Source organism: Podarcis bocagei, assembly GCF_964188305.1.
Source record: "Podarcis bocagei genome assembly, chromosome: 5".
NCBI classification, from domain to species: domain Eukaryota; kingdom Metazoa; phylum Chordata; class Lepidosauria; order Squamata; family Lacertidae; genus Podarcis; species Podarcis bocagei.
The window spans coordinates 46,403,448-46,468,303 of NC_138129.1; the positions used below are offsets into that span (position 1 = coordinate 46,403,448).

At 43.2% G+C, this 64,856-nt stretch overlaps 4 protein-coding genes across 11 annotated transcripts; 2 read left to right on the plus strand and 2 right to left on the minus strand.

Annotated features, from left to right (window-relative positions):
• Nucleotides 1–687: 687 nt before the first annotated feature.
• On the plus strand, nt 688–12,542 carry LOC308587329 (triggering receptor expressed on myeloid cells 2-like). 3 transcript variants are annotated; one of them, XM_081194871.1, is made up of 5 exons: nt 688–841; nt 3,365–3,709; nt 4,975–5,029; nt 11,119–11,285; nt 12,229–12,542. In XM_081194871.1, exons 1-5 carry the CDS (start codon nt 799–801, stop codon nt 12,231–12,233), a joined length of 615 nt encoding a protein of 204 aa, XP_081050997.1. In that variant the 5' UTR covers nt 688–798; the 3' UTR covers nt 12,234–12,542. The 3 variants fall into 3 exon arrangements, with proteins under 3 accessions (XP_081050997.1, XP_081050996.1, XP_081050998.1); XM_081194872.1 differs by having other exon boundaries at nt 694–841; nt 3,368–3,709; XM_081194870.1 differs by lacking the exon at nt 12,229–12,542 and having other exon boundaries at nt 11,119–12,222.
• A 3,194-nt stretch (nt 12,543–15,736) lies between these two features.
• LOC308587910 (uncharacterized protein) lies at nt 15,737–26,080 on the plus strand. Of its 4 annotated transcripts, XM_081195858.1 has the most exons (8): nt 15,737–16,291; nt 18,059–18,454; nt 18,730–19,140; nt 19,955–20,003; nt 20,574–20,677; nt 21,933–21,988; nt 23,032–23,150; nt 25,690–26,080. In XM_081195858.1, the coding sequence occupies exons 1-8, from the start codon at nt 16,234–16,236 to the stop codon at nt 25,706–25,708; spliced, it is 1,212 nt and encodes a 403-aa protein (XP_081051984.1). In that variant the 5' UTR covers nt 15,737–16,233; the 3' UTR covers nt 25,709–26,080. The 4 variants fall into 4 exon arrangements, with proteins under 4 accessions (XP_081051984.1, XP_081051983.1, XP_081051985.1 ...); XM_081195857.1 differs by lacking the exon at nt 25,690–26,080 and having other exon boundaries at nt 15,740–16,291; nt 21,936–21,988; nt 23,032–23,389; XM_081195856.1 differs by lacking the exon at nt 25,690–26,080 and having other exon boundaries at nt 15,741–16,291; nt 23,032–23,389.
• Nucleotides 25,124–39,716, minus strand: FANCE (FA complementation group E). Of its 3 annotated transcripts, none has more exons than XM_081195843.1 (11): nt 39,460–39,716; nt 37,925–38,172; nt 36,035–36,692; nt 35,023–35,067; nt 34,465–34,524; nt 33,215–33,358; nt 28,994–29,117; nt 28,384–28,459; nt 27,127–27,193; nt 26,598–26,723; nt 25,124–25,613 (listed from the first exon to the last, which is right to left on the minus strand). In XM_081195843.1, the coding sequence occupies exons 2-11, from the start codon at nt 38,146–38,148 to the stop codon at nt 25,497–25,499; spliced, it is 1,641 nt and encodes a 546-aa protein (XP_081051969.1). In that variant the 5' UTR covers nt 38,149–38,172; nt 39,460–39,716; the 3' UTR covers nt 25,124–25,496. The 3 variants fall into 3 exon arrangements, with proteins under 3 accessions (XP_081051969.1, XP_081051970.1, XP_081051971.1); XM_081195844.1 differs by having other exon boundaries at nt 39,289–39,716; XM_081195845.1 differs by lacking the exon at nt 34,465–34,524.
• A 3,259-nt stretch (nt 39,717–42,975) lies between these two features.
• LOC308587911 (uncharacterized protein) lies at nt 42,976–57,164 on the minus strand. The gene is made up of 8 exons (XM_081195860.1): nt 57,013–57,164; nt 52,543–52,662; nt 49,946–50,262; nt 47,889–47,992; nt 46,922–47,136; nt 45,677–45,787; nt 45,010–45,154; nt 42,976–43,943 (listed from the first exon to the last, which is right to left on the minus strand). Exons 1-8 carry the CDS (start codon nt 57,111–57,113, stop codon nt 43,791–43,793), a joined length of 1,266 nt encoding a protein of 421 aa, XP_081051986.1. The 5' UTR covers nt 57,114–57,164; the 3' UTR covers nt 42,976–43,790.
• Nucleotides 57,165–64,856: the final 7,692 nt, after the last annotated feature.

Here is a 64,856-nt window from a genome sequence, read left to right on the forward strand (position 1 = left end):
ATAATTCTAGTGAGCAATATATTTATCACAATATCCAAATTAGATTAAGGGATATTGAAAAACAAAACATTGAGTCAGTTGTAGATAAAATCTGCTCCCCCCAAGTTCTATGGTTTAAATACAACTGATAACAGGATCACTTATATCTCAAAGTTAATAATTCCAGCCCATTTCCCCCTCAGATTTTGTTAAGGGCAGATATTTTAACATCCCTAGAAATGATAGACATTGAGGATGTTATTTGAATGTGCCAGACACTGTAGAACATATTCTCTTCTACTGTCCACTGCACAACCAGCTACATAAACACATGTTATCCCCCTTTTTGAGTAGTTAAACATCATGGCACAATGAAAATATCAGATTCTAACTGTCTGATATTAACCTGGAGGTAACTGCAAGGGTGATTGAGTTACTGTCAATAGTATCTCTTAGTAAATGACACAGTTTAGTAGGAAGACACTCCAATAAAAATTTCTGTTACTATATATCTTCTATGGCTGCTTCTTTGTTTAAATTTTTGTATTTGGATGTTTTAAGATGGTCTATATCTGTAATGCCTAATAAAGTTTTGGAGAAAGAAAACTGTCAGGTTCTAGATCCCTCTCCCTGGCATAGCACTGCTGATCCCTACATTTTCAGTACATTTTGCTGGTATATTGCTTAATCCACAACAGAGAGTAACAGATGTTCCTCTTCTGTGTCCTTTGTGTCTAGTAAGGCAAAAAAACTGCCGTTGTGCAAGACGCTGTTTTCATCTTTACTTGCGAATCTTCTCTCTTTATCTGCTGGAGTGAGATGGAGAACTTTGTGCATCTCATCTTCTTGGTCTCCTTGTCAGGTATGAGATTTAGAATCCTATGCTGGTTGGATAAGCGGGTGATAAGCAGGCTATAGGAACAGATTATAGTATGAATGGGTCAGATAAGGACTGTGTTGATATGTATGCATATCAAGGCACAATTGATCCTGCTGAAAACAAGCTATCTGGACTAAGAAACTTTTTACTAAAATGTCATTCTTAATTTGCCAAGCACCAGTGGTACATCTTACTTGCTTCTGCTGTCTCCATGTGGCACGCTTTGCAAATTGCATTGAATGGGATAATGGGCTAGGGATAGTGTGTATGGAAAGTTATGTCCACAGTGCAAGAGACTGAGCTAAAGGAGTCTGTTGGGTCTCCTCTCTGGCTGTATAGACCTAACATTCTATCATTCTGTACAGCAGATACAAGATTACGAAAACCTCAAACTGTGATCAGCCAAAGGGCAAAGCAGAAGCAGTCTGTGCTAGATTAGAACATAAGGAAACCTCTGGCTATATCAAGCCAGAGGCCAACTAGTCCAGCATCTTGTTCTCACAATGGCAAACCAGATGCCTATGCTAACACAACAACAGTGGAAGCTGAAGAAAGCCATCATGGCTATTAGCCACTGATAGCCTTATCCTCCATGATATTTATGCTTACTTTTATTTATACATCCATTTGCTCTGCTTGCTTGCATGCTTGTTTCACATCCCACTATATTCGGTGGGTGCAGAGCAGTTTACAGCAGCTTATCTAAATGTTTGCACCCTCCTCTTTGCCACAGGGGAGGGCTGAAAATGGGCAAGGAATGGAGTAGCGATGAGATAAGAAATACTTGAATCATGATTGGATGTCTTTAGCAAAAATATTTGTGTGGATCAGAAGCAGTAGTTAAAAACAGTCATTGGAGGCTGTGAGTTTAAGGGATGGTGATGTGGAGGGGATGCTAAACCCTTTATCATCCAGCCATTTCTCTTCTTCTCAATCCTCCCCTCCACCATTTTTCACCTCTAAGGAGAACATAACACAGACACTATTAAAGGTTACCAATGTGCAAAATATACATCATTCTGCAAGGGAATGAAAAGGACCAACACATGTACAGAATATTATTGATTGCAAGGGAGTTGCACTGGTGTGAACACAACCATTCAAAGCTGCAACAAAAGGCATTCTGGATCATGGAGCAACATTAAACTGTTTCTTCAGGCAGCAGATTCCATTTTTCCCTGTCCCAGATCAGAAAAGGGGTTGAAAGCGATTCTGACTTCAAGGGCAAAAATCTCTAAGTAATTCCCTTATGCGATGGAATCACCCATATAAAGAAAAGATGCACTAGAAAGAGCTCCTCTGTCTATATCGATAGATTTCCTTCTCTCAAAATTGGTCGCTAAATCATAGAATCCTAGAACTGTGGAGCTGGAAGGGACCCCGAGGGTTGGATAATCCAACCCCATGCAATGCAGGCAGAGAGCTCTTCCAAAAGACCTGTTTGTTGAGCATTCATCCCAATTTCTTGCACAAATTTGCACAGAAGTTGTACGAGGTTATATTGAGCATGCATCCTGATTTGTTTGCGTGGAGGTTATATGACATCACCATTATCCCACACTTTGCATCACATTTCCCCATTATTTTTCTAACTCCCCCAAATCTGCGGGTTTCGGGGAGAGGGTTTGTTCTGCCAGACTTTGATTGTTCAACCTAACTTTCCCACCGTATGACTGAATCATACCCACAAAATAGTGACAGTCTGAAAGCAGCCCCAGGCTGCTCTTCCGCAATCCCCATATTGCACCACTCTGGAGCAGGACTTAAGGCAGAGGCAGCATGCGTGAGTCACATCTGACCAAATCATACTTTACATTACTCATTCTTTTTTTAAATGTGCTTAAGCTAGCCATTTTTATTTTGAACAAGAAGCAGATTTGTGGGCTTCTGATCCTGAATTTATTCCTGGTCCAAATTGACAGCCTGCTGCATATTGCCCCCACCAGCTCCTTTGTGCCACCGTAAGTAAAGTTAACAGCACTTGGGGGGGGGGGGATAAACAGCCACAGGAGAAGGAAATCAGCATGGGGCCTGACCTAGATCAGGAACATGTTCTGGATTAAGGCCCCACACAGCTGCTGCTCCTTCAAACAAAAATGCCCAGCTTAAGCAAGATTTTTTTTAATGTAAAAAAGCATTAATATAACAATGTTTTTAATAGGTCTTAGACCTGGCTCCAAGGTCTCGCATCTATTAAAACAGCCCAGTAATCTTCCCACCAGTGATGCAGAGACTTCAGAGACTTCAAGGTTTGGTACAAACTGAATTTTGAAGAGTGGTTGACTAGAGCAATTTGCAAGCAAATCAGCTGGGGTGTGGGTGGGCGGATTTGCCTTCTTACATTGAGGGCTCTCCTCCCCCTTTATGCAGGTCATGTATATTGTAAGCTACATATACCTGAGCAATGTGGGTGGGGCTCTGGATGATGTGGCCCCAGTGCTGTAATATGGTCACCTCCCATTACAAAAATGGAAGTATGGAATACAACCCTTCTCTCCTTCCTAGAAGCATACGCGACTGAGGATGTTCCAACGGTGTATGGTGTCGAAGGAGAGCCCATCACCATCAATTGCACTTACAACCCCCAGGAGAACCAGTGGAGAGAGAAGAGTTGGTGCAAGCTCATCAGTGAGATGTCATGTCAGCATGTTGTCAGTGCCCGGCGTTTTTGGATGCCGTTCCTCAAAAGAAAGAATGGCACCACCGCCATTGCGGACAATATCCAGAAGGGGATTCTCACAGTGACCATTGACCCATTCCAGAAAGAGGATGCTGGTTTGTATCAGTGCAAGACGGAATTCTTGGGGATTACGAATATCCTGCAGAAAGTGAAGGTGGAAGTTCTGACAGGTAAGTCCCACCAGGGTCTTTAATCAGCTGTAAGCCTTGCCTTCTAAATAGTCATGTCTATGATACAAAATTATGACCCCAAATAAGATAGTAGACCCACTGTACAAAGACATGATGAAAAGAGGGTACAAGCGTAGACTTCTTGCTCAGCACAAAGGAGAGCGAGGAAGAGCTTTTTTCTCGCTCTTCTTGTATAGCCTTCCCCAGTGCTTTTTTTCTGGGGGGACGCAGCGGTATGCATACCCCCTAAACATTTTGTGAATCTAAGTTTGGTCTCATTGAGGGGCAGTATTTCAATATGAGTAGGAAAATGAGAGTACCCCTGAACATTTTTTAAAGAAAAAAAGCACTTCTCTATTTCAACAAAGATGGAAGACTTAAGCTACAGAGCAATGTCCTTAAGGCTGCAGTCCACACACTTACCTGGGAGTAAGTTCCACTGAGAACAATGAGGCTTACTTCCAAGCAGAGATGTATAGGGTTCCACTCCTAGTCCAAAACCTACAAGTGGTCTTTGGGCTCATCTATACTGTTGCTTAATAGGGATAGTTAGCTTCCTGTGCTTCCATTGATTCTGTGTTGCCTGAATGACAATTCTTCTCCAAATTACTGCCTTCTCATCTTTCTCTCTTCCTCAATCTGGATTTTCTAATACCTTCTCCTTTTTGGAGTATCCCTGGCATGCAAAAATCCAGACTGAGAGAGAGAAGCAGTGGTTTGGAGAACATCCTATGCCCAACAGTGAATTGATGGAGGTACAAGGAAACTTGCTATCCACAATGAGCAACAGTATGGATGAGCCGGTCATGTTTATTCCTGGTTGTGACAGAGGCCTGCTCTTAATCATTGCCTTGGGTAAAGGAGCGGAAGGAAAATAGGGGTTTACTCTGATCAATCTCTGACTGATTTGCAGTTGATAGACAATTGGAGTCAGAAATCCTTGCTCAACAGCAGCAGCAGCAACAACAACAACAACTAGAAAAAGCTTTCCTCCTCTGTACAAAGTTGCTGGGAAAACAAGTCTTGGGAGAAAACCAAGAGTGTATTTATTGTGTGAAAGGACTAAAAAAAAAAAAAAGGAATTTAGCACCAATCCCAAATCCCTGGGCAGAGCTTATGCTCAGATGTACCTTGCTCCTTAATTCTTAACATATGTCCACTTGCCTGGGCCACTATTCTGCACCAGCTGAGATTGGTGGACCTCAAGATTCTGGTAAAAAAATCTGCCCACCCCTGCCTTAAGATGTTCGTGTTTCTGCCACCAGGTCTATGGGAGACTGAGGCACCTGAGGAGCCCAGAGCAGTGCACAGCATCTCCAGGTAAATCTGTACATTCGTTTTATTGGTAAGCCTCAGGCATATTGTCATATATGCAAATAAATATATGCATATACAGTGGTGCCTCGCAAGACGAAATTAATTCGTTCCGCAAGTTTTTTCTTCTTGCGAGTTTTTCGTCTTGCGATGCACGGTTTCCCATAGGAATGCATTGAAAATCAATTAATGCGTTCCTATGGAAACCGCCTTCAGACCAGGTCCGGGGACAGTCTGTCCCCCGACCTCTTCTGAAGGCTGGGGGGGGCAAGGGCTTTTCTCCCCACCCCCAGCATTTTAAAAAACCCCGGGACAGCGGAGGACTTCTCCGCTGTCCGGGGCGATGTAAAAGCCCCTGGGAAGGCAGGCAGGGGGAACAAAGACTTTTGCCCCCCGCCCGCCTTCAGAAGAGGTCCTGGACCTCTTCTGAAGGCGGGCGAGGGGCGAAAGTCTTTGCTCCCCACCGCCTGCCTTCCAAAGGCGTCCGGGACAGCGGAGAAACGTGCTGCTTTCTCTGCTCTCCCGGGAAGGCAGGCAGGGGGGAGCAAAGACTTTCGCCCCCCGCCCGCCTTCAGAAGAGGTCCAGGACCTCTTCTGAAGGCGGGTGGGGGGCGAAAGTCTTTGCTCCCCCCCCGCCTGCCTTCAAAAGCCGTCCGCGATAGCGGGAAGCGCTTCCCTGCTATCCCGGACTGCTTTTAAAATGCTGGCGGTGGGGAGCAAAGCCTTTCGGCCCCCGCCGGCCTTCCTGGACCTCTTCTGAAGGCCGGAGGGGGGGAAAGGCTTTGCTCCCCACCACCAGCATTTAAAAGAGGTCCCCGGAGATTTCCCTACGGGCTTTCATCTTGCGAAGCAAGCCCATAGGGAAATTCGTCTTGCGAAGCGCCTCCAAAACAGAAAACCCTTTCGTCTTGCGGGTTTTCCGTCTTGCGAGGCATTCGTCTTGCGAGGTACCACTGTACATGTACTTTGCCTATATGCAAATATCTACCCTGTCCTTCTGTGAGAAGTACTCTCAAGGGACTCAGCTATACAGCTGCAAATATAACGTTTTAAGTGCATTATACAAATGTGACGCTAGATGGCACTGATGGGATAATGGCAAACTCCATATATATTTTAAAACATTTTTTTTAAAAAAAAAATCACAGTGTTTTTTTTTATCTGTGTGGATTCAGCCAAGGTGGCTTACATGGCAAAATCTGAATAAAAAGCAAGTTGAAATCAATAATAACCATTAGAACACAAAAATAACAGCAGCGCAGGAAACATCTCAGCACACACTTAAACTTCATCAGCTCGAGGCTGGAGGTGGGGGGTGGAGCTGGAATGAATCAATCCCATGCCAAGCTACTCTGGTATGGGGAGTGCACAACAGGTTTTTAAGTAGCAAGCTTGGCAGTTCTTACTATAGATAGGATACAAATACAGTGGTACCTCTGGTTACGTACTTAATTCGTTCCAGAGGTCTGTTCTTAACCTAAAACTGTTCTTAACCTGAAGCACCACTTTAGCTAATGGGGCCTCCCGCTGCTGCCGCACCACCACTGCACGATTTCTGTTCTCATCCTGAAGCAAAGTTCTTAACCCGAGGTACTATTTCTGAGTTAGCAGAGTCTGTAACCTGAAGCATCTGTAACCTGAAGCACATGTAACCCGAGGTACCACTGTACAGTCGAAGTTGAAGCCTGGTTTTTCATTAAGGAAATTTAGGCTCTTTCCCACTGATGGTTTGTGAAGCCATGTGTGCATGGCATTAGCCACAATCCATGTCTATCCTGCAGATGATTGAGAAGTCCTGCGTTTTGGTGTGCTTCCCCCCCAAACCAGCTTCGATCTGATCTGAAAATGTTAAGACGTATTAAGACATCCCAACACACTGGTGTGGGTAGAGAGTGAGTGACTCGGAAGCACATCCAGCCATATTGAAGTGTACAATAACATGCAGGTACTTTTTCAGGCAAGGGGTGGAGGAGGTAAGCAACCTCGCTGCATTTTAAGTTGGCAATGTGCACACAGCCGGTTAGTGATGAAGCTTGATGGCAGAGATGAGAGACAGATATAATGGCTTTAATAGACTTACGTCCTTCCTTGGGACTTAATAGCTTTTTGGTCCAGCAGGCTTTTAGGTGGCAATGTATATAGATCAATTAGTGGTGGTCTAGCCTTGCTGGATTTTGGAGACCTCTCTGCTCGTTCTGGTGAGTGAGAGGTACCAGACTCCTGCCCTGTTGGTTTCACTGTAGGAAGACAATAGCTTCCTTCACAATCTTTAGTGTCAAGGAAGTTAGTAGAGTAGATGCCACACCTCACCTCACTGAGCCTGGGCCCGTTCCTGTTCAACATGTAGCCTGCAAAAAAATATAATAATAATAATAATAATAATAATAATAATAATAATAATAATAATAATAATAATGCTGCCGCCATGGAGCAAAGCACCTCATCCAACTAAACTGCAGGGGATTCGAAGGACTCAGATGTGTTTCCAGTCCTTGGAATTAGATTTGCCTGACCATCTCTTAAGAAATTACCCTAATCATCATCTCCCCCCTGTGTTGCAGAAGGGAAAATGTATTCGAGGCCCTATTGAACCTTGTATTTCCTTGGAGATTTCTGATTCTCTGCATCCTCCCCTTTTCTTGACTGGCACATTTCACCAGGGATATGCAAGATGATTCTGACATAGAAATTACCCATTCTCATTACAGCTCCTACACTTGTGTTGCTAGCAAGTGACAAAGGGTGGGCTCAAATAAATCTGCTAAATGTGATTACCTTGAACATAATTCACTGGGACTCTTCAGCTGTGACATCTCAGGGGTGATTCAGCTGTTATTTGCTCACGTAAGGCACAAGCAGACATGCTGGTAGCAGATTCCAAGCCAGGCCTATAAAGCAAGGCAGTGGGAGAGATGTAAAGCACAGTATGAGGAGGCAGAAGGAGAAAGCTAACTCTATCCCTCTCCTATGCTTTCCTGATGAAACTTGAATCAATCCAATGCTTCATACTAGGAGTAGCCAATATGCTGCCCTCCAAATGTCATAGAATCATAGAGTTGGAAGGGACCCCGAGGGTCATCTAGTCCAACCCCCTGCAACGCAGGAATCTCTATTAATGCACACCTGACAGATAGCCATCCAACCTCTGCTTAAAAACGCCAAGGAAGGGGAGTCCACCACCTTCTGGAGAAGTGTGTTCCACAGCTCTTACCATCAAAAAGTTCTTCCTAATGTTTAGTCAGAATCTCCTTTCTTGTAACTTGAATCCATTGGTTCGAGTCCTACCCTGAAGAACAGGAGAAGACAGGCTTTCTCCGTCTTCCAATGTGTCGGCCCTTTTAGATAGTTGAAGGTGGCTGTCATATCTCCTATTAGTCTCCTCTAAACATACCCAGTTCCCTCAACCGTTCCTAAGGCTTGTTGTTGAACTACAACTCCCACCAGCCCCAGCCAGGATGGTGGGAGTTGTAGTCCAACGACATCTAGAGAGCACTACCCCAGCATTATGCATAGGGCTGCATTGAAAAATGATCTGGAAACTTCAGCTGGTCCAAAATAGGGCAGCAAGATTATTGTGAACAGGCTGAAATGGTGACATTATGCCAGTGCTTTGCTATCTGCACTGACTTCCAGCCTATTTCAAGGCTCAGTTCAAAGGTCTGGTATGACTTTTGAATAGCTTAGAGCCAGGGTACCTGAAGTAACAACTCCCATATACCTGTCTGCACACTAAAATAATATTCAGAGGCCCTTCCCCATCTGCCCACCCCAACCCCATTAGGCCAGGCAGAAGACTACTGAAGACAGGACCCTTTCAGTGGTAGCCCCCTACTTGTGGAAAGCCCTCCTCAGCAGGGCTCACTTGACACCTACATCGTGGTTTTACGGCATCTGGATAATGCCTCTTTATTTCCCCAGGTTTTTCAGTTTTAAAAGCATGTTTTGGGTACTTTTTTAGACCTTAGGACCTATTGGTTTTAGTTTAAAGTTGTTTTAACTGCTGTTTGATTTCATATTTTTATAATATTTTATAATATTTTCATATTTTATTAGGTGTGGGTGTTTTAATGTACACCATCCAAAAAATTACTGTTAATGGATGGTATGAAAATGCTGTAAATTAAGTGTGTTTTAACTATTTCCATACCGGTGGGAATTCTTTCCTGTTATACCCTCCGCCCCTAAAGTCAGAAAAGTTAGCTTTTAAAAGAACTGGCTGGGGTACTGGTAGGGGAAAGGTTCATCCCCCACACCCAATCCATGCTCCCCTGCTTTATAGGTATTTGTCAGGAACCCAGTCTTGACACTCGGGATTGATGCCATCATGTGTACTTTGGCCCTTAGAGAACAGAATATTTCCAGTCTCTGTAGGAAGAGTTTCCACCCTTCATTAGGCTTCCATGTGGAATGCAAACTCTTGGCAGCAAAATGAATTTTATACTTGCCAAAAGCTATGTTAAACAAATGGAACTCGACAGGAGGAACATTTTCAAAACACAATGAACTGTGAAGGAAGGCAAAAGCACCTCATAAATCTAGCCAAGCTAAAAAACCTTAACTTTCCTCTTCCATGTGAATGTTAAGACCCTCAGTTCCATATCCCACTTCTTCTTTTTTCCATGGAGCTCCATGTTCCATCCAGGCTCGGACCAGCTTTGCTTCAGCAACACGGCTGCGGCACATTCCTTCAGACCATGGCTGTGTACACATTGCCATCTTAAAGCACAGCTGGGTCATTCTTTTTCTCAATGAAAGAACTAAATCCTTTTGGGAGGGATGGAGTAACACATCATACACTGTATTTCATAAGAAAGGACAGAATATATACGGATTGCAGCTAATGCCATGTGTACTCTGTTTCCCAACCCAGCAGTGTCACCCCACTGAATGCTGAGTGAATGGGAATGTGCCCACAGCCCATGTCCTGGGCTCCGGGGAAGGCAACTCAGCAGCTAAAATCTGTAAAAAGCACTCCCACTGCCCTCCCCTGGAGCTCAATGAGTGAGTGGCATCAAGGAGCACCCAAGACTGCATAGTTACTCCTTAAGGGAAAGTGTGAGTCCATCAAGGACAGCACAAACCCCAAGACCTACCCCTCAGCACCTCTGTCTTATCAGGCTATGGCTGGTGGCTGATGCAAATAAAGATTCATTCATTCATTGTCAGGCTCACTGTCCATTTGTTATCCATCATCTAGGGAACTATTCAAGGTCTCCTAAAAGTGGCATACAACAAGCAGAGCTGGGGACTTCTTCATATATAGGAGATACTGAGCTTTGGTTATTCGTGCACAGCTGCTATTGCTGCATGTAAATATTGACAAGAGTGGGAAGAGGGATCTTTGAGGTAGAGCCAAACCATCTAATGGGCAGCTTCTGATACTATACATTACATTAGGCTCTTGCAATGTCTATGAGCCCTGCAACTCTAAGCAACTTTGAATGTGAGTTGGGGCATCAAGCAAAAGGAAATAAGCCTTGCACTGCAGAGTTTGGCACTCTGAGCTTTTATGTTAGTGCATCAACGGGGAAACTCTGCCCACCAAATGTTGCTGAACTCCAACTCCCAACAGCCCCACCCAGCATGGTCCACGGGAGGGAGTTGTCATCCAACATCATCTGCAGGTCCATGAATCCCATCCTCCCTGTGTTACTGCATACAAAGTTAAATAGTTACGCTCAAAAATAATTCTGGAACATTGCACCTGAGTCCTCACTGCTTAAAGACCAATAAAACTGCTGCAGTTTCATTCCTTCACTATTTCTGCATTTGCAGTGCAATTCTATTCAGAAGCAAGTCCCACTGTGTACAATGAATAGTTCCCTGAGTAAATCTGAAGGACTTGTGATCAAGTGGTATATAAATTTGATGAAAAAAATACATAAATAAAGGAAATGACACCTGGACATATTAATTAGAACTGGCAGTCGCTAGCTACTCCAAGTGAAATGGCTGCAATGTAAAACAACAACAGCCATGCCAAGCAACCCCGAGTGGCTCAATTGAGAAATTGTTTCCCCTCCTTTTCTTTGTTATAATTCTTTTCACAATAAATTACCTGCTTCATGCCCTGTTGCATTTGTATCTTTCCAAAGCACCCTGTCAGATGCTGAAGTCAATCTTCGCTTCCTTGTGGCTGGATTCTTGGGTTTCAAGCTCCTGGTTGCTGTAGTCATCTTGATCGCTGCCAAGAGCCAGTGCAGCAGACAGACAAAGGATGAGAGCCATGGAGAAAATGAGTACCAGCTCTTCCCAATCACAGGTGATGTCAGTACTCCGAGTGCAAGAGACTACTGAGAGCAGGGCTGCTGCAGAGGTCCTTTTTAAATGACTTCCACAGAACATGAATGGGGCTGGCCATATCTTGTACCAACCTAGTAGAATAGGGAATGTCAAGGTGAGTCCCTCACTGTTCTGTACCCTAGACCACCTTGCAGAGCATTTCGGGGACATACAACCAGCTTACACAAGGAGACAAAAATGCTAAGATGGAAGCCCAAATGTGCATATTGTTTCCAGCAAGGCAAGTGCCTCCTTGAGCTGAGTTGCCTACGTCTAGTCTAGGCCTGATCTTAATGCAGCCCAGAATCACCTGTGACATCACAGAATTCTGGGGCCTGTTTTCAGTTAGTGTGCAGAGCTACCCACAATGCAAACAGCACACCATCTTGGATTTCTGCATTGCTTCCTTGAATCATGGCTCTCCTGGTAGCTGCCTATTCTAGCCGTGTTTTTCAGTTGCCCCCTCCCACAGCTGATGGGTACATTCACAATACAAATTCATGACTTTCCACAATGAATCCTGATGACAAGTTCTGTGAAAATGCTATAAATTTGTTGAGAGACATCCAGCAATCAAGACCTGTTGTGCTTTCTGGAAAAACCCATGGCATTGCTAACCCCAAAATGGAAATAATGAGTCAGGAACTTAGTGTGATGCAATGGGCTTGTAGATCATGAGTTCTCTAAGTGACACATTTGAGGCATTGCTGTTTGTTCACAAGCTTTTAGAATGAATTGCTGTTTCATTCTCCTACTCCGCCACCCCAGTATTCCAACTGCAAATTCATTTCTTTAAAATGAAAGCTTGGTGTGCTGTATATTAAATAGAGAAGATAACTTCATGTGGTAGTAGCGACCTTGGGTTATATTTGGATGCTTGCTTCGTTTAATTTCATAGCACATATGTCTTTCCTCGTTTCCAGGCTAAAAGGGGAAGTTTGGCATAAACGGGATGTGATGGAAAGATGAATGAGTAAGAATTCAAAGATAGGTGCATAGAAATTGCTCCAATAGACAAGATGTGAAGGACATGCTTGCTTTCTCCTGTGGCCTGTGCCCCTTGACCAATGCAAGGACTGTGGTGGTTCCATTTATAAAGCCAGATGTTGCCAGCAAGTCAAACTAAACAGCTTTGCTGTAGACAATAAAGAGTATCAGATGGATGCTCCGCCCAGAAGCACTTTTAATATTATCTTGAGAACAATCTGTATAGTGTAAGAATAAATGTAAGAATGTACATCTCTTTCTCTAAGTTCTTTCTGTTGCAAAGGGAGCATAACAATAATTACATGCAGAAAAAGAAAAGAATGGCTCACACAATATAAACTGCAAGAACTCAAAACAAAGATAATAAAAATAAATTGTAGTATGAACACATAATAGTTCCTTGAGTGAATTTGAAACTTAAGTATGAAAATTATGAGCATATGTAAAAAATTACCCCAAAGGTAACTGCTGCATTAGAGATGGAATTGGGGTTAGGTTGTACACTACATTAGACCCTCATGTTCATGGGACATTTACGTACACGTGCCCAGAGAGAAGATGTATCCTGCCACACCAGACTCACAATGGAATCCTGTTCATCTTTACTCAGAATTCCAAACCTAGAAATTTAACTTCTAGAGACTTTGGGGAGGGAGATGAACTCTGAAGAACACTTGCTCTAGCAAATCATGTTTACAGTGCAATCCTGTGACACAGTAATCTGAGAGTAAGTCACAGTGAACACAATAAAACTTGCTCCTGAGCAAACATGAATAGGAAAGCACTGTCACAAAACGTTAACAAGAGACAGGACCAGGGATGGTGAGCTGACAGGGACAGGGACAGACAAACAGAGATGCCCCTGGTAACTTGGGAAGGATGAAGTCCTTTGTCATGATTTGGTAGAATCTTGGAAGCTTATTGATGCATGTTATAAAATATACAGGTCTTGTGCACAACCTTGGGAACTCAGGTTCAAACCCCTTTCAAAGTCTTCAGAGCAAGGAGTCTGAAAGGTCAGGTCCATTGAATGTGGTGAACAGGGCAGCCCTACCATTAGATAGAGTGAGGCAGCCACCTTAGGCAGAAGCTGGGGGAGAGAAACTTCATCCTTGCCTTTGACACCTAACATATGACCATCCTGTTATTAGGTTGGAAGGGCAGGCCAGTAACTGAGTAAATCAGCAGCAGCACTAAAGATTTCCACTTCTCATGGTCAACTTAGGTCTTTTTGATACCTGGGTGAGGAACACTTCAACCAAATCAAAAGCTGACACAGATATCCACAAATATCATGCTGAGCACCAACCTAGACCACTGGTACCAAAATGTATGAGAAACCACCCAACTAGAAAAGTTAACCAACAAACTCAAACTAGCAAGGGGACAAGCTACAGAGGATGCCTTCACCCCAGTGTTGTTCCCCTTTATTACATACACAGCACAACAAGACAATGACCTATCCCACCCCCAACAGCATACAAATCAATATGGCTAACCTGACCCAACACCCCGGCCCACCTCCCTCACACAAATAAGCCACACCGCAATCAACTGAACACAACCAACTAAGCTCGGGAACCCCTAACCTCTCACAATATCAATAAACACAAATAAATACATAAACAACCTATCCATGTGATGCTGACACAAACCCCCCTACAATAGAACAAAATAACAATGTCCCCATCTCTCTCCCCACTCCCCTTTTCCCCAACTGCAAGATGTCTATGACAAAAATGTCTCTCACCAAACGTGTGAAAAAGACTATGACTTGAAAGTGGAGGTGATAGATGTACCGTTCCCTGTTTATCTGTCTGCTTTGTAACACAAAAACCCCCAATAAAAGCTAATTGTAAAAAATCATGCTGGGCACCAACGATGCTCATAGTTGCTGTTGTTTTGCTCACTTCAAAACTTGGCGAAGTGATGAAAGAACATCCAGCAATCAACATACTTTTAAAATGCCACAACCTACACAGGCCTGTAATATTCTTGGATCCATAAATAAATACAGATAAAGAATGATTGTGGGGATAAAACACAGCTTTAATACAAAGACTTATTAGAGAACAAGACCCCAAGGTGGTTGTCACCGATGGAAGCCAGGGCTCAGAAAAGACTCAATATGGAGGCCACATGGCCGAAATATTGGGAAATAATAGAAAAAGAAGGAGATACTTGGAGATTGCAGTTTTGAGAAATTAAAGGATAAAGTGCGAGATTGGCTACATTACGCACAGATCAGAGAGGTTTTTAATTTGGATAAAAAAATAGGTTTCCAGGTGGAAAAATCGAAACTAGAAACAGAGCTGTTAGAACCTAAGACTAAGGTACTTTCAAAAATGTATAACTTGCTGTTGAAATGGAATACTCAAGATGAAACGGTCAAATCAGCTATGATAAAATGGGCACAGGACATTGGGTATAATATTATGTTTGCTGACTGGGAAAAGTTATGGACCACCGGAGTGAGATTCACGGCATGCAATGCCTTGAAAGAAAATATTATGAAAATGATTTACAGGTGGTACATGACCCCAGTCAAGCTTGCAAAAATATATCATTTGCCAGACAATAAGTGTTGGAAATGTAAGGAAACTGAAGGAACATTCTTTCACCTTTGGTGGACGTGCCCAAAGGTTAAGGCCTTCTGGGAAATGATCTATAATGAACTAAAAAAGGTATTTAAATATACCTTCCTTAAGAAACCAGAGGCCTTCCTTTTGGGCATTGTCGGCCAAATGGTGCCAAAGAAGGACAGAACTTTCTTTATGTATGCAACAGCAGCAGCAAGAATACTCATCGCAAAATATTGGAAGACACAAGATTTACCCACACTGGAAGAGTGGCAGACGCAACTGATAGATTACATGGAACTGGCCGAGATGACTGGCAGAATTCGAGACCTGGGAGAAGAGACGGTGGAAGAGGACTGGAAGAAATTTAAAGACTATTTACAAAAACATCATAAGCTGTATAAATGTTAAGAGAATGCACGATAAAAAACAACATGGCATCAGTAACTTAGTTGTAAGATGTATGATTAAGTGATGCTTAAGAAAATGGTGGAATCTGAGGTAATATTATGCTTAAGTTAACCAGTTTAGTATATGATAAAAATATTGAAAATTGGGGATATAATATTCGAGAACTACAAAATAAGATTTGAAATAAGGTAATAATTTGCTGCTTGTAACTATATGACTGAGAATGCAGGAAAGAGTGATGTGAGGAAGTCCAAAGGTTATGAGAATATGATTAACAAATAAATTGATCTTGATGTACCTTATGTTTTATTCATTCTTTGTTTACTTTCTATTTTTTTCTGTTTTTTTTCTGTCCTGTTTTATGGTGATGGCATTGTATATGTTTGTTGGTTTGTTTTGTGTTCAAAAAATGCAATAAATAATATTTGCAAACTGAAAAAATAAATAAAACACAGCTTTAATAAATCATTACAAAATGGCCAGCACAACCATTTTTCTCAAGGCTTTATTCTAACATAACATGCCGCAAGGAATTTAGGGGATTCCATCAAATTACTCTTTTCTTAATGTTGTGGTTCATGCCCCATTTAAGAGAATCCAAATGAGGAGCTCTGTTACTACAACTCCTACATCTAAGCCTCCACATGCATGCAAATTGAGATGCGGTCACATCATATTGAGATGGGAAGCTGCAGAAAGCAGAACTGGCTTTATCAGTCGCTGCTTAGTCCACTGTCTTGTCTGGTGCGATGCATCTGGACAGCAACTGCCCACAACCCAAGTTGGGCAACTCTTCAGCACTAAAATTAAGAACATGTTTAGAAGATCTTCCCGCAGCGCCAAACCAACTCTGCTGATCTGGGACAAGAAAAGGAACAGGCAATGACAAAGGGCATTTGCTTCCTTCCTGCAAGTGCAAATTGACTCATTCACTGCTCTGCAACCTAAACTATGTTCAGCTACAAGATGGAGGGACTCCCAGGTCTTCTGCTAAGGCTGATGCTGACAGGTAAGGCACAGAGGGAGACACCCTTTCATGGCCATCAGTACAGAACACACTAGTATGGTGTTGAATTAAAAGTAATATGTTGTTTTTGTAGTTACTGTTTGAAAACAAGAAACAAGTTTTGTTCCCATTTTTTAAATAGAGAAAACATACAATGCCATTTATACAGTCCCAGTGATTCACAAAATGAAAGACTATGAATGTTAGCCAGATCATAATTCTCTTGTGGGCAGGGCTGGATTTAGGTTTGATGAGGCCCTAAGCTACTGAAGGTAATGGGGCCCTTTAGGGAAGTTTTTAATATTTAATGCTGTATTGTTTTTAACACTTGATTGGAAGCTGCCCAGAGTGGCTGGGGAAACTCAGCCAGATGGGCGGGGTATAAATAATAAATTATTGTTATTATATTATCAACAGCTGTCCTTTGTCAACAACAAATTGTCATGGTTTTTTGTGTTGAATATATGCTATATGGTAATTTATGGACCTAATAGGTATCTAAAGCCATTTGAACATAACAAAATAAGTATTTTATCAAAGTAATTGTTGAACTGAAATACAATTAAGAAGTATATTAATAGTGAAATAATTATTAAGCTCTAACTGTATGTAGGTTTTATTTTATTTGTTTTTTATCTTATATTTTGGAAATGCACATCCAGGTTTATTTTCTTTAAAAAAAATTGGGGGCCCAAGAGAGTGGGGCCCTAAGCTATAGCTTATACATAAATCCGGCACTGCTTGTGGGAGTCGGACAGCAGGGAGACTGGTCATCACCACCTTCCTTTATGACCCAAAATAATCCTGATTATCTATTTCAGTTCATACTATAATGTCAGCGAAAGAGTCTGGACATGTAATGTGATTGAAAGGAAGGCTGTAGTGGTGCTTCAAGGAAAACAAAGGCAAAGGGTCTTCTGGTACCACAAGACTCCATTGTTGCTTTCTGCAGCAGATTAACATGATGAAGGGCTGCTGGTACCTCAGTGCTAGAATACATGCTTTGCATGCAGTCTCAGGATCAAGCTCTGGTGTCTCCACATGATCACCAACTACAGGGTTTTTTTCTAGTCTACTTACCTAAGAGAGTAAGTCCTTAACTCTGTGGTAGAGCATAATTTGTAGGCAGAATCTGCATCTCCAGATGAATTTAATTGACTCACCTGAGAACCAGCTATGTAGCACAGCATACTTTGCATGCAGATAGTCTCCAGTTCAATCCCCAATATTTCCAGTTTGTTTTAAAAAGTTAGGCTGCAGTGGTGGGATAATAAATAAATAAATAAATAAATAAATAAATAAATAAATAAAAAAAATATAATATTATATTTATTTATTCATTCATTCATACCCCACCCATCTGGCTGGGTTTCCCCAACCATTCTGGGCGGCTCCCAACAAAATATTAAAAATTCAATAAAACACCAAACCTTAGAAACTTGCCTAAACAGGGCTGCCTTCAGATGTCTTCTAGAAGTCAGATAGTTGTTTATTTCCTTGACATCTGATGGGAGGGCATTCCACAGGGCAGGCACCACTACTTAGAAGGCCCTCTGCCTGGTTCTCTGTAGCTTCACTTCTTGCAGTGAGGGAACCACTAGAAGGCCATCGGAGCTGTATCTCAGTGTCCAGGCTAAACGATGGGGGTGGAGATGCTCCTTCAGATATACTGGGCCGAGAGCCATTGCAGGCAGCACAGCATTGAACTAAATAGACAAATGAAAGATCAACATTATTTTACAAAGTGCATTTTTACTGTTATTCTCCTAGGTCTTCTGGTGTCTGCCAATACTTTCTCACCTTCAACACATGGAATTCCATTCTTCGAAAAGCCTAGCAAGCCCGGAAAACTGGAAGAGGAGATGAAGGTGCAAGGAGAGTCCCTCAGCATAAAGGGCTTCTGTTCACAACAAAAGAAAGTCTGGTGCAAAGGAGATCTGCTGAAGGAATGTAACCCTACAGAGTCTCCTAGCCTCTCAGGCCCAGGGTGGAAATATCTGACTACTGAGCCAAACCAGAGGGTTGTACTACAGGATCTGAAAAACGGCTGTTTTTCTTTTCTGATGTCAGCTCTCCAAGTAGAAGATTCAGGGATATACTTGTTTGGGATCACCGATGGCTTGAATATTGTCCCTTTAAGAAAAATCAAAGTCATTGTTCGAAAAGGTAAGCACATGTAGGTAACTGGAACTAGTTCCTGTGGTAGATCAGGGCTGAGACACACGGGAGCAGGGGGATCACGTGATATAGCTTTTCTGGGATTGTACCATAGTGTCAAATTTAATCCCCAGCATTACCCATTTAAGAAGGTAGGTTGCAGTGCTGAGAATGACCTCAAGAGAGCCACTGACAGCAAGGGTGGACATTACAGTACTGGGATAATGGGCACGTGGAAGGTCAACACTGTTTTACAAGAGGTACTTTCACTGTTATTCTCCTAGGCCTTTTTGCACCTACCAATACTTTCTCACCTCCAACACCCAAGGTTCCATTCCTCAAAAGCTCTAGTAAGCCAGGAAAGAGACTAGAAGTGGTGATGAAGGTGCAAGGAGAGTCCCTCAGCATAGAGGGCTTCTGCTCACCACAATATTTGCAACAAGAGGGAGTCTGGTGCAAAGGAGATCTGCTGAAAGAATGTAACCCTACAGAGCCTTCTAGCCTCTCAGGCCGAGGATGGCAGTATCTCACTTCTGAACCAAGGCAGAAATTTGTACTACAGGATCTGGGAAATGGCTGCGCTGCTTTTTTCACACCAGCTCTGCAAGTAGAAGATTCGGGGATATACTGGTTTGGGGTTCTTGATGGCCTGAACATCACCCCTTTAAGAAAAATCAAAGTCATTGTTCAAAAAGGTGAGCACATGGAGGTAACTGGATCTAGTTCCTGTGGTAGTTCAGGACTGATCTAGATCACATGGTATAGTCCTCCTTGGAATGTAGCAGTTTAGTTTGCATATAACTGAGTTCACATTTGATTATTCTTCCAGAAATAAAAAATGCCTGTCAAGGGAAAATGCATTCTAGCATAGCCTTTGCCCTTACTTGACACTTTTTTAAATCTCCAAGTATTTACTGTATTTTTTGCACCATAACACTTACTTTTTTCCTCCTAAAAAGTAAGGGGAAATGTCTGTACGTGTTATGGAGGGAATGCCCACGGGTGGCATGCCTACGGATTTTCCTCCTCTAAAAACTACGTGCGTGTTATGGTCGGGTGCGTGTTATAGAGCGAAAAATACGGTAGATTATTTTTTTATCTGCGGAAGCACCCAAATATGTGATTATCCCATCTAGTTTGAATCTGCATGTGCAGGTTCCCCATCAGTAAGAGCTGCATAGAGTTTGAGATACACCACCACAGCCACAACTGGAATAAGAAAGCAATGGCTCTTTAGTTGAGACAAATGGTAACAGCATCAGTGTTCGTAAAAGGAAGCTGCAAAGACAGTGTTTCAAAGATCAATATAGGAGGCCTGTGTTGTTTGTTAACGTATTAATTATCATGCTAATAAGGGACAATACTCTGGCTTCTCTTCAGATCGTATAAATCGTTCACATTTTACTAAAGAGAATAAGGGGCAAAAGAAGGCAAGTTAGCAAAACCTGAATGCACCTTGGAAGAGTTACAATAAAGACAAAAGTTTTATTTCTCTTCCTTTATTTTCAGGGCAGCAAAATTACGGGACTGTGACAGAAACCAGTGAAAATGAACAAAGGTACCCACATTATATTATTTTTAATTTAAAGGCAACTGGATTAGGGATTTGTGTTTGCTACAGTATCTATTCCTCCCACAGCTCTATACTGTATTGCAGTTGGGTCCAAAAAAATTATGTGAACAGAGGCAATTACAGGATTTGACTTTTCCATTCAAATAATTATATTATGGCACTTCCAGAATTTTATATCCTCTACAAAAAACCATGGTATGATCATCTGCATCTAACATGCAGTCTGCATGTGCCTTTTCTCTGCTGCACAACTGTGCTACAAAACCTTGAGCTCTTTGCATACTTCTGTCTGACTTTGAAAGCTAAACAAACTTTATTGTGTACAGTACATGTAAATGACAGTCTAACAAATATATTAGGTACCTGTTAGCAAAGCCCATAGGATGACCTTAGGCCAGTCAGTATATCCCTCAGTCTAACTTACCGTAACTCACAACGCTATTGTGAGGATTAAATAGGGGCAGGGGACAATTTTCACCATCTTGAGGAAAGGTGGGGTTTAAAATGTAATTAATTAATAAGCAGGTTTAACTAATGCACTATGGATTGTTTCAGACTTTATCACATTGTCTTAGTCCTGGTTTCCATTGCGGTTGGCATAACAATTATTGCAGCCCTCATATTAGTTGTTACAATGCTCATCAAGAAGAAAACAAGAGGTATGATTTTCTTTTGTTTTTCATGTAGCCCAGCCATTTTAAAGATTTCATTGCATGCATAACTGTAATAGCACCTTAGTTGGTCTTTAATAGCATCTTAGTTGGTCTTTAAGGTGCTACTGGAAGGAATTTTTTTATTGTAATAGCACCTGACAGGCATCTAAATGGATGGATTGGATTTGAATACAGTATTGTGCAGTATTGTAGCATCGAAGATGGTCAGGATTGCACACCTAAATGGCTTCATCTGAACAGACTGTCTGCTTTCATGTCAATATTTGCCTTTCTAAATGAAGGCCGAAAAGTCTCTACGATATACAAAACAGTAAGCGAAACTGAGGCTCTGCTCAACAGAAATTTGCAAGCATCAGCTGACTACATCTCATCACTCCCTCTATGAGTTACGTGCTTGTGCAATGCATAAATGAACCAAGTGGCAAAACATCTGACATTATCCCACTCTGTGGCATGATGGGCTTTGGATGCATGGGGGATGCACATCACCACCCATCTCAAACCATTCATCCACATAGCTGTCAACGTTTTCCTTCTTTTAAGGGAAATTCTCCTATTCCGAATAGGATTCCTCACAAGAAAAGGGAAAAGTTGACAGCTATGTTCATCCAGTACAACACCTTACTTCATGTGACTCAATAGCTTTTACACTTCTCACAGTCACCTTTTAAGCAAAAAGGTTTGACAAAACGACTTTCAACGATGCCATTTCTTCATAGCTCAGAGAAAGCCAATGCACTGAGTCCATGTCACACTGTTAGCAATCAGTAAATACAGTGGTACCTCTAGTTGCGGACTTAATCCATTTCGGGGTGCTGTTCGCACCCTGAAAAGTCCACAACTAGAGCGCCTCTTCTGCGCATGTGCACGTGTGATTGAGCACTTCTGCATGTGCGTGAAGCACGCAGATCGCGTCTGCACATGTGGCGAGCCCGGAAGTAAACACTTCCAGGTTTGCCACATTTGTAAGCTGAAAGTCCATAACCAGAGCGGAACACAACACGAGGGATGACTGTATAAACAGAACCATCTCACATATTATGCAGAGGCAGCCAATGAATGTACATTCAACAAAGAGATGCAATTAGTCAGTTGTCTGATGAATGTATCCCTACATTTCGCCATCTTCACATTTTTAAGGTGTACACTTACGTCTTAGTGTTCAGTTAAAAATTTAACATGTGAAGTGGCGCACAGACAGGCACATTTATATACTAAAATGAGACTCTCTTCTTAATAGCAGCAGATGACCTGAATTTTGGTGATAACCCAAACTGTAGAATAATAACATTCCAGGTAAGAGACCATTTCACAAGTTAGGAGAAAATCTGACCATGGGCAGTTTCTCCACTGTGGAAATATAGTAATCCTGAGCATTATCATTTCCCATAGGAAAAAAAACCACCTTCAAATATGCTTTGCTAGATTATCACATTCAACTCAGATTTTGCAATCAGATCTATGGGGATCCTGGGCCACATTTGGCATCTCGACTACAGCTTCCACCTCTTTCTGGGGGATAAGAAAGAATCCATGTTGTCATTCCATTTCCTGAAAATATACAATTGCCCAAATATAGCATGACTCTAGACCCAGCACTAAGTTGCAAACCAGGCAGTAACCTTGACTGTGAATGCCATGTTGAAAACTTTAGTAATATACAACTATAATTCATTCTCAGTACTGGGTATTTTATATGGTCTATGGGAAATGCATTTAATTCAGGCTCCCTTGGCACCAACATTATGTTTTTTTCACCAAGTAAAGATGCATTTGTTTTTCCAGGCATTTAGGTATTTTTGATACTTTTATATATGGTTTACTGCTGGTGGGACTATTTTTTAAATGCAATTATGTGTTTTTGCTTTCCTTAAAGGTTTTATTTGCTTTTAAATTGCATTGTTCACCACCCAGACACCAAGCCAATTCCTATTCCTACCCACCCTCACTCCCAGTTCAGTTACACTCACAGATATAGCATGACTCTAGACCAGGGCAGAGATGCCATGGGTATTCTACAGATTTAACTATGTCCCTCTCCCACTTAGTGGAAATGTGATTATAGGATTATTCTATTAACCATTTTCTGCTTAAATGCCTATACTGCTGGGCTATAAACGTATTACTACAAAAATTACTAGCAGTAGTTCAGTTTGTCTTATTTGAAAGAAGTCTGTCAGAGCCAGTTTGTATTTACACATTTTAAAAAAGATAGAAACCCTTAACAGATGCAGACACAATACCAAAAATGGGAATCTGGTCTTGGAGGTGAAATAAGGCTGGCATTTAAGAGTCTATTTCCAAAAAAACAAGCCTTTTTGTTTCTTATCCATGCTCAGATACATGAAAGCACTGCTACCGACAATCCTTTGGGCAAAGAAACAAACGCGGTATACGCCATATTGAAGAAGCCAATGACAGAGGATGTGACATATGTCAACATGAAGTTCCCATTAAGGTCAAGTTTCAACAAAAACCCCAGTGAGCTTTCCTCTCCAGGAGAGTGCTCTCCTGGTGTGATCTCTTCAGGATCTGTGAAGTATGCAAATATCATCTTTGGTTCACAGGTTCCACGTACCAAGGACTAAAGACAAACTAGATGTATAAATTCTAGATCTCCAATTGTAAAATTCAATTCTGAAACAAAGGTGGAAACTGCATTTGGCTGAGAATTAAAATTAAAAGCTATTTTCCAAATGCCCCTTTAACCTCTTAGGAATGTTGAACTAATATTCATTATTGTAAGACCTGATAGTGGACCTGCTACTAGCTTTTAGATCAGCCTATCCGGAACTTGTATGCATGTCAGTTCACATGGGCAGGTACTCCCATGAAAGTAGCTTTGACCCTATGAGATGGAGACACATTTGCTTGAACCAGTCTGTGCACAGGAAAGCAGCCACCATCTCTAGCAGTGAATAGCATGGATGCAAAAATCAAGCTACAGTGGTACCTCAGGTTACAAACACTTCAGGTTACAAACTCTGCTAACCCGGAAGCAGTTGCTCTGGGTTGCAAACTTTGCCCCAGGATGAGAACGGAAATCACACAGCGGCGGCATGGCGCCATTAGCGAAAGCACGCCTAAGGTTAAGAACAGTTTCAGTTTAAGAACAATTTCGGGTTAAGAATGGACCTCCGGAATGAATTAAGTTCGTAACCCGAGGTACCACTGTAATGTGCTTTTGCTTCCCCATCATACCAGGCTCCCAAGTCCAGTTCTCATTCATGTTATGGATGGTTTAAAATCCTGTTGTTAAAAATGTAACAGGAGTTATAGCATGTAGTGCATGTATGAATAAGTGCTCTTTGTATAAGAAAGCATTGGACCATTTTTTCTCAACAATTGGACAACAGCTTACAAACCTGGGAAGGGACAGGAGATATTCTAGTTAAATGGTTGTACTTAGCTTTTAAGTTGTGAACATCTAAGGTCAAACCTAATCAAAGCACATTCTGTATATTTAAATACACAAGCATCCTTTTTTTCACTTGGGGGAAGAAGAGTAAACAGGTCCAGTTTTATCTCCAACACTGGAAGTATTTGAAGATGTTAACGGCACTTGTGAAGAGCCATGGGGAGACCCATGGCAGGGAAGTTTAGTACCCTGTACCTTAATACCATTGTTGTTGTTGTTGTTGTTGTTGCTGTTGTTAATTGTTTTGCTAAGCTCAAGTTGCATCCCCATCACGCCCTTTGAACATGACAAAGGAAGCTTTGTGCTTAACAATACAGAACTTACCTCTGCTGCAACTACTTTGGCCCTAAGCAATAACTGTTGGGCAAATGCCCAAATAACCTTTTATCTTATACTTAAAAGTGTAAAAATAAAAAAAATCCTTCCAGTAGCACCATAAAGACCAACTAAGTTAGTTCTTGGTATGAGCTTTCGTGTGCATGCACACTTCTTCAGATATTTACTAAAAGTGTAGTAAATATAGTAGTCTAGTGCTTTATGTTGATTGAATTACATGAGAAAACATACAAAGGCATTAAGGTTTCCTCATATACTTTTCTACTCCTCTTTTTTGGTCACAGCTGATTTTTGGGTGGGCTGGTGCCCCATAGAATGAGGGAAATGGTTGCATGGTTGCATGGGTCACATCTAAAATCCATGCTGCAGTTAGAGCATCAGGCAGCCTTTGCCTCCAGACATGGTTTCCCCCCCTGAGTGGTGTGAAACGGTTTATGATCCAACAGAACTTGTTGGAAAAGTGATGTAGTTCATAAATACCAGCTTTCAGGTGTGTTCAGTTTTTTTAACCAGGCAATTCAAGTTGCTACTTAGATGACTACAGCTGCACTGACTATACCATGGACCAACTCCTTGTGTTTTCATGCTGAAAGATAACAAATTAGTTAACTGATTTTTATCTGTCACTGCAGAATTCACACAAATAGCCAGATGATGGAGTGTTTATTTTTTATGGGGGGGGGGTAGTTATTTCATACTACGGCTACCCTAGAGGCATCTTTATCTCCAACCCCGGCAGTTCCAGCAGTTATTTGCATGAGCTTCCAGTGTTAATGGCAATGAAAGAAGTTTCACTTCTCACAACTACTGATGCAAAATTGCTTGGCAATCAGGTACACTCCAGATATACTCCAGACAATGTGCACACCGTTTGTTCAGACAAATCCAGCTGGCTCTTATTGAAAGACAAGAGAAAGAGTTAACATTTGAAAAGACACAGGTCCTCTTTGATTCCCCAGCCTCTCAATGGGTCTTTAGTCTTCTCCATCTTATGGTTACCAATACTAAAGAAAGGTCGCCTTCTAGCATTATTCCACATAGGAAAGGAACTCAGCTTTCCTCTTTATTTGAAGGCATTCGCTTCAGTGCAGCCTGAAGAGACTTCTTCAAGATTGTTCTGTTGAGGTCCAAGGCACAGGATAAGCGATGCTGATGGGCCAATGTAATCTAAAAAGGAGGACAAAATGTAGCTGCTTAGCGCATGCTGGTAAAAACCCATAACCCTTTTGCTACATTTATGCAGGTTGATCCCACTCTCATGACCTGCCCCAGTTGCCTAGATTGTCTACAGTAAACACACAAGTTGGAAGGACAAAAGAGGATTTTGCAAGCCCTTATGGTGGCTTAAGAGACTTAGACTTTGAGCATGGAAGAATGGACAATCACTATCTATTCCACAATGGTCTGAGGACCTCACTACTCTGGCAACATTCAAACATATTTCATATAGGCATCGATTTCATGTGGATAGCTACTGCACATCTGGAGGGTTTATATAAACTTGTACCTTTAATTTCAGATTGGTATACTGACTGTGGTCTATGATTATTTGCATATCATTGAATTCAAAGCATGTTAATTGACCAAACCCAACATGGATATTCCCATCATGCATTAATAAAAATAAAATCACACCTTGTGGTGCCATACTCTCTAAGAACCTGGGAGTGGGGATTGCTATTTTGCTATGTCTTAGCACCAAAATCATCTATGTCGGTTCTGTCTTACCAGCTTTTTCAACCAGGTTTTCTACTCAGCAAAGAAAACATATGGAGGATCGCCCACCCTTCTCTCTCTGCCCCAACCCCCGTCACCACCCTGCCCACATACAGTAAAATAACCATACTTTTCACGCAGAGAAACATATAATAATACTGTAAGACTAATTCTTGTAAACTCAGCCTAATGCCCAAACTTCATTATCAGGCTGAAGGAGCATCTGTGTTCTGCTATAGGAATAGAGGCTGCTCAGCACTTCTAATAATTAGGTTCACAATCTCAAGAGGAAATTCAAATGTATGCTGGAAGGTAAGTGAAAGAAACACTACAGTACACACTATCGCAATAGAATAGGAAAGCTCCATAGAAATATTTAAGAAAGCAAGCTGCCATTTTTCATTTCTTTTCAAGCGCCTGTTGCAAGTAACTCACACTGCTTTGGTATTTCGTCAACACTGTCAGAACCAGATTTGCATAATGCATTGATGTGGCAAATTCTTGAGCCATCTGGCAAAGATTCAAGACCAACATGTTGAAGAGCTCAGTGGATAGCACTACCTGAAAAGTGAAGAAGATAAACAAGGGGGAAGGGGTGAGAGAGGCAGCCTAAATATTAATTGCCCTTGCGTACATTTTAGTTGTTCAGATAGACTCGGTGCAAGCCATACTGGACAAGAATGAATTAGCACTAGGACAGTAAAATGTTGCTCAGACAGAGACTTCCTTAGACACTAAAAGAAACTAGTATCACAACTAGCTTTGCACTACAGTTTGAGATGCTGGCATTTACTTCAATCATATTCAGCAAAGGTGCACATCATGCTGTCAAGACAAAGGACAAAAGTGCAGGCAGCAGAGAAATGGCAAAATGCTAGTTTGGAGAGAACAGATTCTAGTCTCTATTGCTACCCAGCTAGTAAACTCTATATGGAAGCACAGGAAGACTTATATTCATAGTCACCTGTCTTCCCAGCAAAGAATGCACAGCTACGAGGAGATCTTCTGACCACGGCATTTCTATAATATGGCTGCAAAGAAAGGCAGAGGAGGGAGAAAGATAACAAAATTATATGAGGGGTAGTCTTTATGCCACTCACTAAGGCTATTCCCTGACTCAAGAATATGTTAATTGTCATGTGGTTAATAACAATATTGCAGTACTGAAAAGATTTCAGGTCTCTTCTATGGAGCAGTGGTTAGAGAAGATGTGTAACATTAGGGCTGCAACCTTTGATTAATGGATAAAAAACAGCTCAAGGGCATCTCTAATTAAATGAACAACAAACTTTTAATAAAAGTTATTTTTAATGTAAGTAATGAAAACTGCAGATGGCAGGCAACATCTTAGGTGCACCACCTTAACTTTCGCAAAGGACAGAAATCCCTCTAAGATTGCTCCTACTGTGACATGCATGTACCATCTAACAAACAAAAGTACAGTGGTACCTCGGGTTACAGACTCCGCTAACCCAGAAATAGTACCTCGGGTTAAGAACTTTGCTTCAGGATGAGAACAGAAATCACACAGCGGCGGCAGTGGGAGGCCCCATTAGCTAAAGTGGTACCTCAGGTTAAGAACAGTTTCAGGTTAAGAACGGACCTCTGGAACGAATTAAGTTCTTAACCCAAGGTACCACTGTATACTTCTCCCCTGCTCAACTATTATTTTAGTCATATGCAAATTTATGACTATTCACTGATTTTAAAACATCTTATTAATCAACTCAGGTTTCTTTAATCTTAGTCCTAGAAAACATATAAAAGTAAAAGGTCCACAGGGAAGACACAGGATGGCCCACCAGATGTTGGACTACAACTCCCATCATTTGTGGCTGCTGCCCATGCTAGCTGGGGCTGATGGGAGTTGGAGTCCAACAAATTCCTCTGTTTTAGTCAATTCTTTTGAATAGGAGTAAGAAAACTTGTGACTGTTATTTATTCATTGTCATATGTGTGATAGTATGGAGGGACTTTATAATGAAAAAGCAGAAATAAAAAAAGAGATTGTGTGACATGCAGCAAGTGATTAGGTTTGCAATGTTGCTCTGCAACTTATGTTCATTAGGGAGACACAAAAACTTCCCCAGTATATAGTTTCATATATCGGAAGGTAGCAACTGAGAATTCTAGAACACCTTGACACTCATTCCCGTCATTGGAAATCAAATCCTCTTTCATGCAATTCCTATATTACATTTCATTTTACACTAGAATTTACCTGAATACCAGCCTCACATACTCAGGCTCCAAACACTCCTCAATTAGTTTGCACACCAGCTTCATCTGCTCAAGGCCTTCAAAAGCAAAGATACCAAAAAATTGCATTTTATATATTTTTAAGGGGCTAATGAGAACTTTGTTTTCAGAAATCTGATGATTTAGCTAAATTGTGGACATTCTTATCTGCTCATTTCTTAAATGCCAGAGGCTGGTGATTCACAAGTGTCTTGTACTTTACTGCCAGTAGTTCTGATTCTTAAAAAAGTAAAATAAATGTAGTGCCAGCCTGCCTAGAACCCGTGGGCTATGGGTTCCCCACTCCTGTCGCAAGCAGTAAGATGTAAAAGCAGGTCAATTCTCTCCCTCCAGCCCTTTCCATCTGATACTCAATATTCTGTATCTCCTGAGGCCTGCTCAGCCCTCAATAGGCTCTTGAGCCCTGCACCCCTTTTCATGTTCTGTTTACCAGAACATGTCAGTACCACCCTGTTTCTTAGAGGTCCCATTTTCCTCTCTAATCATGCCACCGCTCAACCACTCGAGATTTCTATTAGAGAGAAGGATTTATGCCACCTCTGCAAACAGAAGCTCAGGTAAAATAAGCTCACCTTTCGCTGGAGCCTGTATAACTGAAGAAATCAAGGTGCAACAGACTGGGCGAGAATATTTGGAGCAGAACATCATCAGGGCAGTTGTGAGAGGCCAGGAAGGTGGCTCAGTCAATGAGAGAACCTACAGACCAGAAGCAGCAGGGAGATAATACTGTTGGATCAGCAGCAACCTTGCATACTTTGGGGATACAGAGGCAGCTATAATTCTGTTTTAACAAAGAGTGAAAAAGGCTGATGGGGAAAACAGACAACCTTCTTCAGGTTGTTTTGCATTTAAAATTGGATGGCAACATGTCATACGAGATGAGAAACTCAAAATGCAAAACACATCTACAGGAGCTGTGTTTCCGCTATTCCACTGAAGGATAGAGAACTCAAGTTATGGATAATAGGTATAACCAGCGGCGTAGCGTGGGTTGTCAGCACCCGGGGCAAGGCAAGTAATTTGCGCCCCCTAACCCGTGGATTTGCGCCCCCTAACCCTACAAATCTATGCCTATGAATGATGGTCCCTCTCTCTCTCTCTTTCTCATATTCCAATTGATTCCCATTTCCGCCGATCGATCCCCGAAGCTCTCACCCAGCGAAATTCGTGCGTAATTACGCTTTGCCATCCCTAATCCTGCCGCTTCCACCGGGAAATCATGACGGTGCGTTTCTCCTCTCCAAACTTTCCCCGGCCCTTTGCCGGCCGGTGCAGCCCTTTTGGCTACGATCTCCCCTCCTTCTCTGCCCGCTTCCGACCCCACCTCCCCGTCCAGCCTCCCTACCTCCTGAAAAAAGGCGCCGGCGCCGAGCAGGACACCCCCGCGGCCATCGGAGAGAGGCGGGGCCGAGGGAGGCAAGCCAATGGGCGAGGCGGGGGTAGGTGGCCACGGGGGCGGGCGCTGCCGCAGTCCTCGGGTGGGCAAGGTAGGAGCAGGCAGAGGCTGGCCGGCCGCTCTGACAATAGGGGCGGGCTGAGGGCATGACGGGGCTGGGCCCTCTGGACTCGCGCCCCCCCCAGATGTTGCGCCCGGTGCGGCCGGCACCCCTGGCACCCCCCACGCTACGCCACTGGGTATAACTAGTGATCATTGTCCCACCATCTACAGATCAATAGCACCCAGGCAGTCACCATGCCTTGCCACAAGGGTGGGCCAGCCCCGGTAGCACCAAAAATAATTGTAATCCTCTAGCTATTGATATTTGCGAATAGAATGCCTCACTGGTCTATAGCAATCTCCAGTACTGCACTCAGCTCAAAGTAGTTTCAGTAACGTTCATATCCTCATAGGAAACTATGGCATCTGCACTCGGAGTAGCATAAAGCATAATATTTCAGGGTGGTTGCCACTCATTAAAAAATGAAAACTATGTTTGTAAGCCCCAATTTTGGTATAATATTGTTATGGTTTTTTGCCAAATAATTTCACTTGGGAGTGCAGTCCTAGCTCCCCAAAGTTAAAGTATGGGGAAAAGAGTTAGGATGGCGCATAGTCACCTTTCTACAGGCCACTCTGGGGGCTCTGTGCTAGTGGGTAAAAGGCTACTGTCAACAAAAAGCCCCCAAAGGGGACTTTTCAGCATGGAGCACTGACAGCTTTGTATCCACAGGATGCAGGTCCCTGCAGAGCCGTGCCAGCTCTAGACAACACAAGCAGTAGGCTTCTAATGTGATCGTAACAGTGAATCTGCCATGCCACTCCATCCTGCTTCTCCCAACTGTAGGGTAGGTTTGCTTTGTGCCTTACTTACTAAATGAACTGCTCTTTTTAAAACACAGAATATGGCAGCAACAACAACAACACAGTCGTACCTTGGCTCCTGAACACCTTGGGAGTGGAACATTCCGGCTCCTGAACAATCAATAACCAGAAGTGAGTGTTTTGGTTTTCGAATGTTCTTTTGGAAGCCGAGGTCCAACAGGGCTTCCAGTTGGCTGCAAGAGCTTCCTCCAGCCAATCTGAAGCCATGCTTTGGAAGTCGAATGTTTCAGAAGTTGAACAGACTTCTGGAACAGATTCTGTTCAACTTCCAGGGTATGACTGTAATAATAATTTATTATTTACAACCCGCCCATCTGACTGGGTTTCCCCAGCCACTCTGGGCGGCTCCCAACCGAATTAAAAAGACAATGAAACATCAGAAATTAAAAACTTACCTAAACAGAGACACACAGGTTTCACAGCACATATCAGCATCCTAGGAAAACTGTCTGTATAAAAGGCTGCCTGCATCCATCATCGGATTAGCTGGCTTCCCTCCACCCACCCAACCTGACCTTTTTCTGCTCCTCAAACCACTTCTGTTAGGTTCAATGGTTGGCTCCCCTAGTCCTCACATTTCTCCAGCATTTCAATCCTGATGCACAGATCTCTGTTGCCTATTCCTGACTTGAATTAACTGGCTAATTTAATTTCTCAAAAAAATGAGCATGAATGCTTACATTTAAACTCATAGGTGCATAAACTCATAGGGATGATGGACTCAAGGGCATCCTGATCAAATTTGCAGATGACACCAAACTGGGAGGGGTGGCTAACACCCCAGAGGACAGGATCACACTTCAAAACGACCTTGACAGATTAGAGAACTGGGCAAAAACAAACAAAATGAATTTTAACAGGGAGAAATGTAAAGTATTGCACTTGGGCAAAAAAAATGAGAGGCACAAATACAAGATGGGTGACACCTGGCTTGAGAGCAGTACATGTGAAAAGGATCTAGGAGTCTTGGTTGACCACAAACTTGACATGAGCCAACAGTGTGACGCGGCAGCTAAAAAAGCCAATGCAATTCTGGGCTGCATCAATAGGAGTATAGCATCTAGATCAAGGGAAGTAATAGTGCCACTGTATTCTGCTCTGGTCAGACCACACCTGGAGTACTGTGTCCAGTTCTGGGCACCACAATTCAAGAAGGACACTGACAAACTGGAACGTGTCCAGAGGAGGGCAACCAAAATGGTCAAAGGCCTGGAAACGATGCCTTATGAGGAACGGCTAAGGGAGCTGGGCATGTTTAGCCTGGAGAAGAGGAGGTTAAGGGGTGATATGATAGCCATGTTCAAATATATAAAAGGATGTCACATAGAGGAGGGAGAAAGGTTGTTTTCTGCTGCTCCAGAGAAGCGGACACGGAGCAATGGATCCAAACTACAAGAAAGAAGATTCCACCTAAACATTAGGAAGAACTTCCTGACAGTAAGAGCTGTTCGACAGTGGAATTTGCTGCCAAGGAGTGTGGTGGAGTCTCCTACTTTGGAGGTCTTTAAGCAGAGGCTTGACAACCATATGTCAGGAGTGCTCTGATGGTGTTTCCTGCTTGGCAGGGGGTTGGACTCGATGGCCCTTGTGGTCTCTTCCGATTCTATGATTCTATGATTCTATGATTCTATATTTAGGACAAGAAACAACATGTATGTGGAGCAGGGATAATAGGCTGCCGAGAGAGGAATGCAATATTCTTTAGCACCAAGCTAAGATATTTCCACAGGAGACACAAGTGTAGCAGTCTCCTGGTTTATTTATTTCTTTTAAAACCATGAAAGGCAGCTGTGAAAGGCTGCAATCAAGAAGAAAAAAGGAATTGGGGTGGTGGCTGCTCAGCTCTTTCTTCCAGATTTTTTCCCACTCAGTTCCTCCCCCACATGCAAATCTGCCAGAGAATATAAAAAACTTGAGACTGTTATATACCTTACTGCTTTGACTTAGGACAGGGCAGGAAATATATGTGCTTTATATAGTACTACTCCATTAAAATCCATAGCCCCCGTTAAAGGAGAAGATAAAACTAGGCGATGTTTTATTATGCATCCTACACTGCAGATCCTACATTAAGCAGACGATTGGATAAAGGTCCTTTCCAACCCCATAATTCTGTGTCTGATGGATTGTTTACTTTCTATGCCACTTAAGATATTAAAAATATCTCTAAGCAACGCACAGAAAACTAAAGCAACAACAGACAACTTAAAATTTTACAAAAATACAGTTACATATAAAAATATTACATTAATACAAAGTTGCTATTATATATATATATATAAATATATATGAGCAAGAAAGTATTTCCCCCCCCCCAAAAAAAAAAACATTTTTCAGGGTAGTAGGCCTGGAAGATTTCACTCCCAAAAGAACTGGAAAAGGCTCTACCATCCATAAGGTAACATTACACACATCAATAAACCACTGAAGGAGGTTTCTTCTTCACCTGATTTATATTCTCAGTACTTACCCGAGGTAGAAAGAGCTTTTCAGCAAGAACTGCTGCATTACTATAGCCAAGATCAGGTGAGAGTGCGACTAACCAAGTGCAGAAATGCAGAAGTTTGTTTTCTGGGCACTCCGAGAGCTGCAGTAATGAGCACAGAACTTTCAACTAAAGGAAAAGAGGACATGAAATATTACCCAATAGTCTGTTTCCCAAATATCACTAGTACCTGGGCAGGTTGGTTTCAGCTAGGTTTGGAAACATAGTTACTTGGGAAGGAGTCTCATTAAGTGAGTTAGTTAATTAAATTTCTTAAATGCTGTTTAATAATAAGAGTAATAATAATAGTAATAATAATGTGTCTTACAATGGATACAGAATTTTTTTAAAAAAATCACATTACAACTTGCATAAAATTGTAAAACCACCCTATTCTCACAAAAAAACAAGTGGCTAGAATGTTGAAGGGGACAAATGATTGCCAGCACATAACTCTGGTGCTCAAAGGCTTGCTTGCACCAGCTGCCCACATACATGTATTCCCATATTTACTCGAATCTAATGCTCACCTTTTTTGGCCAAATTGCATTGCAAAAATTAAGGTGCGCATTAGATTCGATGGCACATTTACATTTAATATTTTTTGTGTTTCAAGATTCTGAAAATTGAGCCGTGCATTACATTCAATGGCGCATTAGACTCGAATAAATATGGTAATTTACAAGACCCTTAACAACTTGGGTTCGGGATACCTCAAAGATTGCCTTAATCTCTTGAATCCCTGCCTGATCACTGAGGTCTTCAGGGGAGTCACTGTTAGTGGTATCCCACTGCTTGGATGCACAGCTCATATCCAAAAGGAGTCATGCAATCAGTATCGTGGGCCCAATTCTGCAAAACTACTTTCCTGTTGAGGTCAGACAGACTCCCTCCCTGTTGAACTTCCAGAGCCTACTGGAATCTTTTTCTTTTTAATTTCAGCAGGCATTTTAACTGAGGTCTAATTTTATAGTTTAACCATTTAAAAAAAACCTTTTCTGTATTGTATTTCTTGCACAGCAATAAGAGGCAATTGTAACCAATTAGAGAGGATTGTAGTTAAGCAGTATATAAATGGTTTAAATAAGTAAATAAGACAGACATCGTGAATATTCAATTGGCATAAGGACATTTTTTTTAAAAAATAAAATAGATGCATTAAATGGGACTTAATTTCAAGTAAACCTACTTAAGACCAGGCTGTAAATTACTTACATTCATTTCGCCCTACTAACCTGGCTTGGAGTACATTCATTAAAAACTTGTAGCTCAGGTGGAGCAATCCCATCAGAAAGCTAAAAGTCAAAGGGGGGGGGGGAATACAGATAATGTAACAAGGCAGGGTATGAATCTGCTTCTCCTTAAAATGAAACTACTCCAACTGAACAGAACTTTATTCAAGGGGTATACAGTGGTGCCCCGCAAGACGAATGCCTCGCAAGACAGAAAACTCGCTAGACGAAAGAGTTTTCCGTTTTGGAGGTGCTTCGCAAAACGAATCTCCTATGGGCTTGCTTCGCAAGACGAAAATGTCTTGCGAGTTCCTGCGGGTTTTTTTTCCTCCCCCCCCCTTTCTAAGCCACTAAGCCGCTTATCAGCTGATCCGATAAGCCGATAAGCCGCTAAAAGCCGCTAATAGCGCTAATCCGTCAATGGGCTTGCTTCGCAAGACGAAAAAACCGCTAGACGAAGAGAATCACAGAACGGATTCTTTTCGTCTTGCGAGGCACCACTGTATAAGGAAGTCTGCCAGGGCATCTGCCCCAAGCAGAAATGCGGTAACAAATACTTACATCAAACTGCATCTCTAGAAGCTCTTTTAGTTTTGGTATATGGTCCTCAAATACAAGAGAAAAATGGTTAAATCGTTTATGTGCTTCAGAAAGTTGCACACTCTGAACAACAAGCAACACATTGGCTAATAATATACTGACAACATTTTTATAACACTATACTGTTTCAAAATTCATAAACGAAACACATGTGTTTATGGAGTCACAAACTAATAAGAATCAAATGTTCCATGAACAGGAATGGTAGGAGTGGTAAGTCACTGTCAAAGATCACTGAAATGGAGGCAGAATGCCTTTCCACAGTCAATATCCTACAAATGTGAGATGACAGGCGCTCCAAACGTAGTAACCGGGTGCTCCAAGTACAGCAGCAGACAGAACAGTTCTGCCAGGAGAATGAACAGTTTCAATGATAATTCTTCATCAGCTGGCAATAATATAAAATGAAATCCATTACATTCAATTACAATATAGAGACTGAAATGACAGGCTTGCATGTAAACAACCAATAATAAATACATACCAAATTAATTGTCCCCAATTGATTAACTTACTTACAAAGTGGTGAAAATTCCTAGATTATTGGAATAGGAACTCAAGAATGACACATTAGAGCCATGAAGTCTGAGCTGAAGCAACCAGCTCAAATCTCTTCACATGGGGAGCTTCTCAGGTAGACTGAAGAACAAAGTACTGGTTATCTAATTCCTCTCAAGGTGAGCTAAGCCTGGCAGAACAGCATACTCTATGGTCTTAACCCCTTCATGCATTAATTAGATTTAAGCATGTTGTTTATATGAAGCTGGTTATCCCACAAAATCTTCCTGCAATTACAAAACTTGTTCCAACTGTCCAAGGGATCATTCTGTTGTCAAAGGGGCCAATATTTCCTAACGGGAATTAGCGGAGGATAAATGATACTTGTGAAGCATCCCTGGTAAGAAGGGCTTATGTTCCATGTTCGCACTGCTAGTTTGCCAAAGAAGGAAAAGAATCTAATAGTTTTTCATACCTTGATATAATCAGGGACCTCGGCTGCAGTGTCCTGTTGGGGACTCCAATTGGCAACTTTTGCTTCTTCTGCTTCCTCCTTTGGGCAACTTTGATATACATCATTGCTTGTGCTATGAACACCTTCATTCTCAGACACCTCCATCATGACTTCATTCCCTGTGTTAACTCCAACTCCCTGCATTAGACCATGTGGTTCACAAAGTTCTGTATTCAATTCAACTTCCAGTCTGGACCTCTTCTCCAGCACCTTTTCTTCAGGATCCAGTGGTTCCTCAGCTACTTCCTTATTTTCCCTTATCTGAGGAACAGAACCAGGATCATCTCCAGTCCATGCTATGTAGGGACTTGCCTGTTTAGCACACCAGCTTAATTTCCTTTCTAATCCAGGTTTGCCGCAACTAACTTTCTGGCAAATATATTTCAGCTGCTGCCGACATGAATCAGATAGTAGGACTGGCATCACAGAGCTATTCTCTTGCACCCTCACTTGTAGTAAATCCCTCAATCTCTGCACCCATGGATCAGGGCTGGGATCCTGCCTAGAAGCTTGAAGTAGGTGTTGGAGGCATGCTTCTGGCACTGTAGACTGTACTGTAAGCAACAGGGAAAAGAGGTTTCTTTGGCACAACACTGGAAGCAGCAACAGCAACGGTTTTCTGAAATAACCATTTGGAAGAAGAAAAGCAAGATCATCACCAGGGAAATATGATAACTCTATAGTAACATAGGAAGTACAACTCAACATGCAGTACACCTGAATATTTGGTGACATTATACTGGGTTGAATGTTGTTATTACTGTTGCTTTATTGCTAATGGTTTCCACCTGCCTTAATGGTGTTTGTTATTATTTTGCCGTTATAAAATGTTGGGATTTTATATCCATATGATGGAAACTGGATTATGAGCATCTGGCCCTAAAACAAAGTGGAGAAATTGTGGCCCTCTAGTTGTTGCTGGAATCGGGCTCCTATCAGTCCCAGCCTGAATGGTGAAAATTTGATCAGCAGCATCTGAAGGGCCACAGGTTGCCCACCTCTGCCCTAAAATACATTCTCTGTGTTGAGTAGTCCTTTCCCCTCAATATATAGTCACTTTCTAGCATGTTCTGGATGTGTGCTTTTCTGTCACATATGGGGGAAAGGGAGGAACAAGACCCAGCCATTATATGACACCATAAAATATGGTATTATATGAACACAAGAAGTTGCCTTATGTGAAGCTAAACCATTTACCCCAGTGTTGTTCATTCTGACTGTCAGCAGTTCTCAGGCAGAGGGCTTTCTGAGTTCAGCTAACAGAGATCTTCTTTTACCGAAGATGCTTCAGAATTAATATTATCTATGGAAATCCTGTGCTGTACTACTGAGCTATGGTTCCTTCTCCTTTGTAGATACAACCTTGGTTAACCTGGGGCATAATTTTAACAAGTGTGTTCAGGTTGTCACTTCTAGATATCCAGCAGGATTAGGATCCAAAATTTGAATACGAGACCAGAATACTGAGAGGCTATGAATGCAAGAAAAGAAAATGACGTTCCAACACTGCATATTATAGGCATTACTATCTGCAAATTATACTTATTCACCAAAACAATCCAGAATCCAGTACGCATAAATTGATTTTTAAAGCCACACAAACTTTCACCCACGCCCAGAGGAGCAGTTCTACCATCTTTCATAACCCAGATTGTCTGCTAAAATCAGCAGGGATAGAATACACATCTCAACACAACCTTTTCTGGTTCTGAGCATGTCCCACAACCTACTGGATCATCACTGAAGCAAGTGTCAGATGCTGCATGACTGGGGTTTTTAGGACCTGAAATAATTCTGGTTTATGAGGACACTATGCCATACTTTTTAAAATGAGAGATTTGAGCAACTCACAAGGTGAGGGTCTTCTCAGAGCCTGTGAGGACGGGCTCTTGAGAACACAGGATCTCTGTGAACGTCCACCAGCTGAAGTCCTGGCTTGCTCCTTGCCCAGACAGGGAGCGCTGAAGAGTGCGGAGAGCAGCCAGGGCCCCCCAATGCCCAGACATCAGTGTACAGAGGAGGAGACGAGAAGCTTTATCAAATCGTTGCAACCAAGGAACGGGCGGACCATCCATGTTGATAGCACTGTTGATCAAGCTCTAATGAATATAAAAAGCATACAAAACAAATCAACGGCAGAACTGGGATGAACCCAAGAGTCACCTGGTCTCGTCCTAGCTTTTCAGACAAGTATTTCTTTCACAATCAACAGCTCATCCTTAAATCGTCATCCTGTGCTTAGAATATATTAAGTGCTTTGTAAGTAATAATAATACACATCACAAGTGGTGGGAGGAAACAAGATGCACTACAACAGTGGGACCCACAGAACTCCAGGTTTTGCAGTGTTCTGTATTTCACCTATAACGTTTTCGAACCACTATACATACACGATAAACTAGTACAGTATCTGTCTGCAGGCTCACAATCTACTAGAAAAATACAAAAAGAGAAAAGGAATGAGGAAGAAGAAAGCAAGCACTGCCATCTTCTGCAGAAGCCCTCCTAGTTATGCTTACTAAGTGATGTAGAACTGTACTCTGCACATGCTCAAAAACATTTATATACACACACAAACACACATTCAAGACTGAGCACAATCAATCCTTAGCTATGAGGTATTTCCCACCAAGTATTTGTCTTTGTCAAACATTAAATGAAAAGTTGTGATTCCTCAAGACAAACCCATTCTAGAAATTTGGGGGTTTGACAGTTTCCTCATCTTTCCAAGAGCCATGGGACTTACTCATAGAGACTGCAAAACTATTAATGAGCAAACCAACAAAAAAATAATTTCCTCTCAGCATACTCCCAGAACACTGAAGCTACCTACAATAAGTAATTCTTTCTGTAAGACGATTCTGTTCTTGCTGGAGCCTGATCATAAAATCACGGAAGGGCCTCCAGAGCAGCCTTTCTCAACCCCAGAGAACCGCTGCTCTAGAGTCATCTAGTCCAGCCCTCTGCAATACAGGAATCTCAACTTAAGCATACATGCTCTTGGGTCGAATAATGGGGGGAAACAGTAATGCAGTAACCGACACTATCTTTTAAACTGCATTTTTGCTTTGTTGCCCGAGTGAGAGAAGCCCCTTAGCAGAGGCGCCGCTTTCCTGGTCAAAAATTCCGATCCACTGGCGTCCAACGGAAAGGTAAGTCCAATCGCAGCCGGGATGGAGGTTGCAATCCTATTGAGTAAGCATGTGCACACTTACCTGGGGAGGAGACCCATTGCACTCAGCGGGGCTTACTTCAGAGGAGACACGCACAGTAGGGTCGCGCTGTAAGGCTGCAATCTGGCGCACATTTGGGAGTGAACCTCGCCGAATTCGATAGAATTGAATCCTAAGAGAAGTGAGAAAAGGGTCAAACTACGCAGCAGCTACCTCTACCGGTGTAGCCCGGGCGAAGTCCTGCTTGGAGGCGCGTCCCTCTTGCAGCTCAGCCGAGCCGCTTCTTTGGAAAGCGCGCAGGCCGGAGTCCCCGCGCCCTTCTCCTCCGCCTTCCTCGTCTTCCTTCCCGCGCTCTATTTGTGCTCAGAGACAATGTCCAATCCGGCGGGAGGGAGGCGGGGCTAGCAGGCGTCTCACGGCCCCAAGATATAGGAAAAGTGAAAGAGTACTTCCCTCTGCTGCCCATAGAAAAAGTGAGAGTACAGTGGTACCTCTGATTACATATGCTTCAGTATATACGTCACTCCGCTGCAGAGACCCGCCTTCTTTGTTCTCCACCGGGGCGGAGCAGAGAGCTAACCATTGAAAACAGCGGAAAAACCTTCCTCTCCCCACAATAAAAGAGAGTTCCTGCTCCAACTGGTCTTATTTCACGATAGAAAAAAATGATAAATGCCAGTGCAGTTACCTATCCACGCATAATGGAACCACAAGCAAAAAAAATATCAACCCACCACTTTTATTCTGCCAGGGGTTTTGCCGATGTTCTAAAGGTTGTGTTTTGCCTGAGGACTAGCTTTGTTTGCTGTTTTCAATGTTGCATTTGTGAATCAATTCCACTTGTCGTGATTTAAAACTGCGGGGGAGCGCCCTGGCGGTGTGTAGCTACCTACCTGCAGCTCAGCGGGGACTGAAGGCTTCTGGTTGCAGCAGAGCTGGAGTTGGGCGCAAGGGAGACACACAAGCCGCATCCTGGCTTATGTTGTGCATGGAGAACTTTTGGCTAGAGTCAAACTAATGCCAGCCTCGCCTTTTAACTAACAGTATGAATGGTGGACTACACTGCAGGGCTTGTCTAAGCAGGAGGGCCACCCTACTCAGAGTCACAACTCTCCAGAATTCTCAGCATTGCCTCATGCGAGCCCCCAAACCCTGCACTGCACCCTACTTGGCACATGCCCATTGAAACTTGGGATTTGGATCCTCCCAATTGCAGAGCTCCCCAGCTTGCCCATATGATTTTTCAGCAAGTCGCTGGAGACTTTATTGCTGCAAGGCATAAGGTGAACATGTAGCAACACAGACCAGGGCCTTCAGTAGTTCAGCTGCTAGCAGTAATTACTCAGCTTGTAACCTTGTTCATTTAGGCATCATTTGCTGTTGTGGCATTTAATACCCACTGCAATGATTGTTTGCTGTTTGAATTATATACATTCTATCTCTAGGAGTACATTTGCCTTTTTGTTTTCATTTTGGGAAGAGCCTGTAATGTAACAATACACCTCCCTTTCTGTGTGCAAATCAGAAACTACCGCCAGCAGAAAGTGGTTGTAACTGCAATCATTTATCCATGTCTTTTCAGCAAAAAACCTTGCCTTCTAAACAAATATACAGTGGTACCTCGGGTTACATACACTTCAGGTTACAGACTCCGCTAACCCAGAAATACTACCTCAGGTTAAGAACTTTGCTTCAGGATGAGAACAGAAATCATGCAGTGGCGGCACAGTGGCAGCAGGAGGCCCCATTAGCTAAAGTGGTGCTTCAGGCTAAGAACAGTTTCAGGTTAAGAACAGACCTCCAGAACGACTTAACTACGTAACCTGAGGTACCACTGTATATGAGTTAGGTGACGTTTTGGTGTCCTTTCAATAAAGTTTCTTATTATGCTGTCTTTTTCTCCTATACATGCACAGTAGTAGTTTCAAGGAGTGTCCCTTTATGTGTCTAAAGGGACACAAACCATGCTATCCTAAGCATCTTTCTGCAGCAAAGTCCCACTGATTTTATTGTGAGCAGGCGTACAATTGTGCACATCCTTAATTAAAATAGATCATGTTTGATGCAAGATTTTAATTCTCCCTTTCAACATATGAATGCCAGTCCCTAGTTTGTCTTTTTGAGATTAGTTACCATGTGAAAACCTAAGTTTGAGAGCCAGTGTGGTGTAGTGGTTAAGAGTGGTAGTCTCGTAATCTGGGAAACCGGGTTCACGTCTCCGCTCCTCCACATGCAGCTGCTGGGTGACCTTGGGCCAGTCACACTTCTTTGAAGTCTCTCAGCCCCACTCACCTCACAGAGTGTTTGCAGTGGGGGAGGAAGGGAAAGAATGTTAGCCGCTTTGAGACTCCATAAAGGGAGTGAAATCCAATCCAAACTCTTCTTCTAAGTAAGTCATACACTTTTCCTGTTTCATGTACGTTTACTCATATGTAATCCTGTTTCACTATTTTGTTTTGTTTTGGAGAAGCAACACACACCAAGAGAATGCTTTAAAAAAACCGAAAAACAAATATTTAAAATTAAATGTATTACAGTGAAAATAACCTACATTGCTTATATATACACGGGACTCCTGTGGCGCAGTGGGTCAGTGCATCTGGCTATTAACCAGGTTGGTGGTTCAAGCCCATCCAGGGTTGGCTGTGGGCAGGATTCCTGCATTGAAGGGGGTTGGACAAGCTGACCCTTGCAGTCCCTTTCCAACTCTAAATCTTGGAAATCCTGCAGTGACACATCCTTGGGATTCATGGTCTCAAGACAAGCAACTGCTTTCACCACTTGCTTAAGTTTAGAAACTAAATTCTTCCACATACAGCCTAGCCCATCCTCTGCATAGCTGGGGGACAGATGAAATGGGATTGCTTTCCAACAGGGAAAATTTCAATCAGAGCAAATTTAGTACATCCACAAGGCAGGACTTGGTAGCTGCCATACTCAAGTAGCCGGACACAATTTAATTATGTGTGATTTACAGCTTGTCTATCCAAACAAGTTTTGTAAGCCTTGGTGATGTACTCACTGGAACAGGTTTTGCATGAACCAAGACAAAACCTGATAGTTATTTGGGTCAGGTTATGTCATGGGTTTGAGTGCTGTAATTTAGTAATAGAATGATCTCACTAGTACTACTGGAAAGAATCAAGGACATGTTTTGCCTACACAGTGGAGGACAGGAAATGGTTCTTCAGCATTTAAACATTCTGAGTGTCAACGTAAGCATCTTAGAAGAACCCAGACACTGGTGCAAGCTGAAGCCTTTATAGGTTTCAAATAGTCACTTATTTATGGAGGGTGGTCACAAAAGAAGAAACGCAGGGAGAACAGGCTGTAATCAGCCAAAAGCATAGGTGGCCTTCAGGGGGGGAAACGTCTTACATTAGCTGGAAGTACCAAGTCTCTGGACTCAGATTTCAGGGTGGGGGCAGCCTCTATTGACTACATCAGATTGGAGAATGCACTGGCAAGTTTGCATGCTTAGGAATGTTGTTTGAATGGCACTAAAATTGCACTCCTTGGTACTTTCTCCACAGGCCAAGAGAGTGCCTAGCAGTGTTAAATGTTACCATCCTGACAGTCATGTAGCTAGAGATGTGCAATATTTTTTCGGGGGACAGGACGGACTAGGATACTATAGAAGACAGAAAAAAACTGAATATATTTGTGTTCATACACTACAACACGTTTTAACAAGTTAACAGAGGGGTAGAAAAAGAGACTTTGCATGGCTACATTTTTAAAGCTCATTTTATTTGATACTCTCTCCCGATCCTTCTAGGATTAAAAATACATTCAGGGGGCTTACTGATCCCAGATCCTAAGGGTTTAAATCACCAGGTTCTAAGCCTCCAATACTAAGTTGATCACTGCATCAATAAAAATTCAAGATTTAGTTCACACTACCCTATGTTACACCCCTCCTCCGTAAGCCTACGATAGATACCCGATAGCACTGCTAGACAAAAAGCAAGATGCAGGTGCTGCCTGCTGAAGATAATAGCACTGCTCAGCAAGCCTGCCTTCCTGAGGAAACAACTAGCAGCACCATGAACACACCTGAAAACTCAGTGTCTCCAGTATACACAGACTTCCTGAGCACTAGCAGAACCTGGCACCCTCCTAGAAGAGATACAGCTGGGAGGGTCTTCATGGATCCCAATGCTGGGAAGCCCAGGATGTGATAAAATGTTGAGGGCGGGGAAAAGGAACGTGAAGATATAGCCAAGCAAGGGATAGGAGAATGGCAGTGCACTTGGGTGATGTGTTAAGATACCGTATGCCAACAGTGGTGACAGCCATTATCTTGCCCTGTGGAATCAGGAGGCCTTCCCAACATAAAACAGGTCCTTGCACTATGTTCTCCCAGCTTACGGATTCCAGGCAAAATGCAATGAAGACCCGCCAGACAACTAAGAGCCCCCCCAGACAACCATTCAACTGATCAAGATCCCTTCCTTTCCCACCCATTCTCCCCAAGCCACAGCTTCACATGTCAGTAAGATTGTTCCCGCAGCCTCCAATGATGTCGTCATCACCGTCATCATCTAGTCGGAAGAATCACTCGAATCCCAAATGAGAAAGTCTGAATAGTCAAAGTCCCTCTCCCTCTGCAACAGTGCAACAGTCAGAGCCCACTGGATGAAGTACATATCGTCATCATCTTCATCCGAGCTGTCAGATGGAGATGGGTTAAAGGCCTGCAATATAGGACACAAGAAAGAAGGCTTTTGGATGAAATCACACCACTGATCTGTCACGGAACAGAGAATGCATAGACACATTTCACTAGAAAAGCTAAAGGAATCATGCTTCTATATACTAAATTTGTACTTATCCGCCGTCATGCTGGCAATTGAGTGCACATGCACACACACACAACATTGCAAGGCAACGCCTGAGGAGCCCTGAGGTGGGGGAAGCAGCCAGCCAGGCATTCCCATGCTCCCTGTCGTCGCTACCACCACTGGCAGCAGAGAGGAGAGTGAAGGGGAGAAAGTCTTTATCTCCTTCGTGAATGCCACCACCAACCTCCATCAATGGCGGCACTCTGGGGAACAGGCATGAAGGAAGGAGAGGGAAGGAAGGGCAGCAGCTGCAGCAAACCTGGTCTGAGTCAAGGCTGCAGATACGCTGTGAGCCCCCATAATCTGTGTTGTTGCTAAAACAGGCCCGGTGGAAGTGGGAAGGGGGCACGGCAGGATTTATGGGGGGCTCTTGAAGGGAGCTGGCGGGCGGCAAAGAGCTGTCAGTTTGTATGAGATGTACGCGTTGACAGGTGGGAGAGACATATGTGTGGCATCTGAGAGGGCTGGTGGAAGTAGGAGGAGAAAGGATTACATGGGGCTTATTGAACGGATAGTGGGAGTTGTAGTTCAAAAACAGCTGGAGGCCCACGTTTGGGAAACCCTAGTCAATAGGGATACCATGGAATAGGGGAAGGAAGTTGGGGGTTGGGAAGCAATGTGAGCAGGGGCAGTAGCCCCAAGTATGCCAGTTGAGAACCACCAACTTAGCCTGCTGCTGTCATCTTCAACCCCCAGAAAACAAACTTGATGAACAGAAATGCCTAGGGCTGGACCAGCGACTACCGAGGCAGTTGCCTCTCAAGGCAGTGTGTGTGCATTTCCATGTTGCATCCCATAGGGATCCTAAGTATGGAGGGCTTTGGGAAGCAAAATATCTTAGGAAGGACACCCTACCTCTCAATGACTAGCTTATAATGGCTTGCCGTATCATGACTGCATCAAGGAGTTTGCTACTTACAACGGTCCGCCGTCTCCGCCGTTCAGGCCTCTGTTGCGGCTTTGCAGCCGGGAGCCGACCTCCAGGCAGCTCATGAAGGTAGATGCACTCTGATTTAAAGGGGCAGTGACCATTGCTTCTGACAAAGAACTTGCACCTTATTTTGCTAGGGGAATAAAAATCATGAAATTAGGCCACAAGAGGCGTGAGTCTTTTCAGAAATCTGAATAAATATTGCAGATCAGACTTACTTAGCTTGGTTCCTCCACCCCCTCCACCCCTAGTCAGCACAGCTTTGGAGGCTGTAGTCCAAAACAACTGAAGGGCATCCACCTGGGGAAGGCTGCTGCACATCAACATCAACCCAGAACTGAGGCTAGCTTTGGAGCATGGAGCTTGGGTGTGCAGGCAGAATCATGGGCATTACAGCAAGGCATACTTAACCATGAAGGGAACACCAAAGTGTATGCACATGGATTAAGTTATTCGACCCTTAATCAAGCCAGTCTAATTCCTATTTGGCTCTTAAGCAAATGACCACAGTGAGAACACCAGTTTCATCTCACGAAGCCAGTCAGCAGCCTGGCATTCTCAGAGTTATTGCCAATGGTTTCAAGATTGGAGAACAAGGACCTAGATGCTTAGACATATTTAGTGACCTTTTTGTTGAAGTGACCTAGCTGCTTACCTGGTTCGTGCCTTGAAATTCTCGATCAGTTTTTCTTTCTCTTCTGAATCAGAAACCCAGTATTGGTTGGGGATGAAATAAGTTGAAGTGACTCTGCACTCTGGGCAGCCCCTGAGGAATGCACATAGAGAGGATATAATATACCCAGACAAACCCTAGAAGGGCAATCACTCTGCTTCTGGCCCAAAGCAATCTGCGTATCATAGAATCAAAGAATTGTAGAGTTGGAAGGGACCATGAGGTTCATCTTATATAATAATAATTTATTATTTATACCCCACCCATCTGGCTGAGTTTCCGCAGCCACTCTGGGCGGCTCCCAATCAAATATTAAAAACAGTACAGCATTAAATATTAAAAACTTCCCTGATTAAAAACTTCCTTCAGATGTCTTTTCAAGATAGGATAGCTGCTTATTTCTTTGACATCTGATGGGAGGGCGTTCCACAGGGCAGGCGCCACTACCGAGAAGGCCCTCTGTCTGGTTCCCTGTAACCTCACTTCTCGCAATGAGGGAACCGCCAAAAGACCCTCGGCGCTGGACCTCAGTGTCCGGGCTGAACGATGGGGGTGGAGACACTCCTTCAGGTATACTGGGCCGAGGCCATTTAGGGCTTTAAAGGTCAGCACCAACACTTTGAATTGTGCTCGGAAACGTACTGGGAGCCAGTGCAGATCTCTCAGGACCAGTGTTATGTGGTCCCGGTTATCTTGTCCAACCCCCTGCAATGCAAGAATATGCAGAAGTCCTGTACGGAGATCAAACCTGCAACATTTGCGTCATTAGAACCAAGCTCTAACCCAACTGCACTAACATCAGAACGCTTAGCAACATGGAAGCCTAACAGCAACCTTCTGGGGGTGCGGTCCAGAACCGCAGAGCCAGAAACCTCCTTGATAAAAAGTGCCTTCACAAAGGGGGTTAAAGCTACAAGTCCCAGCAAGCACGGCCAACGGACAGCGATGATGATGGTTGCTGTTTGTCGACATCTGATGGGTCAAAGCAGGGTTTCCCAAACTTGGGCCTCTTGTTGCTTTTGCAGAACAACTCCCATAATCCCTGACCACTGGTCCTGCTAGCTAGGAATTATGGGAGTTGTAGTCCAAAAACAGCTGGGGCCCCAGTTGTGGGAGATCCCCGGCCAAAGGTTGCCAATACCCAGTCTACACACTTCAGACAGCAACCTGCCAGAAGACGCAGTTTACACAAGCACAAGGCAAGCAATTGGGCCATGAAGCACTTACTTAATCACCGCATTGTGAAAGTCCCGGCTTTTTCTCCACTTTCGGATGCAGGTCACGCAGTAGGCATGGGAGCAGTTTGGAAGAATGCCAAACAAACGCTCCTGAGGCAAGGTCTTCTGAGAGATTTTGTCCATGCAGATTCCACACACCACATCCTCGCTTTTCTGCACCTCTGCAGAAGCAGCAGCTTCTGCCGCTTCTGAACCACCAACTGCCTGGGAAAGGAACACAACAGTTGGAGAATACAGTGGTACCTCGAGTTACAAACACTTCAGATTACAAACTCCGCTAACCTGGAAGAGTTACCTCGAGTTGAGAACTTTGCCCCAGAATGAGAACAGAAATTGTGTGCCGGCGGCGCAGCGGCAGCAAGACGCCCCATTGGCGAAAGCACGCCTCTAGCTAAGAGCAGTTTCAGGTTAAGAACGGACCTCCGGAACAAATTAAGTTCGTAACTACAGGTGCCACTGTACTTTCTAAAACAGGTCCTGGAAGCCTTCTCCATGCCACTCCAGCTTCTCCGAAGTTCATCCACCTAAAATCTGCACTGGTTTCACACAGCTGGGTGCAACACCACCACACATGCCTAAACTTGATTTTCTATTAATCAATCTCATTTCAAAAGCTTGAAGTTATAAATTCCTGTCGTTGCACAACCTGTTTCTTGGAAGCTCATACCAAAAGAGGTTTATGGGTGATGATATGACAGCCTTCACTAATATGCTGGGGCTGATAAGAGTTGTAATCCAGAGCATCAGGAGGTCACCTGGTTGGCAGATGCTAAAAATCCGGGTGTGTTTCAAGCATCCCTCCTCTCTCGTCTCACCTCACATCTCCCAATACTTCTTTCCTGCTCCAACTGCATTCCAAAATCCCTCAGTCAGAGAGCTCAGGAGAATGCCACTGGTTTTTATTGAAATGGCAGTGTCTGTTCTCATCACTCTACATTTGCAGGCATCCCACCTACCTTTGGCTCTTCCGAGACCACAGACACAGGAGCAGGCTCCTTGGCTGATGCTTCTTCTGGCATCAGGGAAGTGGTGTCAAGTCTCTCTTCATGGGATGTGGAACCTGAGCAGCAGAGAAACAGCTAACTAGGACGCTGCTGCCACCAGTCCAACTATTATTCTATCTAGTGTATAAAAATACAAGGGCCCGCACAAACATTAGAATAACAAGCTTACAATCTCCCCCATCACTTCTCTTAAAAGAGATAAAGATGCAACATGTAAGGAAGAAAAGGAGAATCAGCTGGGGTAAGCTGGAATGAATAACCTTTAAAAGATGCCATTGGAAGAGTCTCTTCCTGTCTCCATCCATGCAGATACCAACTGATGATGACCTGGCTCCCTTTCCCCACCTCACAAACAAGAGGCCTTTCATTATAGCTGTACGGGAACTGGAGAATGAGCCAACGTGTCATGTTGGGTCCCTTCCTTTTTTAAAAAAATAATTTTTATTAACAGGCCAATCACATCACATTATCCAAATCACATTAGTTTCAAATTATACAGCCAAATTTAAATTTTGTTGGGGGTACCCATACATCAAGCTCCGCACGAGTCCAAAACTCCGAACGAGTCCAAACATCACTTATATTACTGCTTTAATTAGACAGCTCTATCCAGTTCAATCCAGATAGTCCTTTATTACTTTCTTTCTCTTCTTGTTATAGTATATTCCTTTCTTTGCAATCCCTGATAATTTTCACAAGCAGATTGAAAACAGGCATCCTTTGTGTGGGTTTTGTACTGTCCAAAGATCATATCACTCAGGGACAGCCTCTGTTCAGCGCTTCCATTAAAAAAATTAATCTTCGGACTGTCCTTTACTTTTCTCAGGCTTGCCAAATAAATCAAATGAGTCAGGAGGCTCTGTCAGGTCAAGTTTGCATTCCAACATTCCTTCTCTTTCGAATAATCCTGATTCTCCTCCCCCTGTCCTTCGTTCTCCGGCAAGCCTGTCTTGGCGAGACGCCATTTTTTAACTGCGTCATGAAAATTTTCCTCTTTCTCACCGTTCACCAATCCTCTCTCCTGTTATAATCCATCCCACACAGTTCTTGAATTCCTGCTTGTGATTAATAAAAACGCAACGATCTTATTTCTATCTGGGGTGAAGGGTTATTAATATCACATCGTGCAAAGAAAAAAAAAGTTTTTTCCTCCACCCCCCCTTCATTCCAAACATGCAGTCTCCTAGTGGTGATTCATCAGAAGATTTACTTATCCATCCGTCACTCCCGGTCACAGAGATCCATTAATCAGCAGTCTTATCTCTCGAACATTACTTGATATATGTGCTTCAGCTTCATTCCAATCGTATGTTTCCAATTATAATTCCGAGCTGAAGCTAACCAGCACGCGCTAATTGGAATCGGCGTCAGGAAGATCTGACTTCACCGAGGGCTTGTGCCAAGTGTTCGGCACCCCCATCTCTCGGATCAGGGGGTGCATTGTGAACACCGCTGGCAAGGCAGTGCCCCCCGTCTCCTGGGGGGGGGTAGGAAGACTGCATACTTCCCATAGCAGCCCCTTAGTTACCTCGTATGGGTCAGAGAGATGTTATTGTCGGCCATCTTCCAACGCGCCACCTGGTGGCGCCCGTCATGTTGGGTCCCTTCCATGGCTGGGACTGGATAAAGTCATTCAAAATGGCGCCCTATCCAAACAGAAGCTTCTCACAGAAAAGTATGTTCCATGTAACTAGGATATTGGTTTAAGGATCCCAGATGCACTTCTCAAGACTGTGGGGCATGTGTGCGGAAATTCCTTCACTACTCCATTAGAACATTGCCAAATCAAAATCCCATTGTGTGTGTCTTAATAACAAAGTCATCTTGACAGAGAATTATGAGTTAGCAGTCAGATGACAAAGATTGTGAGAAGCAGGGTGGAGATAGGGAAGCAAGGGAATAGAACTGTTTTGCTCATGTGCCCCACTACAATGTCCATCCCCAGAAGCTACAACAAAGGCTGCAACAAGAACCCAAGCCCACAAAAACCAGCCTCTCCAGGAGCTTACCTGAAGCAGCCTGCCTGGGAACAAATTCTTTACTGAGGGCCCAGTTTGGAGGGTGCCAGGAAGGGATGGCTTTATCATCATCTTCATCCTCCTCCTCAAATGACATCCTCATGCTCCCAAAGTTCATCTGTAGCTGTGCCATGCCCGAGACAGCTGGTTCTGAGCCACGCCGGGCCGCTCCCCAACTCCTCACTGAAGCTTCTGGCAAGATGGCTGGCTCCGAGCCTCGGCGGTTCACAGTCAATCCACGCAGTCCATGGTAGGCAGCCTCTGAGCCACACCTGCTCAAGGGTGGTGCTTCCAGGACGTGCTGGTAGCTGAGAGATTGAATGCCAATAGTGTGTCATTCACAGCACAGGAGCAACTCATTCACAGCACAGGAACAAAGTGTATCCTCTTGCCCAGAAAAACAAAAAATTACCTCATTGCTCAAACAGGGAATAGCTGCCGTTGAGATAAGACACACATCTCCCCCCGACACACACACATTCAAGGGAGCAGCTGGCCTTCCACAAGCAGCAAGACAGGATGACTAGAACTCTATGCACAATTTGGTATATAGCTGAACTCCATTTCCCCAGCATGGAGCAGACACTGGGAGGGATACCATGCTGGGATAATAAACACTATATATAAGGAAGAAGCCACCATTTAAGCAGGTGCTTCACTGCCCAGTTAGCAGGGGGGATGGGAAGAGGGCTCTCCTCTGACCCCGCCAATTCATTTTTATTACATAACCTCTTATATCTCTTCTCTTAAAATAGTTGCAGGGTTTTGTTTCCAATACTGAACAAACTTATCCCCACTGTTCCAATCAGGCTTTTCTCATAACCACCAAGACACAAGTATGAGAACTTAAAATTTCAATACAGTGGTACCTTGGGTTACAGACGCTTCGGGTTACACGTTTTCAGGTTACAGGTGCACCAAAACCCGGAAGTACCGGAATGGGTTACTTCCAGGTTCCAGCGCTCGCGCAGAAGCACTAAATCACACTTTGCACATAAGCGCCGAATCGCGTCACGTGCGTGCGCAGACGTGGCGCTGCAGGTTGCGAACATGCCTCCTGCACAGATCACATTCGCAACCCGAGATTCCACTGTATTCTCTACCAAACATTATTTTCCAATTCTCCTCTTGATGGCAATTCTTTCCCCTCCCCTGGGCTGAGACAAACATATTTGCAGTTTATTTTGCTATTTTGGAACCACAGCACTGAAGAATTCAAAAGAACACGAGGGGAAAATTCTTTTATGAACGTCTAGCAGTAATGACGGCAATGCAATATCCAAGGGTGAGCGTTTTACCCATCTATGCCCTCTTCCCTTCCACCTACAAAGAGGTGGAAAACTGGATCTGGTTAGTGGGCTAGATCCCAATTTCCTGCACAGGTCAGGTTTGGCAGGTGGGTGGGGCTGCCCATGTGTCCATTACCTAATGTCAACAAGGAAATCAAGGCACAGTGCTTTTGAAAGCCCCACCCTTTTTATCCAGCCGCATCTGTACCTGGCCCACACTTGATGTAATATATTATGTCAGATAAGTGTGGCTTAGCCAAAAATGGGACAGGCAGGCCCAAAACGGAGGCCTCTCAGGCCTGCAGGCTAGAAGTTACACACTCCTGTTCTACACTATGAAGCCAATATAAGGTTCCTAGGGGAACTATATAAATTACCATCACCTTCAACAATGCAGCCCCAAAGCTTTGTCTAATACAGCTTAGGTATCAGTCAGGAGAGACATGACCAACTCAGTAGACAGCTACTGTAAAATCATCACAGGGGAGGAGTTTCATTAAGAGTTCAGAGAGAGCCCTGTTCTCTGAACAGCTAGCAGTGACAGAAACCAAGAACTGAAGCCCAGATGAGGGTGCTGGTCCATCTACTTCATTACCACTCTAGATAATCTGCTCCTCCACCTGTTTCTAATGTTGGCCCAGCAAAGTCACCACTTCCACAATCTCCACCCATCATGCAGCAGGTACCTTAGTATGAAGCATCTTCAACTTGGCCAATGCACCATGTGGTTTTACTGTACTTTTACTACCCATCCCAAAACATTTTTTTTATAATACTGCCTTATTGTATCAGACCAGAGATCTACCAAATCACCAAGCTTACAAGGAGGGCATAAGGTCTATGCCCAAGCTTCTGAATCTCATCTATTTACAATAATGCCACTGATAGCACTATCCTCAAGGACTTAGTTTGGTCTTTTCCAAAAGGCTTCTGCTACATCTAGTCAAGTCAATGTCTGTAGGACTAGAGACGGTAGAATAACATCTCCCCTCAAACTTTCCACTGGACCCAAGTGATCAGAATATTTACAGGTGGGCAATATAAGCACAGAGTTAAATTTCCTTCTCCCTATTGCATTTTTTGTGCAGTTCACAGCTTATTAAGCCTCCCCAGAATTTTATTTTTCCTTAAAGGCTTAACTTTGAGACTAGGACAACCAGTTCTAATGCATCCAAAAATATTGCATCATCAAGCTTCTAGTACCTTCAATCTAACAAATTTTTGCAGGAAGCGGGAAGAAGGAAGTGTGGTTTTGGGTTTGTTTACAAAACACAAAAAGAAAACAAAACTAGCCCTTACCTGCAGCGGTCTCCATAATCACAAAACCCATTCTGGAAATATCTGCAGATCTGAGTAGACTTCCTATCATGGGAGAATCGGCAGTTCTGACCCCATCTGCAAGTCCCACGGGCAAAGTTCCTGAAAACGAAGTAAAAGCAGAATTGTAGTAAGAATCAGAGTTCAATCCTAAATGAGACCAAGAGACCAAAGTCCCAGTAAAATAAATATGCCAAATAGGAGATGCAAAAATCTGGACTGGGGTTGAACAAAACACTTCCCAAAGAGATGAAAAGGAAATGATAAAGTCCCTAGCTCCTTAGAACAAATGACAGAAAGCAAAATATGCAGGCACCATTCAAAGCAAGAGCTTTGTGTGATATGTGACCTTGCTCCCCCACCTGTCAATATTTTCAGCCAACAAGTGAAGTCAGAACTGTGAATGGTGACTACTAGATAAACTTAGTCATACAAGCCAAAGGGAAGATACAAAATGGCTTCAAAATTGTTTATTTTGAAGCCATTTTTAGAACTTTCTAGGTGGCAGGATAGATATGTCACTCTATGGAGTTCTCTCAAAATTCATGTAATGAAGAAGGATTGCCATTTTGAAGAAACCTCCTGCTTCATTTTGAAGCTGTTTTGTCTTCTTAACCGGCAGAGAAATTGATTGTCGCCTAGAGAAAATAATGGCAACATCCAGGATCTTAGTGTAGCTGGGACTGGGCAATAGCATGTCCACACAAAAGCAAAAGGCAGCAGCAAAGACTGAGCTCATTCTCTTCCTAACTCAGGATTAATTTCATACAAAATTTTCCCCAAGTATGTAAACATTAAATCTTTATTTAGCATATTTATATTGCAGAGGGATGGGCATTGTCATAGAGAAAGTATGTATTATGTACTGATCGGTTGCCATTAGGGGAGAGCATGGTTCTTATGTCTTTAGGAACACTGACAGGCAGAATTTAAACAGGTTAAGCTTTCTCTAGTATGAAAATACAATTATGGGGAAAGCATTGTCTGTTCACACTGTCAGATGTGTCTTGTTCACAGCATTAGACACTCAGTTATATAAGCTTGGTGCCAAATGGTTCCTTAAACCAAGGTTAGGTAAAGGGACCCATGACCATTAGGTCCAGTCGTGGCCGACTCTGGGGTTGCAGCGCTCATCTCGCTTTATTGTCCGAGGGAGCCGGCATACAGCTTCCAGGTCATGTGGCCAGCATGACTAAGCTTCTGGCGAACCAGAGCAGCACACGGAAATGCTGTTTACCTTCCCACCGGAGTGGTACCTATTTATCTACTTGCACTTTGATGTGCTTTCGAACTGCTAGGTTGGCAGGAGCTGGGACCGAGCAACAGGTAAACCAAGGTTACAGTTGAAAAAATGGAATGTCTAGTTGCCACTTTGGGGTAAAATAAAGTCTTATTTTTCAAATGATGGAGTGACTGTACTTATCAGTTAAACATCTGGCTAATTCAGACAACTACCTTGATCTATGTTAAGAACATTGAGAATTTAAAAGTCACTTGATCCAGGGGCAATCCACATATATACAGGGTAAGTCTTTTTAAAGAGGCCCCGTGGAACATGTGTGCTTTGTATCCATGGGGCCTCTTTTAAATGACTCACCCTGTATACAGTGGTACCTCAGGTTACAGATGCTTCAAGTTACAGACTCCGCTAACCCAGAAATAGTACCTCGGGTTAAGAACTTTGCTTCAGGATGAGAACAGAAATTGTGCAGTGGTGGCGCAGCAGCAGCAGGAGGCCCCATTAGCTAAAGTGGTACTTCAGGTTAAGAACAGTTTCAGGTTAAGAGCAGATCTCCAGAACGAATTAAGTTCTTAACCCGAGGTACCACTGTACAGGCATATTCCTACCTCTTTTTCTTAATGGTGACACAGACCATTCATAACATAGGGATATTCTTCCCAACTGTGAGCAGGACAGTGGAGTGGTGCAAGTGAAGACAAGCTACAACAATTAACAAAAATGTGGCTCACTGCTCCTTCTACACAGAAAAAGTATTTGGTTCTTGAAATTCATTCTGATTGTGCAGATAAAATATAACGGAATTCTACAGGATGTAGTATTAGTGTGTGAAAACAGTCCAGATTCAATGATCCCCAGGCATGCACCCCCAGATGGTGGAGATGTCAGGTGCCCTCCTGGAGTCCAGGCATCTTCACTTGGTTGCAAGTGATCGACAGCCTGGTGCAAAATCCGCCTAGCTAATTTCGAAGACTACTTGCTTGTGATCCCAGACTTATTTTGGGGCCCTGCAAAAGATGATAGAAATTTGCATGTGGCACAAAGCACATAAAATTGTAGTGTAAACTTGTCATATTTCACAAGAGGAGCATAGAGCCCAATCCACACACAGTGTCCTGGGCCCAGAAAATCCTTTTGGCACCCCTGGCAGGTTGAATTATTTCCTGCCATCATCATACTATCTCCCATCCATCCTCAGACTACAATCAGGCAGCATTCTTTGAAATTCCTCTGTATGGCCAAGGTCAGGAAGAAATCATTACAATAGTCAGACAATAACATTTGCAATGAGTCCAGATTTGCTCAGATAAACCAAACCTCCAATGATAACTTTGTATATCTACAAGACGGGACAGGGATAGCATCTCAGCTTCACACCCAACAAAGGCATTAAGCAAATAGCTTGTATGGGCTTAGATTGCACACAATCGTAAGCCAGTATGAAACAACTACAGCTTACTTTATACGGTAAACTATCCTGTGCTCTTCAGATGAAGGGCAGTACAGTACAGAAATTTTAACAACAACAACAACAACAACAACAGGAATGAGCAGAGGGCTGGCTGCAGCAGCTTAAATGGTACCTGCCCCTTTCCACTCTTTTCTAAACTGGAAACAAACAAACTACAGTGCTGGCTTAGGGTAGGAACCGGTACTTGTAGTTTGTTTGAAGAAGCACAAACCATGAACCCCGGTTCTCACACATCACTAATCCAGAACTGTGGTTTGTTTTCCTCCAGCTCAGAAAAGAGCAGCGTGGCAGGTGGGTTACCACCAGCTTACTGTTCGCTTGTGGCAAGTCAGTTTGTTTCAGACTACAGTTTACAGTTGTGCACAAATAGAATCGATGCCATTTTCAAAATAAGCTTTAATGTTTTAGGTGGGCAAGGGAAAGAGAATAAAGGGCAGATTAAGTTTTGTCTACACTGACTAGCAGTGACTCTCCATGGGGTACTTCCCAGCCCTAATGGAAAATGCCAGGAATTGAACCTGGGAACTTTTGTATACAAAGCAAATGTACCCTCCCTTTTGTGTGGAGACATTTGAAGTGGGCAAAGCGCTCTAAAGTGGGTGAGCAGGCAGAGTGCATGGTAACTGAAGAAGGGAACCATAAACCACCTAAAAAACGAGGCATGCGATTTGCACCTAGTAGGCCCTCACTTCAGTAGGCACTGCCCAACACCAAGTCATATTTAAAAGCAGCAGAACCACTACGGGTGCATATATTTCTTTTTAAAGCTACAAGAAGAAACTAGGTTTCCCATATATTGACCCAAGCCAGTAAAACTTCACTGGTATATAAACAGCACTGGAGTTGGTAAAACTAGCAAATCTTGCTCTATGAAGTTCCGAGTGTTATTTCAGACTCTGCCCTTGCTATGGAAGACTTTTGCTCTAGCCCCTTTCAAGGGGGCAGCATTTGCAAAAGTTTATTAGAAATTCTCAGTCCCTTGGCTAAGAGGCACCAGCCCTGGAAAGCTCCTTGCACAAAAGTTGCGAGCGCCCCCCGCCGCAAGGAACCTAGCCATTCAAAACATACCACTCCTTAGCTTGGTTTACTTAAAAGCAAATACACCCGGTAACGGCGCGCGCGCGTGCGCTTTCCCCTATCCTTTTACATACAAGACTAATGGGGAGGGGACCCTCTCGAAGTTTTTGCTGCCGAAAAGCAGGGCGTGATCATGTTGTTGTGCACGGCTTTGTTTCGGGCCACACTACAGCCACCGCCACGCCCTGAAAGTAGCAGCAACACTACTACGGGAAGGCCGGGAAGGAGTCCCCCCCACCATCTTTCCTCCACCACCACCCCTCTCCGACGGGGGTGCAAACCCAACCCATTTGCCCGATGCCGATAAAGGTCCCCGGAACTCCGAGGGCTGCAAAGCAAGCAAGCGCGATACAAGTTCTCGGTCGCTGGGGGAAGAAGATGCAAGTTAGCAGCGAGGTCGCCAAAGTTTGCCAGTCACTGGGAAGAAGCCGCTCAGCTGTCGAGCAAAACAACAGTGCTGCTGAATCACTTTCCTGCAATTCCGACTTCCTGTCCCAGCCACCTATATGGAAGCATACAGCCCAACAACCATGACGGAGGGAAAATTCCGCTTTGGAGCGCCGCTGCCGTCCGAGCGCACTTGGGGCCTGGCGCGCCTCTGGACGACGGGACGGAGCTCGAGGAGCCCAGCGACCCCTTTCCTGCACATTCTCTATACAGGTACCTGCAAGGGATCCTATGGGATCCAGGCCCTTTGGAAGCCCGGCGGCCGCTACCGCTACCACCACCGGCGCCGCCTTCTCCAACAGATAGCCACGGCTCCATCGGTGTCCCTTGCAGTCGGACCCAGAAACTCCGAAATGCAACCCGCCTCCTCTCCCTGCAGAAATACTTCGGGCAGGGGAGTGGTTTAGGACAGGAGATCCCATTGGAGAAGAGCAGACGGGCACACCCAGATTTTTAGTCGGCCGTCGAATGGAAGAGCTTCAATTCGAAAAGGACTCTCCTCCCAGCCGTCCCGCCTCGTCGGAAAACTGCGTTCGCCCTCGTACGCAGCAGGCTCGGGGATGGAGGGACGGCCAGGCGGCGCAACATCCTATGTTTGGCTTCCGGTGCCCCGCCGCTTGCACTTCGTGGGGCTGCAATCCTGTGCACGTTTACTTACGAGTAAAACCCACTGAACGGAGCGGGATTTTCTTCCAGGGAAACATGCCAGCGATTGCATTGTTAACGTCTTCGTTGGGTCTTCCAGAATAATAAAAGGAGGAGGATGCTTATGTTTTTTGCAACGTAAGACAATGCACTTTTTATTTTATTAGCAAAGGGTGGAACTGTGCATGTTGCGACGTTTGTAGCACAATTAGAGCTACTAACGTTTACTCGTAAGGGGAGGGCGGGCTAAGCGCCCAAGCAACGTGGTAGCAGGTTGAATTTATAGTCGCTTGTGGACTGAACCGAAACAAAGGATTTTTAGCACGTGTGCCAATTGGCTTACCGATGCCAGGCTCCCTTTGGCACCAAGTTTTGTGAATTGCCAATGTTAATTTTAATTATCGTCAGTACTTTTCCTGCCTTTCATTTCCCTCCGACCTCACTGTTTACAACTCCGCCCCCCGCAACTCTTGTGTGTGTTAGTGATTTTTATACACTACTCAGGATAACATTTCATGCGTCTGATGAAGTGGACTGTAGTCCATGAAAGCTTATGCCACAATAAATTCATTAGCCAATAAGGTGCTACAAAAGTCCTGGTTCTTTTAGTTCCAAAATAGTGTTTACAGATTGAAATACTTTCTGGTAATTGCTGCAAGTATCGAGGTACACCTATGGTTCTAGGATAAAGCAGTCATGACTGATTACTATTTCTGACAATTTATATTGGGCTTTATAGCTCAATAAAGGCGTTGTCCAACTATTGATTTAGGAGGTTTTTTCTTATGGAAATCCAGCCATTCAGGGTAGAATTCACAACCAGTGGAAGGTGGATTCCTTTGTGAGGGTTGCATCCCCTCCAGCCACTAGGTAATATACTATACAGTTTGGTTTTAATTTACTCATTTTTACTTATCCCACATTCAAAATTAATGCCTGGCTTTGCTAAATTAAAGATTCATGTTTCTCTTTACTTCTACTCTCTGCTTACCCTAGGCATTTAGGGTTTGGGACTGATCTGGATTACAAACCAGACTTTCATACCTCAGAAATGAAGGCATTAGCTTCTTTAGCCCAGAAACCTAGGTGTGTATTGTGATATCTATAACACCTGGGACAGGTTTATTCAGCCTTCAACCTCCATCTTGGAACTGAGTCTGCAAGCTGAGGTCATAACTACCTCAGCCAAATTTTTGTACCTTCTTTTTGAAAAAAGTTCCTAGTCCCTCACCTCCCAACATCTTGCATGATTAAGCATTCTTGAGAACCTTAAAGCTTGCCAGACATTTTTGTTGGTCCCAATAAGTAATTTCCAGCTGTGGATTTTGGATTTTCTTCTATAGCCCAACATGGCTACCTAGTTACCTTTGCTTTTTATAAACCCTGTCACAGTTACAGGAATGCACAATAAAAAGGATGTCTGCCCCCCCCCCCTATAGCAACTCACCAGCTGGCCACGGGTCAGCTATTCTCTCTCTGTCTCTCCCTATCCGGGGGATGGAATAATAATGCTACCCTATCTTCCTAAATTGTACGGATTACTGAAGCAATATATGTGTTCAAAGTGCTAGATTCACGACTACTACCACTGTCACTCAGTGTTTGAAACTCCCATTGTTCTAGGCACATTTCCGACAGGGGATTTCCTTAGTGTGCGCAGTTTGAATACTGTGCCTAAGGTTTCAGATTAAAACTGCAGAGTGGAAGGAAAGGAGGACCTTTTTCTGCCTCCCCACCTCCAGCTACTCTCTGAAGACTGGAAAAGAGACCCTCTTAAGAATATTAGCGGGATGGGCAGGGGAAGGACTAAATGAACATAATATTTTAGCTGCAGTTCATTCATTTTCAGCTTTGTATTCTTGTTATAAAAAGTGTGCCTAGACATTCCGTTGTTGTGCCCATAACCTAGGATTAAGGTGCCATTTAGCTCCTAGCTTTCATATCTCAGTTTCTAACACTGCTGTCACTACTACATAAGAGTTTGCACCAATGTCCTCATCAAGTAAACAGTGTTTGTTTATTGCTGTTTTTACCATTTTTATATGTTTCTAATTCAACTGCAGCCATTTTTAAAAGGGTGAATACTTGCTTGGCTCTTAAACCCCATGAGAGAACAAAGCCACCCATGCTATAGCTTATTCCTTAGTCTACTTGTTTAGAGAAGTTTTTAATGTTTGATGTTTCATCGTGTTTTTAATATTCTGTTGGGAGCCACCCACAGTGGCTGGGGAAACCCAGCCAGATGGGCGGGGTATAAATATAATAATAATAATAATAATAATAATAATAATAATAATTATTATTATTATTATTATTATTATTATTAAAAACAGACAAATGCAGCAACAGCCACAGGACCCATTAATGCTGTGCTAAAACAGATACTGATGGAAAAGGTCCTCCCCTTCATTGCTAGTTCTCATTGCCTCACCCAGGCGTACTAAGTAGGGCTTTCTGTGGTTTAGAAACAGCCACAGTATGCATGGCAAAAATGAACTTTCTTATCCTCAAACATCCCATTCAGTGGTGCAATTAAGTAATTTTAGACTTTGGGCTTAATAGCCTTAAAAGGCCTTTCTCCATCTTCAGATAATATTGTATCATTATTAATTAATTAATTAAATTTGTATACCGCCCTATACCCACAGGTCTTAGGGATGTTCACAAGATAACGTCATATTAACGTCATAATACGCAGTATTTCATTTACTTCTGACTGACTATCCGACACAGCTATATTTGGGGACCGTCTGATTATTCCGCTACATGGGGCCCTGGACGTCTGCCCCCAAGTCTCACCCTGATGGTACCACTGTCCCCATCCACACAGACAAATCCATTGCTACCATTAGAGTGATGAGCTCCTATTACATGCACAAAGAGGAGCACAGCATCCTGCATTGCTGTTCCCCAGTCTCTTTGTTGAAAAATGTAGCATGTTTCATCATGTGTTTCTTCCAGAGCTTGTGGAGAGCTTCCATGAAAGCAATACTGTACACATTCCTAGAAACAATTTCTCTTCCCGCTCACCCCCCCCCAACCTGTTTCTGGGTGACTGTATTTTTTACAAGGCATTCCGTTCTAATTAGCTAGCAGACTTCTCTCCATTATCACTAAATTGGAAGAAAAACCCTAAAGGTAGGGCCTAATACAACACTTGTACCTAGAAACAATTTCTCCCTTCAGATTGTTTTGATCATCCCTTCTGAGGAATTATTTAGTGTAACTCGAATGCTAGCATAATACATTGTGAATGGGGGTTTGTAAAAACAATAACAACCCCACAGTCTCTCTGAATTTTGGAAGAGTTGGATGAAATATAGGCTTATTCCTTAGTCTACTTGTTTAGAGAAGTTTTTAGTGTTTGATGTTTCAGAGGCCCCTGAAATGGGCTAAAGAAGTGCTATAGTGTAAAAGTTTCTTAAATATTTATTTCCAATTTAAAATTGTCAGTCACTATTTATATTATTAAAAACACCTGGAGGTTGAACTTCTAGCAAAAATATACATTTCAGTTTCAGGATTGCTACAACATCCCAGAAAAGGAAGAAAGGAAGAAAGGAGAGTGTGCAGTCCTCAAGTGCTAGAAATACATGCCCAGCAAGTCCTGAGGGATAGCAAGACAGCAGGTGAAGAGGCGTTCAAGGGTGGTGGGTTTAGGGCAGGTGAAATTAAAAATCACAAACTATTCTTGTCAGTGATCTCTGGTTCCTGCTACATGAAGGCTCCAAATTGCTTTACTAAGACGCATTCCACCAGCCTCACAGCATTCCTGTGAGGCAGAGATGAAACACACCCGTTATTTCAATCTGGAAATAAAGAGGCACAGCAAAATCAAGTACCAGCCAGTCCATCAGTGCAGCCCTGGAAGAAGATTGCAAGGATTAAACAACTTACTTCCCTACACTCGTAAGGAAAATAACAAGATTCAAACCAATTCTGCGTATTAGCCATCATGTCTAGGTAGTGAACAATCCTAAGGTTGAAAACCACAAAGGATCCTATTGCTATTATGGACTTTGAGGGTGGTGGAAGCAGTTACGTAATGGGATTTGTTGCTAAAGCACTGATATTGGAAGTGGCGGGGGGGGGGAGTTCTTGTTTCCAGACAACTATGATCCCAGGAACAGAGACTGTGCCAAAAAGAAAGGGTTTCAAAGCACAGTAAGTGTTTGCTTTGTATATGAGACAAAAAGGATCCGAAATGGTTCAGATGAGTGCTTGCAGGACCTTATGTGTCTGAGAATTTTCTGCACTAATCAGCCTAAGGGAAGATGAGTCAGACATTGTAACATTGTAAGGTAGTGGTTTTCAACTGGCAAGAGAGATGGGTTGCGGCAATGCTACCACCGCCATTTTGCTTTGTGGCAAAGATGGGTGACGTTTCCTGTGTGCGTAGGGTCTTGGAACTAGGTCCTGTTTTCCATGTTGATGTTCTACTTAAATAGGTCTTGCCTTTGCTATCGTGACCAACATCACCAAAAGGTAATTTTGTATTCAAAGGATGAAGTGCAGAATCCAAAGCTGAGCTCCACCAGTGTAACTGAACTTCTGCACCCTAAAGCCCCTGCCTCCACCCTTCTCTGGAGGGTTGGGAGACCCCCTGGAGCAGATTTGGGGGACACGCAGGGAGAGAAAAAGAAACTCAAGCACTGTTGTCCGAGTGGAACTCTGCTTGTAGAGTGCTAGATACAACCCTTAATGTCGTCTGGTAGATGTAGAAGAGGAGCTTAGAGACAACACATGAGCACTTGGACTACAATTCTATACTCATCTGAACTTACCACTTAAGAAACTGAACTTATTTTCTAGCCTTCTACAGTGGAACCTCGGGTTGCATACAGTCCTCCTTATGAACACTTCAGGTAACGAGCTCCGCTAACCTGGAAGTAGATGCTCCCGGGATGCGAGAAGTCGTCACGCACCAGTGGCGTGGCAGCAGCAGGAGGCCCCATTAGCTAAAGTGGTGCTTCAGGTTAAGAACAATTTCGGGTTAAGAACAGACCTCCGGAACAAATTAAGTTCGTAACCAGAGGTACCACTGTATATGGATTGCATTCCAAGGGCAAAAATTGCCTAGACTCTGGTAACTGTCTGAAAAAGTGCTGGTGGCAAATTAGCTAGGTTATAATCAAACTCTAGGCAAACGAGTGGCTGAGTAAAATGTCCATGATGTTGATTTTACATTTTTGCTTACTTAATAAGGAATGGACATACAGTGGTACCTCGCAAGACGAATGCCTCGCAAGACAAAAAACTCGCTAGACGAAAGGTTTTTCCGTTTTCGATTTGCCTCGCAAGACGAAATTTCCCTATGGGCTTGCTTCGCAAGACGAAAACGTCTCGCGGCTTTGTTTCCTTTGTCTAAATACAAAGACATGTTTTGTTTATAAAGTTAATTTATTTTCCCTTCAATTTTTGAACTGCTCTTTACAGTATGTGTGACTTTAAAGAGCAGTTAATAAACTGTTGTTGTACCAAATTTGGCTTTGTTTCGACTTTTTTTGACCATAGGAACGCATTAATTGATTTTCAATGCATTCCTATGGGATTTCGTGCTTCGCAAGACGAAAAATTCGCTAGACGACAAAAATTGCGGAACGAATTAATTTCGTCTTGCGGGGCACCACTGTAGGTTAAAGGCATCTTTCCAGTAAGGGGTACAAAATGAAATACCATGGGTTAAAGGCACTCTCTGAAGGGTGCAAAATGATAAATCATGAGTTATTGCAATAAAAGATTTCTACTAGTAGTTCAGAACAGCTGAGCTTTGTGGCTTTAAAACAGAAACACAGGAAGCTGTCTTATACCTAGGTAGAGCCATCTTGTTCAGTCTTTCCTACATTGCCTGACAGCTGGGGATTGAACCAAGAGCCTTTTGTAGGTAAAGTATTTGCCCTACCCCTGAGCTACAGTGCCTCCCCAAAAGCCACAGCTGGGACAAAATTAAGTTCTCAAAGTTCTGTCCCAGCCCAAAGACATGTATTTCAGCATTGCTGAAAGCAAGCACACATAAAAACAGTAATCTCAGCATGAAGCAATGGAGTTGGTAATTCACACAGATTAGGCTCTCTTGTTCAGCAAATCCACTCCACAATTCCCAGTGGAAGAGGTTCTCTTCTCTTCTCATTTACTGTGGCTGGAGTGGAGAAAAATCTCAGAGGTATGTGGCTTACTCTTTCAGGTTACATAGGCACTAAAAACTGCACATCATCAAGTTCCCGAAGATGGAGTGTTGCAGGACAGGAACTCGTCAGGAACTACAGCATCAGAGAGAAGAACTATTGTAACTATTATTTCCCTTCTTCATAGACTGTCAAGGGAAATCCAAATTAAAAATATGTCACACACACAAAGCACGGAAAGATCAACCCATCTGCTCATCATGCCCAACATAGTCTGCTCTGACTTGCAGCAGCTCTCCAGGGTATTGGACAGAGGCGATTGCCATCACCTACGCCCTGACCTTTTAACTGGAGATGCCTGGGATTGAACCTGGGACCTTCTGCCTTCAAAGCATGTGTTCTGCTGAGCTATGCTCCTTCCACAGATATATTAGGTAAACTTTACAGCAGCAGACTTTTAAAATATCCCTATCATCTAGTGAATGGTCTTTAGAGTTCTCTGCACCCAAATCTAGAAAATGAAGACAAAATGCTAAAATTTCTGTATGGAGGGAAAGAAAGAAGGAAATTGCATGATTTGAGCTGAAATGGTTGGACAACTAGCAGTGTCAAACAAACTTTTGTGCCACCTACACATCCGTCACCACAAAGTTGTAAATTATTACATTCTGTTTGTTGTGTCAAGATTGTTTGGACAGAAAGTTCTCTCCCTTCATGAAAGCATACTGTCTATTTGAAATGTGCAGAAATAAGCAAACTTGCCTAAGGCCACATAGCAACAACACAGTACCTCAGTGCCAAGGCTAGCAGGCCATACCCAAACATCATGCTAATCTGGGAACAGTATACTGGAAGTCACAGGTGGAAGAAACTTGACAACTCACACAATGCATCAACCATGTCTAGGCAGAATGGTCTCACACTCTTCACACAGGCATGTGGCAATGACTTCCCTGCTGCCACTTTGCTGCAACTGACCAGCAAAGAAGACCTGTGTTCAAAGCGAGCTGACAACTGCAAAAGGTGTCTGGTGAGATCCATAAGGGCTGAAGCAGGACCAACTCAAAGAAATTAAAAAGAGCCAGAATCTGATATCAGGCCTTTAAAAATACAGTAAAAATTGGTAATCTGATGAGGAAATGTTGAGGGGGTGACGTTGAAATGCTGTGGTTTTTGCTATCACTTTTTTATTACGAAGGTGTAAGAAATAATGGGCAGAACCAGCAGAGTGCCGTATGTGCCTCTGGCACTGCAATTCACATATAAAGTGTCTTCCTCAGATATTTTGGGC

What these genes read in the sequence shown, in the direction of transcription:
- LOC308587329 (XM_081194870.1), top strand. Translation starts at nt 799, where the DNA reads ATGGAGAACTTTGTGCATCTCATCTTCTTGGTCTCCTTGTCAG. An exon ending in CTTCTTGGTCTCCTTGTCAG is followed by an intron (nt 842 to 3,364) that starts GTATGAGATTTA and finishes TCTCCTTCCTAG; the next exon opens with AAGCATACGCGACTGAGGAT. An exon ending in GAAGGTGGAAGTTCTGACAG is followed by an intron (nt 3,710 to 4,974) that starts GTAAGTCCCACC and finishes TTCTGCCACCAG; the next exon opens with GTCTATGGGAGACTGAGGCA.
- LOC308587910 (XM_081195856.1), top strand. Translation starts at nt 16,234, where the DNA reads ATGTTCAGCTACAAGATGGAGGGACTCCCAGGTCTTCTGCTAAGGCTG. An exon ending in CAAAGTCATTGTTCAAAAAG is followed by an intron (nt 19,141 to 19,954) that starts GTGAGCACATGG and finishes CTTTATTTTCAG; the next exon opens with GGCAGCAAAATTACGGGACT. An exon ending in GTAGAATAATAACATTCCAG is followed by an intron (nt 21,989 to 23,031) that starts GTAAGAGACCAT and finishes ATCCATGCTCAG; the next exon opens with ATACATGAAAGCACTGCTAC.
- FANCE (XM_081195843.1), bottom strand. Translation starts at nt 38,148, where the DNA reads ATGGATGGTCCGCCCGTTCCTTGGTTGCAACGATTTGATAAAGCTTCT. An exon ending in TTCTAGAGATGCAGTTTGAT is followed by an intron (nt 34,525 to 35,022) that starts GTAAGTATTTGT and finishes TTTGACTTTTAG; the next exon opens with CTTTCTGATGGGATTGCTCC. An exon ending in TGACGAAATACCAAAGCAGT is followed by an intron (nt 25,614 to 26,597) that starts GTGAGTTACTTG and finishes CCTCCTTTTTAG; the next exon opens with ATTACATTGGCCCATCAGCA.
- LOC308587911 (XM_081195860.1), bottom strand. Translation starts at nt 57,113, where the DNA reads ATGGAGCCGTGGCTATCTGTTGGAGAAGGCGGCGCCGGTGGTGGTAGC. An exon ending in GATTATGGAGACCGCTGCAG is followed by an intron (nt 50,263 to 52,542) that starts GTAAGGGCTAGT and finishes TCAATCTCTCAG; the next exon opens with CTACCAGCACGTCCTGGAAG. An exon ending in TCCCAGGCAGGCTGCTTCAG is followed by an intron (nt 47,993 to 49,945) that starts GTAAGCTCCTGG and finishes TCTGCTGCTCAG; the next exon opens with GTTCCACATCCCATGAAGAG.